This window comes from Zootoca vivipara, chromosome 5 (assembly GCF_963506605.1).
Source record: "Zootoca vivipara chromosome 5, rZooViv1.1, whole genome shotgun sequence".
Lineage (NCBI taxonomy): Eukaryota > Metazoa > Chordata > Lepidosauria > Squamata > Lacertidae > Zootoca > Zootoca vivipara.
In genome coordinates this window covers 73,818,857-73,890,945 of record NC_083280.1, presented here as the reverse complement: position 1 = coordinate 73,890,945, position 72,089 = coordinate 73,818,857, and the positions used below count along the sequence as shown (strand labels likewise).

The following is a 72,089-nucleotide window of genomic DNA, read 5'->3' as shown; positions in this document are numbered from 1 at the left end:
CAGTCAGTGAGCGATGAATATAAATGTTTGAACCCGGGACTTAAGCCTTATTCACGTGTTTAGGTGAAAGCAGCATGTGGCATTTAAGTAAGGAAGGGCATGCATGCAAGTCCCACACACATCCCTGTGCATGCCAGCTCTATTTCAGAGTTGTGTGTGTTTGGTGTGAAGATCCTAATTGCATTCAGGTGAACACACTTAGAAGGTCCACTTCTACTGGGAACCCTGTAATAGCAGCAGGGGGTGGGGGGTGGGAACCAAATATCTCTTCCTTTATTCTTGCCTATGAATGCACTTAGGAAAAAAAGAGTGCAGCATAGACCACAGAGGAAGCAGAGAGGGTGAGCAATCTGCAAAAACTGGTGAAAAAGGAAGAGTAGGAAATGTTGGATGCATAGATTTTAGGCTTAAGGCTGTCCCACTTCCACTTAATATAGTGTGTGTCGGGTGCAGTACCTGGTACAATGTTGGCAGGAGTATGATGTGTGATACTAAGCTCTGAGGTAGCGAAGAGCTGTACTCCATCTACAGTGGTGACCCAGAGCTATGCTAAACTGCTGCGAAGTAACCTGGGAGAGCGTGGTTTGAAGGTGAGAAACAGCAGGTGAAGTGTGCTTAACCCTTCCTCCTGCATCACCCCCCCTCCATCCAATCCACTTCTTTAATGCAATACAACATTCTGTATTTTTCCATGCATTGAACAGGGTTTTTTGACACAAAACTCATGTAAAAAAACTGGGCTCATCCAATACATGGATAGTGGCATGGGGAGGGGGAGATGCCCCTGCGTGCAGGGAGCAATCTGGGGGCGCTGGCTGGCAGCGCGCAGCTTCCCCCGATGCCGCTGCGTGCCAGAAGCACTCCCTGGATCGTTTTCCGTGTGCAGCGGCATGGGGAAAGTTGCCCTCTGGCCAACGGGCTGGCTGGCTGGCTGGCTGGAGCGCGACCTCCCTTGATGCTGCTGCGCGAGGGAAACACACCCTATCTGCGCGCGGGAAATGATCTAGGGAGTGTTTCCTGCCCGCAGCTGCGTGGGGGGAGAGACTCAACAACTTTGGGCCATCTCCCTTTTATTTTCTTAACATGGAGTCCCCCAAAATAGGTCTTATACCCAGGGGCGTCTAATAGACAGAAAAGTACGGTATACACATTCAGAAACCAGCTACATGGGTATAGCAGCTAGAGGATATGTGTGCGTATAGGTTAAAAAGTAGTTTTTAGAGAAGGGAGGGGAAGTAAACCCACACACCATTTCTCTGCTTCAGAGTGAGGCCTCCTCCTATCATTTTTAGGACATGGGTTCTGAGTCTCCACCAAATGTGTGGTTTGGCCCAAAGCTTTCAACTTTTGGTTCCTGGAGAAGCAAAGTTGAGTTTTTGAAGTGATGGGTCTTATTTCTTAGTGACCAAGGCTGATAGCGTAAGCCATCCTTTCTAATTCCCCGGGCCTTGTAAATAAAGTTCCACCCGAGAAGCCAAGCATGAAAGGATAGGAATGAAAACACTCTGATAGATAAGATATTGCAAGAGACTGTCAGACTCTCGCTCAGAGAATGAAATAACACTCTGGATACTGTCATTGAAAAACAATAATGAAAGAGTACACCATTTTCTTAACTGAAGCACTATCAGGTCTGTGTTACTGCCACACAACATATTTTTCCTCCAAAGATGTCAATTTCAAGCTATGACTATTGATCTCTATCTAACACTCAGAATTAACTGCCCCGCGCAGGAAAAGTGGCAGAGAATCACTTCTGAACATCAAACACCAGCAAGTCAAAAGGGTCAATTCAAAGTCAGAATTTGACGAGTGGCATGTTGTAAACTTAAACCTTTACATCTAGCGTGACATATAGACTGCTCTTCATGGGACTTAAGTTTAAAACCACAAAGGTATGGCAGGCTGGGAAAGAATAGATGTGATCTGGAAGGAAACTTTTCTACAAAAAAAACAGAATGCAATCCTATGTACAGCAGACAGTGGGGTATATGCTGCAGAAGGGCCAGTGGAGAGTGCTCAGTGCTTTTCAGGAAGCAGAGCACCTCTTTGGCATACGTCCATTATTCACAAGTTTCATTATTCACAAGTTTCCACTTGTTTCATTTTCAGTTGGAAGAGATGAAACGATGATCAAACTACACGAAACTCCCAGAATGCATTAACAAAGGTTGCGGCGGTTCAATTAAAATGCCATGCTTCATTTTCTAAAACTTGGCATTGGCTTTGGATGAAACCACAGGGAAAGTATGGGAAGTCTCCATGGGGGCCAAAGTTCTCAAGTCGGAGTTAATTTTGAACGTTCTTTTTAAGGCCAACATAGATGTTTGAATCTGGTTTTTCGGATGCCACAGGATGCCTGATGCACCGCCACAAGCCAACTTAAATGTCATAGGAGTGGTCTCCTTGCAGGTGAAGGAGCTGACAGATGGAAGGACTGCAAAGGGGATAGGTAGGAGAAGGGGGCAACAGTTCCTTTGTCTCCTGCTGTAGTGGGAGATTTGAAAGGGCAGCAGCAACCCTAAATATGGCTTTGTAGCAGCAAAGTTGTACACCCATACATTATGACCTGATAGAACTGTTACATTTCCCTGCACAATTCAAAGTGTCGGTTATAACCTTTAAAATGGGAGCTAACCCAAAGCTTATTGGTGGCTCTCAAAGGCTCCCCCTCCCCACTTGTCAATTTTGAGTTGTTTTATTACCATTAAATTTTCCCAATCAGGGGTAGAATACATAAATTAAGGTGACAGGCAAGGGGTTGGAGGTTTGGCAGGGTTTGGTGAGCAACACGAGCAGAGACCAGCCTCCAGCATTTGTGTATTATTATTCTTAGTTGCCTTCAGCACTTAGTACATACTCTCCAACATTTCTCCAATGAAAATGGGGACGTCATATTCCACGATAATAATGATTTTATTATTTATACCCCACCCATCTGACTGGGTTGCCCCAGCCACTCTGGGAAGTTTCCAACATATATGAAAACATAAAACAGTAAAACAAGCAACCCCAAACTTTGGCCCTCCAGATTTTTTGGACTACAATTCCCATCATCCCGGACCACTGGTCCTGTTAGCTAGGGATCATGGGAGTTGTAGGTCAAAACATCTGGAAGGCCGCAGTTTGGGGATGCCTGCTGTAAAACATTAAAACAACTTCCCATTAAAACAACTACAGGGATAGTCTCAGATTTACAGAAGCCATTCCAGTTTCTAATTTGATACCGGTATGACTTGCTATTTTCATTGGATAAATGTTGGAGGATATGGAGTTATGCAACCCCCAAGCCAAGGAGATTGCATAATGATAATTTTACTATTTATACCCCACACATCTTATTGGGTTGCCCCCACCTCTCTGGGTGGCTTCCAACATATATAAAAACATAATAAAGGTTGTATAGTTATACAACTTTAGAACACATCTGAAGGCAGCCCTGTATAGAGAAGTTGTTTTAAATGCTTAATGTTTTATTATGTTTTTATATATGTTGGACGCCACCCAGAGAGGTGGGGGCAACCCAATAAGATGTGTGGGGTATAAATAGTAAAATTATCATTATGCAATGGGATGCCCCTATTTTCATCAGAGAAATGTTGGAGGGGATAGCCTTCCCAAATATGCACATTTTTCATGCAGACTTTACCTCTCTGTATGCTTTTTTTCTACACCTTGCTGTGCTGGAGAACTGCATTGCAAAATTCAGAGAGGTGCGAATTTCAAAGGATGGCAGTGGCTGAGTTCACATACTGATTCAAAAAGTGCAAATTAAGTGGGCTTGTATTTGAATGCAAACTAATGAAACTAATTTATCCCTTATCACTTGTAGGTAGGCATCATGAGATTGTGTGCGGTTGCTGGGCTCAACCCCCTTTCATAAAATTAAGAAGGGTGGCAGCTGGCATGACCTGAGAAGCTCACCCATCAAAAGAGAGCCTTACAGGGCATAAGACAACACAACGGCTTTGTAGGTGTTTGCTTCCCTTTTGTACTGTAACAAAGAGAACAGCAGGTCACCAGAGTCCTAAAAAACCCTTTTTGAGAGACTTGTTCTTGAAGGCCTTGTGTAGCAAGGCCTAGGAGACGTAATACTGATTTGACTTACATACAATGCCTTTGTACCACTGAAGATAAACTGAAATAACAGACACTTGTTCTTTGATTGTGTGTTCTCACATTATTTAGAATTTTTTACTTAAAAAAACAAACAAACACCTTACCTGATGACTTTGGATACAGGTCATAAAAAAAAGGTTTGGTTTTTTAAAAAAATAATAATAATTACTTGACGCAATGGTGATAGAATCAGTGTATGTATGTGCTCAGACGAGTCTTCCTTTGACCAGGCCAAAGGCCCATCTTGTCTAGTGGCCAACCAGATGCCTGTGGGAATCTTGTAGGATCTGTCAGTCAGCAACCACTATGGACTGCTCAAGAAGCCAAGTTTGTTTGTTTTTTTGTTCCCATCCCTGCTGACAGTCTGGGGCAAACTTTAATCTTCCATTAAAGCTGATCCTATGCCCGTCAACTCACAAGGAAGCCCACCTGAGTTCATTGGGGCTTTCTCCTCAGGAAAGAAGTGTGTGTATAGGTTTGCAGCCTAAAGTGTGAAGTCTAGCTTCGTGGCCTGGTGTTAAATGTGGAAAGCTCCAAGTGCATAGCTACTTCCTCCCTGTTAGTGTTTAGTGTCCTCCCTCCCACATCGATTTCCATATCAAGAAATTTGCTCCTTTCATTCTTACTTAAGTGACAGCCTTATCAGGAAACTGGAGGCTGAGAAGTTAACATGTTCCAAAAAACAGTCTAAAGGTCACTTCAAAAGTTCCAGTTGATGGTTTCAGCAGCCACCCACTACTGTTGTTGATCATAGCAGGGGGGGGGGAATGTTTGTCTTTTTATTTAATTACAAGATTTTAAAACTACCCTTCAAAATTTAGATAACACGGCAGTGCACAAAATAAGAACAAAATGATCTTATACAGTAACCATAAATACAACCATGAAATAAAAACAATGGTCAAAATAACTTTAAGAGGTGGTAAAACCCAGAAGAGCAGACTGCACCACTAAAATGCTAAAACAAACAGAAACATTTTGGCACCAAAATGGTAACAAATTCAGCTAAATTCTGTACTACTGTATAGATAACACGTAAAACATAAAAATATGAACTCTGGTGTAACTTTTGGAGCAGTGGGCAAGGTTTGAAAATGCCTTCCCTGTGTTCAGTGCAAACGTATTTTTTTCTGTCCTAATTCTTAAAAAAAGAAAGTTTCCAGCATTAATAGTGTGAATTGGGGAAAACCCAACTGCAGAGGAAATGTATTGACCAGCGCCAATGATGTCATGAACACTTCTACCCTCAGCTTCTACACTAGTCTTACAAGGGTTACATTTCAACTGTTGTGATTTTGATTTCATTTTGCAAGGCAGGCATATAAATGTAAATCTACAACATTTTTGTTTAAAAAGACAAGCAGCCTACCTGAAGCATGAAAGGGTCAAGAGAGTAGCAGATGAGCCAGTGTTCAATTTACTTGATTTTATGTATGTGATATTAGTTGTTAATTCAGGCTCCCAAATAGATCTGCTTTTTAAATGTTTTTGCCCCAGTATAGAGACACCTCAGGCTAAACTGGATATAATGTGGGAGATCCATGATAAGGTGTCGTGGCATATTTTTCCTTGGTTGTGTATGCACTGCTTGATAATGTTGGATGCAGTACTGGATGCAGGCATATTTTTTGAAGTGCTGTGCATGCTACACTATCCCTGCAATGCGCTCTACTTGGGGCTACCTTTGAAGGTGACCCGGAAACCACAACTAATCCAGAATGCCACTGAGACCACATAACACAGGTCCTGAAAGACCTACATTGGCTCCCAGTACGTTTCCAAGCACAATTCAAAGTGTTGGTGCTGACCTTTAAAGCCCTAAATGGCCTCAGCCCAGTATACCTGAAGGAGCATCTCTACCCCCATCATTCAGCCTAGACACTGAGGTCCAGCTCCGAGGGCCTTCTGGTGGTTCCCTCACTGCAAGAAGCGAGGTTACTGGGAACCAGGCAGAGGGACTTCTCGATGGTGGCACCCACCCTGTAGAACACCCTCCCATCCGATGCCAAAGAAATAAACAACTATTCAACTTTTAGAAGACATCTGAAGGCAGCCCTGTTTAGGGAAGTTTTTAATGTTTGATGTTCTAGCATGATTTTATTATTTGTTGGGAGCCACCCAGAGTGGCTGAGGAGGCCTGGCCAGACGGGTGGGATATAAGTAATAAAATGAGGAGGAGGAGGAGGAGGATCCCCAGGTCTTCCCTTTGCTACACTATTCATCGATTTGAAATACATTCTGCTGGAATAGTTGTAACTTGTTTTGCGCCATGAACACACGTCTCGAGCGCTTGCTGTCTCCATGTGGACCCAGAGGGTACATGGCAGACCTTCTGACAATTGTGGTGCTGCGTCACTCCCTCTCATTTCCATGCCCATAGGGTTTTCAAAACATGAAAATCCAGAGAGGATAGTTGTTGAGCTTTCTTTTTTAGCAAAGTTTTGCCCAAAGTTGTTTTGCCCAAAATCGCAACAAAAAATGATGTTTTTCAGCTACAGTACTTTTAAGGGAAATCGGCATACGTTGCCATATGTCCAGATTTTCACGGACATTTGGCCAATTTTTGCCCCAACCTTGCTTCCAACTGCAGTATTCCATGTATGTCCGGGAATTACGGATGTATGTTAATCCTACATTCACTTGAGAGGTACCATTTCCAGTTCTTTTCCAGTCAAGCTGAGAGTCACTGTTTTTGCAATGGAGGACAATGGCGCACTGGGAAAGGGAATAGGCAAAAGAGTGCAGGAACAAAAGCAAATCTTTGAGGCTTGTGTAGAAGCACTTTCCTGGTTGGCTCAGTTGGTTAGAGTGTTGTGCTGATAACATCAAGGTTGCTTTCTCATCATTTGTCCTGGTTGTTGCTGTTGCTGCTGTTATGTTGCTTTGGCAGGAGATAATGCCATACAGAAAATTTAATATATATATAAAAATAAAAGAATATACTCTTATAAAACAAAAATATATGAGTGATCTAGAGGAAGAGGGTGGAAGAAGATTCAATTCTGGTTATTATTGATTGATTGCTCCCAAGGCAAAAATACCGGTATATATGGCCAGGTCTTGACTGCCTTGTTCTGTTTTTAGATGGTTTGCTTTTATTTTTGCTCCACAGCTGCTCGTCAGCCCTTGAACAGTACAGAGAAGCCTGGGCAAATGCACCATGTGTATAGATCCACCCAGATTTTCATTTTAGCATATATGCAGTATATCTGCCTCAGGACTGTGAAAATGGGTTTCTCTCTTTCATCAGGTTTTAGCCAAACACTTATTCTGACATAGTAACCTGAACTGTATCCCCCCCCCTCAGTTTAGCCCCTGTTTAGCCTAGCTAAGACTCACAAGCATTTTGAAGTGTTTACATTCAATTCACAAATGTCAGGACGTTTAAAAAGTGGTTGCACTCCACACTTTAAAAAACTGGCTACACTCTGTTTTGATAAGAAGTTGTTGCTCAAACCTCTGATTGAGTTGATCAGCCCTTTCCCCCAACAAGGTGGGGTGGTGAGTCTCTCTAAGTCGACTCCCAACCCATGCTGGGGGTGAGGGTGAATTGCAGTGGAGGTATGGAAAGACAAGTCTCCCTTGCCCTGTGCACTGCCTTCCCTGAAAGAATCTGGCTACCTTCGTCCCTGATTTAAGGGGGAAAGACCTATCTGCATGCTACGTAACAGTGAACCACAGTTAGGCAACCTGTGACTGCCCAATTGTTGATGGACTGCAGATCCCATCATCCCTGAACATTGGCTGTGCTGCTTGGGGCTGATGGGAGTTGGAGTCCATCAACAACTAGCAAGTCACAGGTGGCCTAGCTGCGGTTTACTGTTATGTCGCATGCAGATAGGTCTCTTGTTGATGAACTCCAACTCCCATCAGCCCTGTGAAGCATCCCTCCCATGTCAGGGATGATGGGAGTTGCAGTCCAACAACATCTGGAGGGCCCCAGTTCCTATCCTGGTTTAAGCAAATGTCAAATTGGGCCCGCAGACCACCTAGAGAAGAAACAATATCATCACAAAACCCCTTTGCTGCCCGAGCCTAACATGGTCTATCCCTGACCAATCAAAGCTGCCCCAGGCTCCACCTACGAAGCACATAAATGTTTTTTTTTAAATCTCATTATTTGGCAACATTATGCCAGAGTGAGTTTTCGAACCCAGATCCCCCTAGTGCAGGCCCATCACACAATTCATTAGACAGTGCAGAGGCAACAGTCCTAATTCTTGACAACAAATGTTTCATCTCACAGTTTGGAGGCCTGACTCATGGTTTCTGAACATCTGGGACCAGCAGGCCCAAGATAGTGTGATCATCTCCACCCAGTTTCCTTTGAGCTCTGGAGGAGAAGAGGCCTCATTCCACATCCTGCCCCAGCCATGAGGCATAGCCACTTAAAAGAGCACCATACTAATCTGTAGGGTGTCACAGATCCGGTCTCCCTTGATTTGGGAGTAGAGAGCTCACAGATTCCAGTGGGACTTGCTCCCAAGTAACTGTGCTGCTGTAGTAGCATTAAGCAACGCCCACCTCCCTGACTCCTATTTTGAAATTAATTGCATTAGGCAGTGAAACCATTGACTGCAATGTTTCCCCCCCTATTAGAGCGAATCTTCACACCTCTCCCACGCAGCAAAGATGACTCAAGCAAGACTGAGCTAAAATTAAGGGGCTGGTATATTCTGTGTGCTACTCAAACAAGCCCCTCCCAGAATTCTTTGAACGGCAGGTTTTTGTCTCACCTTTGCCTAGCCAGGTGCCATTGCCACTAGTACATAATGCATGCTTGTTCTGAGATAGCCACACTCGCTAACACAGATTAGAATCACTGCGGCGTAATTCCGATTTTTTTTTTCAAAGATCATAATCTTGGCAGCCTGAAGACTGTCTGGCCCAACAATGCTGTGTCCTACTACAGCAGGACCCTATACAGTAACCTGCTTTCACATTACTACAATCATCCTCACCCAGAATGCATGGGCCAGGGAGCAGTCGCATCGCTGTGACACAATCGCAAGCCTTGTTCTTGGCTTGTTTGGCACATGATGGAAAGTGATTCTAATTCTGAGAACTTTCAGACGTTTTTGCCAGGCCAACTGGTTGACTACTACTCAATCACACAGGCATTAGTCATTCACTATGGGGCGGGAGGAGAAGGAACCGAGGCGATGGTGTGTCGATTCTTGGTGTTGTAAGAGGAATGAGCAACATTCTCACTCAGGATGACTCAAGAGACGAGGGGGCAACCAAAGGGGACAATGGAGAAAGAAGGAAGCAGATGTTTTAGCCTCAGCATTCAGGGAGATCACCATGTGGTCACCAGCTCCCTAATTGGCCAGCCTCTTCCTAGCGCATCAGGGATCTTTATGATACTGGTAAACAAAACCCAAAAAACCTTCCTGCTTAGGAATGTTATTGCACTGGCAGACGTTAGCTGATGCTATTTTTCAGAACTCAGGGTTTTTTTGCATTTATTTTTTGAATTCTTTTGTAGTTATATTTCTGTATTTCGTTATGGTTCCCAGGCTGCTACAAGTGTCCTTGTGTGGGCTGGGATGGAGGCTGTGGTGCAGTTGATCATTTTAACCACTCAATGATGTAAGGGTCTTACAAGGGGAGGGGCAGTTGGGGGCTTTATCAAGGTGGTAAGCTAGTTTTGCTGCATTTGGAAAGCCCCCTGCTCATTTTTCTGTGAAGGGTCATGGGCTTCTGTCTCAAAGTCCTGAGGGCAACGCTGCAGAAAAAGTAAAAATGTTTACATTAATTTTAAAAAAGGTTGCTATTTTAAAGGCATAAAAATACAATTGATCTCTCCCTGAGATCAAAATACCATCAAATTGGAAACAGCATGACTATGGCAAGGGAAGCCAGCCCAGATTCAGACCAATGGCTCTAAGGCTTGACCCAGATTGGGGAGGGATCAATTATTTTCTGGCACAGCTGTTGACCCACAGTAGAAATTACCTGGTTAGGCACCGGCAGCAGAAATTTGACAGTAGTAGTCAGCATCTCACAGGCTTACACAGCTGCAGTGATAGAGTCCTCTCAGACCCTGTGTGCACCCCAGCCTCTCTCACACACCTCACCCCACTCTCCACAACCCAGATGTTTGGTGTGGTGCTGTCATCTCATGTTTAGAAATATGCAGGCATCCTAGTTCTGGTGTGGGCCTTAAATGAGGGGTAACCAGCATGGCACCCACAAGTGCAATGGTGCCCTTGAGGTCTTCTACCGGCCCCCACAAAGCCCCTGATCCTCCTTGGTCATGAGATGGGAGCAACAGTAGTGGGGGGGGGGCGAGTTGCTCAGAGGTGAGGTTGGCAAGGTGCAAATGCACCAGCAGTGTTCTCCCCAGGGCATTTGCACAGCACCCACCTCGCTGCCACCTTGCCCTCCCCTGCCCGCCTCCCAGTGAGCTGCAGTGACATACCGGTAGGTGACAGGAGGTCAGCTGAGTGCTGGTGGTGCCCTACCGATTGCTACTGGGGGGGCAAGTTTGATCTTCTGTAGCTGGAGTTACCAGGGGAAGAGAGCAGATTTAGCTCCAAGCTAATGGCTTCCCCAAGTACAGTTCCACTCTGGCACTTTACATTCACCCTTTATGTGAATTGTTGCCCTTCAGTCCTGTAAGGAAAATTAAACTGCAGCACTTGGGAACAGTGTTGTGTTCCAATGCTGATGCAATGGCTTGGAGTGTGTAGGTCGTGTGTGTGTGTGTGTGAGAGAGAGAGAGAGAGCGTCCTGCACATTGCACACCTACAGACCCAAGGGTTCTTGCAATATAGAAACACTGTTTCCAGACAGGTTCATCCATCCTAGTGACAGGCGTTTTGCTAGTGTATAACATATAACCCATGTTTATTTTGTACCACTATGGGTTTCCTATCAGGTTTTTGTAAGCAGTATTATCAGTGTGAGTTCACAGAATCACAGGGTTGTAGAGTTGGAAGGGACCCCGAGGGCCATCTATGTCAACCCCCTGCAATGCAGCAATCTTTTGCCCAACATGGGGCTTGAACACACAACCCTGAGATGTTCTACCAGTTGAGCTATCCAAACGAAGGCAGAGAGGTGAAACCTTTGAGTCTCCAGGTGTTGGTGGACTACAAACTCCTATCATCCCTGATCAATGGCCATGCTGTCTCAGGCTGATGATGGTGTGTGTCCAACAATCTATGGTGCCAGCCACAGGCTCTCCATCTCTGCTCTGGGCTCGACAAAAATGTTCAAAGCCCTGCCATGTATTCCCATATGAACTGATGGTTAGGTTGCTTTTCCCCTGAATGGCTAAGAAATGCTTCAAAGGGGGCAAGAGGAAGACTTTCCTCACTCCCAGCTAAAGATGATATCTAAGTACCTGCATGTGAAGAAATATCACAATTCTGAGTGAGGCAGAGAAACAGAAAACTAAGTTTGGGCTCTGTGGAAGCATCTGAGGGTGATGCTGGCTGTCTTTGGCTGCCTGTTGGATTGTTTAAGCTGTGTCTCCACCTGTGCTCAAATAATACTCAATTACAAAACAATAAGAAGTCTCCAGCGACTTTGTACCAAAGGAAATCAAACTTGGGTAAGTGCGGCACACCTGGAATTTTTTGCTGGTTGGAGAAATGGGGTGAATATCACAGTTAGTTGAATATGGCTGACTACCCAACCAGAGCACAAGTAAGAAACTCAAGAAAGGGACAGTCCCTGCATCCCATCATCATCAAAATAGAAAGAGACAGCTGATTACTCTGTTGTGATTTCCAATCACCCCACCTATTTCAGTAGCTCATGCAGAAGACACAATGTAGGTATTTTTCGTTGCTCTTTACTGAATCAGTGGTGCCATTTTCCATGACTGTAATTCAGTGTCGACTCTGCATTTCACTATTAAACTCTCTCTGGGGTTTCATCATTTACACATTACAGCGAATGATGATTAACACATACCGTACAAAACAAGGCAGACATGGCACATGAGATGCTTCAAAGAAGGCCAGACCTGTATCAGAGGGATGTGCCTAATTTTGTATTTTGTACAGAATCAAACTTGCATCATTCAGTTTTGAAAATGCACGGTGCTTCTCAGCACCCACTTCAACTGCAGTTTTACAACTGCTGTAGCTTAGCTAAGGCTGACCGTTACTTCTCATTGTGATGTCTTAGCACAGAGGTTCCTAAACTTAGTTGGCCTACTGTACTGCCCCCTTTTCAGGAAAAAAAAAGCGCCCCCCTGGAAATCTACCTTCTCTAAGTGAGCAAACAGAAAGATGCAGTGACAAATTTGTGTCAGCCGACTTGACCACTGATTAGTTTTAACTTGCACTTTGTGTGTTTATTTGGAAAATAAAGTAATTGGTAAACGTCATCATACAACAGTTGAAATATGTACAAACGGTTTTTCAAATTTTTCTTCTCTTATTTCTTTATGCTTCCACTGCCTCCTTATTCTTATTTAGTAACCCCTCCCCCAATTCCACCAGAGGCTACTACTACCACCTACCAAATTGTTCCAGCACCTCCCAGGGGGCAGGATCACCCACTGTGGGAAACACTGTGTTAGCATTTATAGCAGAACAGGATCCGATCACAAGCTGGTGGCATTTCTAGGCATCCTGTGGTTTTTTGGAAGATGTACATGCATCATGATCTGGAAGCATTGGATCTCAACCTGAAGCCTAATGCTGGATTGACACATGGTGGCTGATATGAGAGTACTGCAACCTGTGCCCCTACTTCTATTCTTCTGCTCTCGTTTGTAACATTTAGTAAGCCCAAACAGTGATGTGATCTTATCTCATTGCATATTTCCTCCCCCCCCCTTCACTGCCTGCCATTTAGGAGGGCAGGGAAATCTGCAATGGAACGCCCTTTGCTTCAATCCCTACCCCACGTTGGTTGTCAGACTCTAAGATCAGAAATAAGCTTAGCTTGGGTGTGTGTGTCCGAGGAAGAGACAAATTTAGAAGAAGAAAAATCACTTTAGTCCTAGTAACCGTTTCCTTCTCCTTTTTCACTGCTGGAGAGAAGTTCTCTTTTATGTTACTGTTAATAGAACTTTTTTTTTCCATTTCAAGAATGTGATGAACTTCTCCAGCCACAAGACCAACGACCAGCCCACTCAATCGCTAACTCACTACTAGGAAATTTCAAAGGACTAAAACCCCAACAAATGAAAAAAGAATCAAATGAGGTGGAAGGAAATGTGCACACTTAATTATGAAGCCAGGAAAAAAAGGTGCGGAATATGTATTAGTAACAGAATAAAACAGTTGTTTAATGGCAAAAGTTGCCACGATGCTTTGGGTCCCTTCCAGCTCTAAAGTTCTAGGATTCTAGGTTGTCTGATCTCCCAGTCCTGAGACTTTAGCCTGGTTCTCACATTATTCTAAGCCATGGTTTGCGGTTAACCATGAGTTGTCTAATGGATGATCAACAAACCATAGCTTAATTCTCCAAATTATGGTTTGTTTTCCATCTGTTCTTGCCTTTGTAGCTTGGCAAGCATCTGAAGTGGAGTGGCCAAACAAACCATGGTTAAGGAAGGCTGCTGTGTTCACACATAATGCTAAGCCATAGTTAAAAACTTAAAACAAACCAAGGTTTGTAAGCCATGGATTTGGTGGCAATAAACAAACAAACCAGAGTTACACTAAGTCATGGTTTAAGAAGCAATTGTTTATTGAGGCTTCCGGGTTCAGCGCCAGCGCCGATCGGCGGGGTTTCGTCTCGTCTCCGAGACGGCCCGTCCCTGCTAGGAGTGGGGAGGGCAGCGAGAGCGACGCTGCGCCCCTTAGAACCTCGGGAAGGGCGTCCCGGGGGCAAATTTGCTCGGCACAGCCCCAATCAGGACTCCCCAACCCTTCGGCTCCGGAGCGAGGAGGGTAGAAGTCGCGGGGGCCATTTTGAGCGGCAACGTTATTCTAGCAGGGAGAAGCTTCAAGCCGAAGGCGGAGAGCGCTGGATTCTTCCGAAAATAAAACGATTGGAAACAAGACTGTAAGTAACCTCACGATTTGGATTATAAAACAATTTGGATCTGGGAGAGAGGGGAGAAAAGAGGAAGCCACCCCCCCCCCACACGGCAACAAAAGAGACAGTAAATAGAAACCCGAAGCCGTAAACAGAAGATTTGCAATTCAAAAGGATCCCTCAAAGGCATCAAAGAGAATCTCCCCTTTGATGCAGGGTGAAAGGGGAGAGAGACTGTGGTTCTGAGTGCCCTGCAGCAAGAGGTAAAGACTAAGAAAAACCTTTCTTTTCCTCGGGAGCCGGCAGCCCAGACAACCCAGTGAGTTGATCAGGATTTATAAGTCAATTTTTATTTCACTTTGTATTTCTGGACTTTGTGGAATTTCTTTTTTGGTTTAAATGTTTGTGAAATGTGAGTTCGAACTTTATTGTTAATAAGACTTGAAGAATGCAGCCAGTTTGTTAAAATGGAGTCGAGAAAATAAACTGTGATCATATTCCACCCCACGTGACAAGTTTTGACCTTGGCAGGATTGAACTATGTCAACAAAAAAGTGTTCCCCTGAGTTCCAGCGGTCTGTTTTGACCTTAATGTGGGAAACAAGAATAGAACTATGTCAAGAGGAGACACGACGGCAAGAGTTACAGCAACAATTTCAGATGGTGATGGCAGAATATGATTTTTTAGAAGATGAAGCTTTTGACACTGAAAAAGATGAATGTGAGAATGACAATGATGGTGATTGTGATTTGGAAGGAAAAGATGAAGATGAGGACTGTGATGATTCAACACAAAATGAAGCACACCACGAAAAAAATGATGACTTTACTCTACAAAAAGTTGGTTGGAGTGCCCTGCCTTTGAGGGGGGCACGATTGGTATTATTGGAACTCCAGAACGCCCACAGGGAAGAAGGAAAAAATATGCAGAGAAGAGAAGAAATTCAGGGGTCCTGTATGGTGGCCTGGATGGCAAAAGACTGTAAACAGGGGGTGGGGTGAAGGGAAAGTGATGTTGTGATTATAAGGATGGATTAACAGGTTTATAACTGGTCTGCTGATTATGGAATTTGCTGGATTGGGGGGGTGGAGCCGGTAATCGGGGATGTAAGGTTAAATTGAGAATAGTTATAGTTTTAAAAGTGAATGGATTTTGGAAAAATGTGAAAATATGAAGGCTTATAGAGGGAGTAAAAATTAGGCACGGGAAGATAAAATGGGAGTTTGATTTTTCAGTGATTTGAATATTAGATGAAAATGTTAACAATTGATTTATAAGTTGTATAAGATACAAAGGTGTATTTTTATAAAGTAAGAAACTGTTGCAGATGATAAAAAAGGGATGAAAACCGGGGAGGGGGGGGAGGGGAATCCCACAAAATATGGTTTTACAATTATGAATGTAAGAAATTTTTTTCTGTTTTGTATTGTTTTTTTCTCTTTTTTTGCCCTTTCTTTTTTCTCTTTTTTCCTATTTCTATTTTTCTCTTTTTTTGGTATGATAATAGATGGTTGGATGGATGGCCTCCTGCGTACTGCCCTGGTTTGCTGGAGCTCCCTGGTGGCAGGGGGGGGCTTTGGGGTCAGGGGAGGGGGACAGAAATCCAAGCATAAAATGGACCATCTCTGACTGTTCACATACATGGGATACTTCTGTGGCAGGGGAGGACCCATGTGGGTGGGTAGGAAGGAGGTGGAAAAGGTGTTTATGTATGTACCGTTTTTTTTTTTTGTATTTTGTAAAATTAATAAAAAGTATGTTTTTTTAAAAAAAATAAGAAGCAATTGTTTATTAAACCGTGGCTTAGCATGAACAAACTAGGTGATATTGGGTGATATCTAACTGTGTCTGTCTACCAGTGGAACAGACTTCTGCTTGCACAACAGGACTTCTGTAGTTCTTCATATCTCAGATCTGCTGCCCTTGTGGATCTTGCTGCCTGAGGCATACACTTCACCTTGCCACATGGGTGGCCTGGCCCTCTTTGGGGAAACTGAGCTCCAGAGTACTCCACTTGAGGTCACAGTGTTACCCTTCAAAGGAGATATTTGTTTCATTGTTTTTAGAAGAGTGGATCAGTTGTCACTTTCTGCTACTCCCATTTCCTTGTCCATTGCTTCCTAGAAGCTTCCATTTTTCCCCCAAAGAACAATGGTGTCACACTATCACAGCTAGGAGAGCTTTTACAGCTCTTTACTTAATCTTTTCTAAGAGCAATGTTATTCATTAGTTGAATTGTCCCATAGGTTAGCTAACCTTTAGTTTAAACAACTATAGTCTTATCTTGGGGAGGTTTATCCCTGACTGCTATCTAATGTTCGATTCTTTTCAGAGCTTATAGCTCCTGTTGAGTTTTGATTATAAGGAAACCTCAGCCCCTTAACATTTTCCTTCTGAGGAAACAGATAGAGATTTTCCAGTGAAACGAGTCACTTAGCCGGCACCTCGTCAAGGTTTACTTTATTTAGAGCTTATTTTGAGATATTCATGTCTTTTCTATATCTTAGTTTCTTTTGGGAAATTTAAACCTATTATGTTTCTTTGAGCAATCATTAGTTGAGTTTTAGTATTAATCACCTTATTAATATCTTGTTTCAGGGATTCATCACGGCATAGTTTTTGTTTTTGCGCTGATTATCCCTTTCTTTTCCAGCTGTGCATGTAACTATTATTGGCACTCTTCAATAAGAGAGGGACAGATAGATTCTTTTGATCCCTCAGATTTGCACAAAACAAATTCTCAAAATTCTTCACCACATTTATGGACAGCAAAGGCTGCTGGTGGTATTATTGTCCTAGAATATTCAAAAACATTCAAGGGGTGACAAAGAAAATTCCCAGAAAAGTTCTCAGAACATTATTTTCTGAGAAACTGTGGCCCAGACCTATACTGACTCTTGTCGTGTTCACTCACAACTCCTACTTCCTCATTCCAGATCTAGCTCCCATTACATTTTCACTTGTGTACCTCTTAAATCGGCTACGATTTCCACTTAACAGCTCTCCATTTTTATAGCTGCTGTGTCAATGTGCATCACCTATGTCCCGCTTGTCTACTGATACATCTATAATGAAAATGCACCGGCAAGGGGTGCAGTTCTACAATTCTGTTCCTATGATTGATGCAATAATAGCACAATCATGGTGGATTTATACCAGACTGTCCACACACCATTCCACTGTATTACCGAATTGGCCCGAATATAAGCCGCACCCAAACATAAGCAGCACCATTAAAATTGGAGGGGGGGGGAGAGAAAAAAAAAGAAAAAAAGACCTGAATATAAGCTGCTCCATTCCTAGCTCCTCCTGGTTGCATACTGGGGGCGGGGAAGCCACACTGTGTTGCTGTTGGCCTTTCCCCTTCCTCGCTCTCTCCCTTCCCGGCCTTGGGGGAGAGGACGGGGTATACGAACGGGGCAGGCACCTCTTTGCCACACGCTCCTGGCTGTATACCGTAAGGTTGCGAATATAAGCTGCACTTTAACTTTTCACGGTCGGCATTTGGGGGGAAAGTGAGGCTGATATCCAGGCCAATATGGTAGCTATGCTTCTCTAGTGTTACTGCGTTATTGCCATCTGGAGGTTTTTACTCCTGCACTATAGTGCAACCAAACTGGAGGGGAAACCATACCTTGAACATATGTGGTATAAAAAATTACAATATTTCAGAAGAAAGCTAAGGGACCTGCGCTGAACATTGACAGTATAACAGTCTCAATACCATCATGAGCGCAAATTGTCACAAATGCTATGGGGCTGTTTCCATTCACTTAAGTCAGGGCCAGCTCAAGAACTTTTACCACCGTAACTAAATGAGGCCAGGGCATCTCTGTGAAATCTGCAAGTGCATTCTGGGACTCTCTTTGATGTCACTGAGGACTCTGAGCTGCTCTGTTGATTCATGTATGGTTCATGTAGCACTGCAGGTGTCCTTTTAAGTGTACTGCCCCCCAAGCTGCTGCCTCTTAAGCCTGCATAGTGCTGGCCCTAACATTGGTAGATGTCAATAGTACACAGCGAATCTGTTTGCACATTGATCCTATTCCCTGTTTTGCATTTCACTGCTGTACTTTATGCAATTAGCCATATCAGTGCTATGCCTTTTGGATTGACATTCATTTTGGTCACTAATCAACAGCGAAAATGAACTGCAACTGCTTTATCTGAATCAGAACTAAATACCAGTACTTTTGGAAAACAGAGAGCATCTCTGAATGCACAGAACAAATATTTGCATTACCTATTTATATTAAAATATGCAGAAATTTCCTCAGCATCAAGCCAACTTATAAATTTTTATAACTTTTTCAAATTCTTCGCATTTTTTAACACACAGCATTATTTCAGCTTTGTGCAGAGCTCAATAACAATCTTTCTGGCCTGGAAGGAATAAAGAAGAAGAAGAACACACATTAGAATAAAGAATGCAGAATAAATAAAAAACAAAACAGTACAGATTGTACATCTACACATACAAAGACAACTTTCATGGCGAGGTCTGATTAATTATAACAATACAATGTACCACATGTTGATTGAAAAGAATTTCTCTAGTTATTGAAGTCTTTCCTGGCCAAGTTTCACAAAACATAATTTAGAAGGGGGGGGGAGTATGACATTCTCCCAATCTGACTTCTGTGCAATGCCAGTCATGCACATTTTAAACTCAGACGAATAATGCGGCCTTTCTTCTAGGAACTGTTAACAGCTGTAGAAACTATTATGGCCTGCTTAAAAAACATGTCTTAGTAGCCAACACCCTCTAGACACTTAGCAATCCTAAAGCTATTCCTCCCGGCTAAATGAGAAGTGCTATTGGAACAACACAATGTTTGACTGACGATAGTTGCTGTGAAAACAACGACGAACAAACAACGCAGACCTTTCAAACAGCCATTTGAGCCCTCACATCCACTGCATAGTTTGGAAATGATCCACCAATTTTAGAAAAAACTAAGGGGGCAGAAGGGGGGAAAGAAGAGACCGAACAAGAGAAAGGGGTGAGAGAAAAGAAACAAGGGCTGCAGAAGTCAGCGACATCACAAACTGAGGTCTTCTTCCAGGGATAAGGAAGCTATGGACCTTTTCAGGTGTTATTGGAGACCAGCACCCCAGCAATGGGATGGGCAATGGTCAGGAATGATGAAGAGATATGACATTTATTTATTTATTTGGTTAGTTAATTTGTTATTAAATTCCTATGCCGCCCTTCATCCAAGGACCACAGTGTGGTTTACAACACATTCTCCCCCCTTGCTGTATGCTAAGGAAAACCTAGATTCTTTCATCCACTGAGATTTGCTAGAAGCATGCATCTTTCTATCATGAATTTTCCTGTTCCCCACCCCCTCAGCACAGGGTGGGATCAACCAAACTTCAGACAGAACTGCTGCCACCCTACAATTGCTGCAAGCAACTTGGATACCTGAATTACCAAAATGATTTCAGGTTGTGTATTTCTTTTGTAAATGATAAAGGAGTACTGAGAGTCGCCTATATAATTCTGGTCAATAAACCTTATATGTTGTGGTTTGGTATAAAACAATTCTAAAGCACAGCTAACAGTGTGAGACAGTTTTAAGGAAATAAATAAATAATAATTAAAATTTGTGAACTGTTGCTAGAAGCTTCTCCAGATAAGGCTTCTTTCCTATCTGGCCTAGATATAGATATTTTGGTCTCTGTACATATGGCCGCATCCTGCTTCTGGCCTGACCTCAGCTTCTCCTCCATGGTCTGAGTCATGCCCACCAATATTTGAAAGGAAAGTAACCACATTTGTTTTGATATCAATTGAACTGCAGATTCATTGTTTGACACTGGGCAAGTCAGACAAACAAACCCCTTACATCTCCAAAATAATTTTGAGAACCCTAATCTCGAAATACACATTGAGTAAAGACCAGATAGCACATGCAGACATTTGTGAAAGTGTGTGTTTTATTTCAGTCCCTCAACCAACCACAATGCTAGCAGTTCAAGACAAGTGGATTTTCCTGACTGGACTGATAGCTTCAGTTCTCCAAATACCAAAGCACACCACCACCAGCCCTTGGCATTGCTTGTTGCTCAGATTTGTTTTCCTTTTGTGGCTATAATCACATTGCTCTATATTTTGCTTCTTCAGCCCGATTTTACATATACTACATCTAAGCTGAAGAAAGCTTCGCTGATTTTTGAGGTGAGTGAGGTGGGAACAGGGATGAAATGGCCATTCATCTTAGCCTTGGTAGTGACAGTCCCCATGTGCCATATTATTGATCAGGAACATTATTTTCCTGTGTCTGCACAGCAGTAGAGCGAGGGCAGGAAGCACCACCCTCTCTCTGACTTGGCTTTGTGATGGTGACCCTACATACCTTATGAAATGTACTCAGAGTCGAGAGTGAATTTCATGCTCTTTATTCAGCTCATAGTCATCAAGGAGAAGAAGAATGGCTCTTTTCCCAAAACCATCTGCTTATATACATTATTTACACAATGGGCCTTGCGTGATTGGCTACTTCAGGGCTACACCTGTGGGCCAATTATATTGTGGATTGACTTCTGCCTGCAGCCTGATTGGCTGCTCCTACAGGCCAATCAGGTAGCAGATTCACTTCTGCCAGCCGCCTGATTGGCTGCTCCAGCAGGCCAATCAGGTTGCGGATTCACTTCCACCTGGAGTTGGATTGGGTAGCTCCCGCTGATTCTGAATCCTATTGTTCTAGGATTCAGCTCAGTACATAACACCTTAGTAAATAAGATCTGACTAGTCAGGGGTAGCCAACATGATGCCATCCTGATATTGTTGACCTCCAACTTCCATCAGCCCCAGCGGTCAGGGATGATGGGAGTTGTAGTCCAACAACATCTACAGGGCACCACGTTGACTATGCCTAGACTGCCTGATGTCACAGAGCAAAATCAGAGTAATAACAATACTTTTCACCATCATTCTAGCACAGCCAAAGACAGGGAGGGGGGAGCTAAAAAGCCACTTAGATGAAGAAGGGAAAATTCTCTTTGAAACTTTTAAGCCACATTTCCAAAACTCCCCCTTTTGTATCAAAAAAGTTTGTTTTAGAACAATTCAGCTCAGTCCTAACCTGCACCCACCCACACAAAAACAGTGATCTCAGCTACCACCTTGCTGGAAAATGTGTAAGCTGTGTTCTTTGCCCAGGGATGGGCACATGGCTTTGCAGCACTGTAAGAGACTATCTACATATAGATCCTTGAAGAAAAGTCAGGAAGCAGAACAAACAAACAAACCTGCTCCAAATAGGAGCTGAGCCTGTGGCTGTGCCTTCAAGGCTGCAGAGTTTCCTACAGCAGAGCATTTCAGAAGTACTCACAGCATTTTTGAGCTGCTAAGTTGCATGAAGGCACACAAGGATTCATCTGCCATCTAACTGCATCTTGCTTGGAGGTGCTAATGTGCACTGAAGGTCCAGAAGGGGGTATCCCAAGCGGGGGTATCCCATGGATCATAGCACGCCAGACACTCCTGTCTTGCACTGCCTCCCGCAATTTGGTCAAACTCATGTTCGTAGCTTCAAGAACACTGTCCAACCATCTCGTCCTCTGTCGTCCCCTTCTCCTAGTGCCCTCAATCTTTCCCAGCATCAGGGTCTTTTCCAATGGACAAAGACAATACTCCTACCTATCCCTCATTAAATTTTAACCTAATTTTAATTTAAAATAGGATTATGAAACAGTATTCCTCAAAGATTATACTTAAGAACTATCTATTTTATGTATTATTGGTTTTCTTTTTCTTTTTTGCTCGTCTATGACCGTAATAAAGATATTATTATTGTATACTCCTACAATAGCAAAGTGCAAACTTACCTGTGTACAGTATATAATCAAGGTACATTCATCAGGGATTCACGATGAGGTATATATTCCTGTAGAGCACACATTCAGTGACAAATTTGTGCATTCCTCTGTAATTTGTGCAATTCCCCCCCCCCCCGGTCCCACAATACTCCCATTACACCAGGAAAACTCAGAAGGAAGTTACTCAGTCACTGGCCTGACACAAACATTCAAATGGGTTTCTGAAAATCTTTGTCTCTTAGATTGGCAGAATCTCCTACCTAACCTATTTATTTATTTTCTGTTAAATGTTTGGTTTTCCAGCCAGATGGGTGGGGTATAAATAAATTATTATTATTATTATTATTATTATTACTATTAGCCAATAATACTAAGCTATGGTGTTTGTTTCTGAGTAATGGTAACAACCAAAACGGTTATTTCTGAAGTTGGCATTTCGTTTGTAGTCTATTATGGAGGTCACAACCAAAGAAGTGATTCATAAACCTCAAGGAAACAATTCATCATGTCCCTAGTTATGAAGTGATATCACCGTTTCACATCACCATAAGAACTGCAAAAGGAAGCCATTGTTTTCAGTCATTCGCTAGCAATTATTTCCAAAAGAAAGTGGCATTTACACAGGATGCCATTACAAGCAAAAAGAGAATTTGTTCACAACAATGGCAGTTCATCAAGATCTCTTTGTTCTAGGATAATAGGAGCTGAGACGCTACAAACCACTTCTTAAAGGTTGAGGTGAAAGAACGCTAGATGTTTTATTAGGGTAGATCACAGTCATCTCCATATTGCCTGAAAGGTGCTTGTAAAATATGTGCCTGTCCACTCTGATTCTCTTCAACTTTTTCAGCAACTACACATTCAGAAGTTTCTGTATTTCTCTTGCAGCACTAATGCAGGAATTGTGAAGTGGTATTTCCAGTGGGGGTGTGCAGGGAATGAGTCTTGGGAGAGTGAGTCTAGGACTAATTAAACATGCTAGTTCTTCTCTGCTCTGCCACCACTTCTTCTTTTTTTCCCACCTGCCCACCTACCTGCAAGTCAGCCTCTGGGACTGTGAAAACCAACGTTGGAAAGGATTTTCAGGAGTTATTCAATACACAAAGAATGAAGCACTCTCTCACACACACCCATCTTCCAATTTTCTCCTTCAAGAGTTGCCCTACCCTACCCAAGTATTCACATTACCTTGGCAAATGCAGGTTTGGGAGCATGTGTTGTCCAGGTAGCATATTGTCCTACTGAAGCTTACTGAAAGCTTGAAGCTTACTGTTGATTTTAATTATCTTTTGAATCATTTTATATATCTGTTTATAACTGTTTTATGTTAATTCTTTTGTAAACTACTTATTGTTGTTGTTTAGGCGTTTAGTAGTGTCCGACTCTTCGTGACCCCATGGACCATAGCACACCAGGCACTCCTGTCTTCCACTGCCTCCCGCAGTTTGGTCAAACTCACGTTGGTAGCTTCGAGAACACTGTCCAACCATCTCGTCCTCTGCCGTCCCCTTCTCCTAGTGCCCTCAATCTTTCCCAACATCAGGGTCTTTTCCAGGGAGTCTTCTCTTCTCATGAGGTGGCCAAAGTATTGGAGCCTCAGCTTCACGATCTGTCCTTCCAGTGAGCACTCAAAACCACTTATTACAATCAAGCAAAAGATGGGTGATAGAGATACCGTGTTTCTCATATTATAAGACACGTCTTATATTTATTTTTTCCTCAAAAAAACACACTATGGCTTATTTCCAAGGGATGTCTTATTTTTTTCCTCCTCCTCCTGCCGCGACCGGCATTGCTGCTGTGCCTATCACTATGTCTTATTTTCGGGGTATGGCTTATATTCCTTGAATGCTTAAAAATCCTGCTATGGCTTATTTTATGGGTATGTCTTAAAATATGAGAAACAGGGTAGATGATAGATAGATGATTGATAGATAGATGATAGATAAATAGATAGATAGATAGATAATAGGTAGGTAGGTAGATATGAAAATAATGGAAAGAGCAAATATGGTCAAGAAGAATTCAAGTGCAACCTGTGTTCATCTGCAGCACAAATGGCCTGGACATAGAGACTTCAGGATTATAGCAGACCTGCTAAAGAAAAGTTGGGTGAGAGAATTGGAAATTAACTGGTTTATGTTGATTTTTTTTGTAAACCGCTTATTACAATCAAACAAAAGATAGATGATAGATAGAGCATGTGTCCCCATTTAAGAGAGCAACACCCAGCAACCTGTATTTTTGCATGTGTACCCCAGGCTGTCTTTATGACTGACATTTAGGATAACCATTACTTTGGGAGAACAACTACAGCCTGTCTTTTAGGCGTGGGCACCACCACGAGCCTTCACACTTGCTCTGGGGGATGTCAGCTTGTCACCACCACACTTGGTGCTTAACTATATCACTGTTTGGCAGGCCTTGCAGTTACCAACTATCCTTTTGAAAAGCAGGCAGTGCTGTGCTCACTTCTGAGCTGATGATGACAAGCCGACAATGTCCAGAGCAACTGGCCTTTTCTTTCTGTGGAATTCCTTATTGCTTCCTTGGATATATTTATTTCATCAGCCATGCATGAAGATGTGTAGAGATTATTGGGGCAACAGAACAGGGATGCGGAACTTGTAGTTCTCCAGACACTGAGTTAGGGTTAATAATAATAATAATTTATTATTTATACCCCAACCATCTGGCTGGGTTCCCCCAGCCACTCTGGGCGGCTTCCAACAAAATACCAAAATAGAGAAACCCATCAAACATTAAAAGCTTCCCTAAACAGGGCTGCCTTGAGATGCCTTCTAAAGGTCTGGTAATTGTTGTTCTCTTTGACCTCTGGTGGGAGGGCATTCCACAGGGTGGGTGCCACTACCGAGAAGGCCCTCTGCCTGGTTCCCTGTAACTTGGCTTCTCGTAGCAAGGGAATTGCCAGAAGGCCCTTGGCGCTGGACCTCAGTGTCCGGGCAGAACGATGGGGGTGGAGACACTCCTTCAGGTATACTGGACCGAGGCTGTTTAGGGCGTTAAAGGTCAGCACCAACACTTTGAATTGTGCTCGCAAACGTACTGGGAGCCAATGTAGGTCTTTCAGAACCGGTGTTATGTGGTCTCGGCGGCCACTCCCAGTCACCAGTGTAGCTGCTGCATTCTGGGTTAGTTGTCGTTTCCGGGTCACCTTCAAAGGTAGCCCCACATAGCAGTAGTCCAAGCGAGAGATAACTAGAGCATGCACCACTCTGGCGAGACAATCCGCAGGCAGGTAGGGTCTCAGCCTGCGTACCAGATGGAGCTGATAAACAGCTGCCCTGGACACAGAATTGACCTGCGCCTCCATGGACAGCTGTGAGTCCAAAATGACTCCCAGGCTGCGCACCTGGTTCTTCAGGGGCACAGTTACCCCATTCAGGACCAGGGAGTCCTCCACACCTGCCCGCCTCCTGTCCCCCATGAACAGTACTTCTGTCTTGTCAGGATTCAATCTCAATCTGTTAGCCACCATCCATCATTCAACCGCCTCCAGGCACTCACATAAGACCTTCACTGGTTCTGATTTGAAAGAGAGATAGAGCTGGATATCATCCGCATACTGATGAACACCCAGCCCAAACCCCCTGATGATCTCTCCCAGCGGCTGCATGCAGATGTTAAAAAGCATGGGGGAGAGGACAGAACCCTGAGGCACCCCACAAGTGAGAGCCCAGGGGTCTGAACACTCATCCCCCACAACCACTTTCTGAACACGGCCCAGGAGGAAGGAGCAGAACCACTGTATGACAGTGCCCGCAGCTCCCAAGCCCTCTCTAGACGGTCCAGAAGGATGCTATGGTCAATGGTGTCAAAAGCCGCTGAGAGATCCAGCAGAACTAGGAAACAGCTCTCACCTTTGTTCCTAGCCCGCCGGAGATCATCGACCAGTGCGACCAAGGCAGTTTCAGTCCCATGATGAGGCCTGAATCCCGACTGGAAGTGATCCAAATGGTCCGCTTCTTCCAGGCGTGCCTGGAGTTGTTCAGCAACCACTCGCTCAATCACCTTGCCCAGGAATGGAAGATTTGAGACTGGGCGATAGTTGGCTATATTGGCTGCATCTAAAGATGGTTTTTTAAGGGTTGGGGTGCTAAGGTCCCCCAGGCTTGCAACAGGAACTAATCTTTTTAGCAGAACACTTAACATGTATACAATGCATTTCCAAGCACGGGTGACAAGAAACTCCATGTACCGAGGCAGTATATCTCTGAATCATAGATGGTGGGGCAAAATAGAGTTTTGGTGGTTGCTTCTGGGTTTCCTGGGTGCATCTGGGGGCGCTTCCAGACTATCGCTGTTTTGGGGTGGGATTCAAATATATGCCAGCAAATTCAGGTTGTGCAATTAAAATTTGATTTGGTTCTCTTGTGCAACAAACCTAACCTGCCTCACCATCAGATTTCTGGCAATAAGGAAAGGGCTGAAAAGGGTGGGATAATATTTGCTTGATGCAACATTGTATGACCTCCCCCAAAACAAATCACAATGAATGCTTAGTCAATAGCCAACATTGTCTAACTTTTCCCACCAACTTTATGCAAACAAACCAGGATGAAAGCTCAATAAAGAGGTTGCCTGGAAATGACCCAACTGGACATTGGTGGAGACTGGAGGCTGGACTCAAGACTCACCACCAGGAGGACAATTCTTCTGTTATTAGTGCTTCACATACATTTTAAATCTCATCCCTCTGAGACAGTCCTCCGTAATCACTTGCTGTGTATCCATACAGAAGGCTGAGAACTAAGGAAATAGTGACTTTCCAGGAAGTGGTTTGTGAGATTCGCTTGCATCTTAAATAAGTTAAGCAAAGGAAGCTCACAGAAGGATAAACTGCCTGTACCCTCCTTCCCCATGAGCTCCACCCTGCATTGTTCAGGACTCTCCCCCCACCCTAACCTCCATAGAAGCCTTACAGGGATGCAGGTGGGTAGAGGAGACAAGAGACTCTCCTTCTGTAAACTGATGTTGTTGGATGGACTGAATGCTGAATTAATTTAGCACAGAATCCAGGCCAGTGTTTCACAAACTCAGGTCTTCAGCTGTTTTTGGACTACAGCTCCCATCATCCCAAGCTAGCAGGACCAGTGGTCAGGGATGAAGGGAATTGTAGTTCAAAAACAGCTGGAGACCCAAGTAGGGGAAATACTGATCTAGACCTTCAACCAGAGGATGTCCACCTCATGCTCTTATGGTACAATCCTAACAATGTTTATTCAGAAGTAAGTCCTATTGGATTCAATGGGGCTTACTAACAGTTAAGTGAGGTTAAGTTTGCAACTTTAGCTATTACACCACTAGCTTTCTAGAAGCACACCTATCAGCAAAATTCCTCTCAGCTTTGAGTTATCATGAGACATAATTAAGGGAGAGGGCACAATGAGACATTATTGTAAGGAAGGGACAACACTAAACATCAGCTTATTTGGCTTCAATTGACTAGCTATCTAGCACACTTTCAACTTAATATCCAGCTTTGCTAATAGAAAGGCTTCTCCACCTCTTGCCCACTGCCTTCCAAGATCCCAATAAACCTAGAACAGCAAACATTTCCTCCTACTCAGTTTTTAGATTTCCAAAATGTACATGTATTATTTCATTTAACGCTTTATCCCAAAGGGACTTGGTGTGTGGTGAAAGCTTTAGTTACCACCATGTTTTTTTTTGGCAACCCAAATAGGTATCTGGTCCAACTCCGCCTTCTACCTTGGGAATGGAAAAAAGAAAAGTCTACAGATGTGGGATAATAACTCAATAAAAATCCAATGCTCTAGCACAGATGCATCTATTTAGTTTTCTTTCTTTCTAACATCTGGCTCGAAGGAAAATTGTGTTGTTTGAAAATTCGTATTATTGACTGTTGGCCATGCTCACGGAGGCTGATGGGAATCCAGCTCATATTGCAGAAGAATTTCTATACACATTAAGTGACTGGACAACAGCACTGCAAAATTAGGAGAAAAGTGAATTGTGAAGGATGGCTGTATTTTGGTTCACATCTTCTTTTGGAAAATGTGACTTAGTTAAGTTTGCCTTTAAATTTTCACTCATCTCCACAGAGAAAGCCCTACGGAGTTCAGTGGGTCTTGCTCCCATGTTACTGTGTACAGGATTGCAGCGTTGGTTTTCATATAAATCCTCAAAACAGTCTTGATATTCCCTGGTTTCCCTTGAAGAGTTACTTATTTTTAATTCTTAATTTGCTAAGTTACATATAATATTTACACAAAAGAAACTACTCTGCTGGTAGTACTCAAAGTATTTCTAAAAGAACCAGCACTCCATTTCTAAAGAAAGAAAGAAAGGAAGAAAGAAAGAAAGAACTGTAGGCTTACTCACATTTCTAAATTGATTGATCTGGGAAAGTTCTTCAGTTCCTGTCTGAGGTAGACTTTTTAGATATGTTATTTTGTTCCCTCAAGGATAATGCAGAATTTGAAGGTGGACAGCCTACCTTATTCTAGGGGTCACTCTTGAGTTGAAGATGAAATGAAGATGTTCAGCCACTGGCCTGGCTTCATGGCTAAGTCCTAATAGCACTGCCCCACCTCAAAGCTGCCTTTGATTGTAACCAGGCAGCATTTCCGTGGCAACGCCTGATGCTCCACTGTGTCATCATTGAGTGTCATCTGATTGGTCAGATTAGCCTTTATGACTCTAGGCTATGTCATTCAGCTGAAGGTCTGAAATAAGTCCAGTAGTGGTGTCAGTTGAGTTATCAGCCCAACAATAGCAAAAGAAGATTGTGTTTTGCAGTGGGGAATCAGGCAAAACCCAGACATAGCTGCCAAGTTATCCCTTTTTTAAAGGGATTTTCCCTTATGCTGAATAGGCTTCCTCATGAGAAAAGGGAAAACTTGGCAGCTATGCCCAGATCAATATCACCCATCTAGAACAATAGAGCCTTCAGCTTCATGAAAAACTTCATCAGGGAGTAAAAAAAGAGATGACTTTCCCAAGGCAGGGTATTCCACAACCTAGGCACAGGCAACAGACAAAATCCTGCTACAGGATCCTGACAACTGGTGGGAGGACATGTAGCAGGGCCTCCTCAAATGACCTAAACAATTGCGCAGGGTCATGAGAGGAATCGCTTCTCTTCTTTACAGTGTTCCAATGTATATGCAATCAGTTGGTCAAGAGACTAGTAGCCCTCACTGAACAATTGCAGGAGTGCCACGAAGGCATGCATGGGAAATCTCAGTCCCAGGGGCCTAAATGTGGCCCTCTCTATCCCTGAGCCACACCATCGCTGAGTGCTTTTACCTGGCTTGAAGGAGTCCTTGAACTCTGCCAATACTTCATGCTCCCCGGGAGGATAGAGAGGGGTATGTGAGTGTGAAGGAACTAGCTTACCAGACAAAGGTAAGATTCACATTTATTGCTCTGTCCACTTTTGCCTCTGCCCCTCCCCCACCATGTTTCTGATTACTTTTTGTAAATATTTAAGTGGGTCTATATATTAGGTAAACATGCCAAGTATCTGTTTTGTTTTTTAAAGGGTGAAGCATTTATAACTGATATGTGCCGCTAATGAAGGGCTTATTTTATTCTCACTATAAATTTAAAGCACTTTTATACCACTTTAACTGTCATTGTCCGTCTCCCACAGAATCCCCTTTTGGCAGTTTAATTTTGAATGTGTCCAAGAACCTTGAACCTTGCTTGCTCCCCCTCCCCTGGTCAATTATTCCTGTTTTAATTTTAATTCAGGAAAGCTGATAAATTATTAGAAGTGGACATGATCATCTTACAGGGCTTTGAAACTAAAGGCAAAGACAAAGAGTCCAAGATCTCACGATCACGATGTTCTCCTGCGATTCTGTGTCAGCTAACTTTCCTGCTCAGGTTGCGAGAGCAGTACGTATTGCGAATGGTTTTAATATAGCTATTGTGACTTCAGTTTAAAATCCTCAGTGAATGAAGAGGATAACAAAGTGTGGATTGCATGCTTGTGATATACAGGAAGTACTGTATGTCACAAGTAAGATAATAACATGCATGTGTGGGAGTTTCCAAGTTGACCGAGTTATCTTTGAAGTTGTGTTATATCTCCCAGATATACTCTTTTAATTTACAGATATTGCACCAAGGATACATTCAGCCCTCACAAAATCTCCACATTATGCATTCTTCTATGATTAACTGACTCTGTATTTGATTCCCCCCCCCATCTCCCCCTTCTTTGTTACTTATTGACAGAGAGGCAAAACAGACCACAGAAAAATACACTTGTTTATAGACTCAATCTAGTAGAGCCAATGGGAGCTCTTTTTAGAAGTCTAATTTCCACATTTGGAGGGGGGGGGAGCTGGTTTTCATCAGGATAGCAGCGCACAGGAAGCGGGGTTAACCCTTCGCTTCCCAGCTGCCATCCCAACAAAAAGCATCACCCCCCACAAAACACATGTGACAATTAGGCTTAGGGGGAAATCCTCTAAACATTATTGTTGTGTAAGGCTGGGGAGGAGAGGCGGCATAGAAACACTGGCAGCAATAATGACCAAGATAAAGGGTCTGGGAACCAAACATTATGAATAACAGTTGAGGGAACTGGTTATGTTGAGCCTGGTAAAGAGGAGATTGAGTGGAGATACGATAGCCATCTTCAAATATCATGGAGGGTAGAGCTACTTGTTTTCTCCTGCTCTGGAGGGTAGGACCCGAAACAGTGGATTCAAGTTACAGTTTTCTCCTGCTCTGGAGGGTAGGACCCGAAACAGTGGATTCAAGTTACAAAGAGATTCTGACTCAGGAAGAACTTTCTGATGGTAAGGGCTGTTTGACAGTGGAACGGTCTCTCTCAGGAGGTGCTGAGCGACTCTCCTTCCTTGGAGGTTTTAAAGCAGAGATTGGATGGCCATCTATCATGTATGAATCTGGTTGAGATTCGTGTATTGCAGGGGATGGATTAGATGACCCTCACGATCCCTTCCAACTCTACAATTCTATGATTCAATGATTCAATTCTATGATTCAACCTGAAGCGGACACAACATGAGGTATGACTGTAATTCAAAGATGAATTGAGGGAATGAAAGAATTAGGATAACATCTGCACCATTTATAGCACATAGCTCCCTCCTCGCCAAAGAATAATGGAAACTGTAGTTTGCCCCTGTTATAAAATCATATTGGGGGGGTTGCAGGACACCATTATTAATGAACAGAGAGGGGTAACCACAGCTTGACAGCTACGGCTACCCAGAGTCCTTCGCACCACCATTTCGCCGCCACAGCTTGGCTCTCCTTCCCTCCACAAACCCGCACCCCCTCCGCAGGGATTAACATATTCAAACACCTCCTAAAATCCAACATAAACTCTGCATTTCCCCTTCGCTTAAGGACAAGCATATGCAACCCTTGCCTAGACATCTGCATTTCCCCTTCGCCTAAGGACAAGCATATGCAACCCTCGCCTAGACAATTATCACAGACAATTATCATAAACTCCACCAAGTAACACAGCCCATTTTTATACAGCCTTACCATTTTATACAAACCTTATACAAACTTGCTATGAACTTTTACCTTCTCGTGATTATATGCTTGCTTCTTGTGATTATATGTCTGCTGGCCTTATGTGCCTTAAATGTGAGAAACCCCTTATATCCCTTGAAAGGCGTCCCTCCCTATATGCCTAAGAACCTAACCACAACCTCAGTATTACTCTTGATTAATTAGACTAGTGTTCCTCTGTATTAGAAAATAGGTTTGTTAGTATCTCTTTGTATTAGAAAACCACTGTTTTATATTTTAGAACTGTATACGTCAGGATGTATTAGAAATGTTTTCCATACTTATTTTCTGTGCAACCCTTCTCTGACCCCAAGCCCCCCTGAAACCTCCCCATCACCGTCCCATACCCAACGAAGGAAGACACGGACAATAGAAAGATTAGCTTGACAACTTTATTCAAATAAATTGCCATCCTCAACGTAGCCCACCCTTCCATGGCCTGGAGGAAAACACTGCCGGGCGGACTTCCACCCCATGGAAATCGCCAGGAACTGCCCCACCTCTGCACCCATCTTGACTGATTGCCCTTCCTGCCAAACAACAGGGAGCACCATCAACGACAGGAGAAGAGAGATTGACATCTCTCCATCTGAAAGGAAGAGTCATCTCCGCACCCCGTCGCCCTTGTCTCCCCCTCCCTCCTAGTCCAGAGATTTCCATGCATGAACAGGAGGGTATATAGGGGGACTTCACCATTTCCCGGGGTTCCTTCCTTCTTTCCAGAGGCAGGGACCCTACAGCTGTAGCTTTGCATTCTGCAATAAAGGGATCAGTTTGTTTTTCCTGACAGCATCGTGTGGTCTCTGTCATTTTCCCGGCGGAGCTGAACTTAGTGCAAATTTTGGAGCTTCCGACCCGCGTCTGTCCTTCTTAAAAGGCAACGCATTTTGGGGTACATTTTTCATAACACCCCAGAGCTACAATTCCCAGCCCTCTTAACAAAATATAGTTCCCAGAATTCTTTGTGGGGGAGCCATGTTCTTTGAATATTTGGAGGTGAAAGACCTTAAATTACTCACAAGCAACAAAGAGTCTGTTGGCACAGAGTGGGCTGCCACAGGTAAAAGATGGGGTGGGAACTGTTGCTAAAGCCCTTGGTTATTTAATCTATATCAGGGGTAGGCAACCGAAGGCCCGTGGGCCGGATGCGGCCCAATCGCCTTCTCAATCCGGCCCGCGGACGGTCCGGGAATCAGCATGTTTTTACATGAGTAGAAGGTGTCCTTTTATTTAAAATGCATCTCTGGGTTATTTGGGGGGCATAGGAATTCATTCATCCCCCCCCCAATATAGTCCGGCCCACCACATGGTCCGAGGGACGGTGGACCGGCTCACAGCCGAAAAAGGTTGCTGACCCCCGATATGAATGTTTTGTTTGTTTTTACCTAGGAATTTTGTTAAATTGGAAATACTGTATTAATTTTGTTGCTGTGGTTTTGCTTGTTTACCTAATGGCAACATTGTTAAGTTGTTTATTGGACCTGTTTGTATGATTTTGTAATTTTTGAATATTGTTTTTCCTTAGTTCCTTACTCTGGTACTGAAAACATTCAATGAAGAGTGGGCTATAAATACTGTGAATAAATAAATAAATATATGGTGTGGTGTTATATAAGAGACTGGCTGGGCTTAGAGGGAGAAGTAAGGAAGTTGTTGAATGGATGACACAATATTTGAATCTGCAGGAAGGGCAGAGAGTGCTGGCAAAGAAAAAAACTGAGCATATTACAGTTTTGATATGCAGCTTGGAGTCTCAGGAACTTAATTATCTCCTGAAATAAACTGATGCAAAGTTTGCTATATACAGCATTTCTCTGTCAAGCATTAAAATGAACCAGCAAGTTTTCAGTATTTTAATATTTACAACCTGATCCCAACCATTTTTACATTTATTTCAACTGAACATATTGCAGCCTTAATGGTCCACTCGCTGCTGCAGCAGTCCTGTAGATCTGCATTAATTCTTACTTCTCAGGTAAATATTAGGCATATTGGTTTAACGTCAATGGCAACAGGTGAAACGAAGGACCTGAAGTCAGTTGTGCTCACTGTAAAAATGATCTGTTCTTGCAAACCTAGCTGAAGAGAGTGATGCATTTCACTGGACTTAGGCTAAACTACACAAGGTGAATAATTAAGTGTGGAAAACAAAATATTTGTGTCATGAAAATTCAGTGTTGTTGATATATAGAAGCCTACACCTTAAGCAAAACACGTGAGAGGTAGAATCATAATGCTACACTCCTATATTGGGAGGGCACAGTACCAATTTTAATTTTAAATGGTTCATTTTTCATTATTAAATGTTGTTTTAAATACATGTGTTCTTTCCAACTTAATATGTGTGCCTCCTTTATGAAAGAAATATCCTAGAGTGTGGTGAGAGGGGCTAACTCTGGAACTGTCTGCCAGAAATTTGCCCCAGATCCTTCAAAATAAGGCTGTGTACACCTTTAAAGACTGGGATGCGGGTGGCGCTGTGGGTTAAACCACAGAGCCTAGGGCTTGCACGGTTCGAATCCCCGCGACGGGGTGAGCTCCCATTGCTCGGTCCCAGCTCCTGCCAACCTAGCAGTTCGAAAGCATGTCAAAGTGCAAGTAGATAAATAGGTACCGCTCCGGCGGGAAGGTAAAAGGCGTTTCCGTGCGCTGCTCTGGTTCACCAGAAGCGGCTTTGTCATGCTAGCCACATGACCTGGAAGCTGTACGCCGGCTCCCTTGGCCAATAATGCGAGATGAGTGCCGCAACCACAGAGTCGGTCAAGACTGGACCTAATGGTCAGGGGTCCCTTTACCTTTACACCTTTAAAAGCACATTCTTTCCCTCAAAGAATCCTGGGCGCTGTAGTTCACCCTTCACAGAATTACAATTCCCAGCAACCCTTAGCAAACTACAGTACCCATAAGTCTTTGAGGAGGGACATAGTGTGCCAGCAGCCAGAACATAGAAACATTCCTATATAGAAGTTTGCTGGGCGGCCGTTTTTTTCAGGAGCCCAAAAACGCCTGCGGCCCAAGCCACAAGGTGACGGAGGCGGCCTGTCACCCCGAAGGAACACTCTTAAGACACGTGGCCCCCGCCAGCCTCATGGGAATTGTAGTCTCTCCGCGAAAAAGGAAATGAGGCGGCCAGCAGGTTTTGCCCCATTAAAATCCTCCGTCCCTTTCAGCTTTCCTTTTTTTAAAAAAACAGGGATACCCGCGTAGGGTCGTTTCAAGCAAAACTAAAGAAAAAACCCCGGAGAGAGAGAAAAACCGCCGACTGATGAAGAGAACTACAACCCCCATACTGCCTAGCGGGACCAAAGGGGGGGAAGGGAAGCGGGAGGCGGAAAGCCGACGAGGCGGCGCGTGCGCAGAGCCTCGCACCATCCGCTGTGGGGAGGCAGCGGCGGCGGCACGATGCCCCGCGACAACATGGCCTCCCTGATCCAGCGGGTGGCCCGGCAGGCCCGCCTCACGTTCCGCCCGCCGGGCGGTAACAACAACAGCGGCGGCGGCGACGGGAGCGGGCCTCGCTTCGCGGAGAACCTGCACCGCCTGCAGCAGCTGCTGAACGAGGTCCGGGCCGAGGACCTGCGCCTGTCCCCGCGGGGCCCGTCGGCGGTGCCGGGCCTGGCTCAGCCTCCCGTGAGCTACATGCACATCTGCGAGACGGAGAGCTTCAGCATGGGCGTGTTCGTGCTGCGCGCCGGCGCCTGCATCCCTCTGCACGACCACCCGGGCATGGACGGGCTGCTCAAGGTGCTCTACGGCACGCTGCGCATCGCCTGCTTCGACGCCCCCGACGGGGGAGCCGGAGGAGCTGGAAGCGCCACCTCCGCGGGGTCGTCGTCGTCGGGGCAGCCCCCTCCTCTTCCTCCTTCCCGGCCGGGCTCCCGCCGGCGCGCCCTGCTCCGCTCGCACCAGCTCTACACGCCCGCCTCGGCGCCGTGCCTGCTGTCGCCGCACACCGACAACCTGCACCAGATCGACGCCGTGGGCGGGCCCGCCGCCTTCCTCGACATCCTCGCGCCGCCCTACGACCCGGAGCACGGGCGGGACTGCCACTACTTCCGCCTGCTGGACGGGCAGAGCCTGCCTCCGCCCGCCGCCGACCCTTCGGGTCTGCCCAAGGAGGTGTGGCTGCTCGAGACGCCCCAGGCGGCGGATTTCTGGTGCGGCGGAGAGCCCTACCCGGGGCCCCAGGTGTCCCCTTGAAGGACGATCCCCAGACCCGCGATGCTCCTTGCCTGATCTGCCCGCCATCCGGTTTAGACGGAGGGAAGATGCGAGTCCTTTTCTCGTCCCCAAGGCCCGCCGTGAAGGGAGTGCCCAGCTCGCCCCAGGCCCCTCGACAGACTTGCTTCTGGAGGTGTTGGGGGAGAGCAAAGCCATAGGAGGAGTCCTGTCCATTCCCTGGCCAGAGGCCTTTTTTCCCTTCTGAACTTGCAGCTTCCTTCCTTCCTGCAGCTGCACCAGACAAAATGCCCTGCTTCCAAGAGGGCATTTATTGGGAGGTGTCTCGATTTGTTTTAGGGAGATAAGTCAGCATCTGCTGCTACTTCTGGTTCAGTTATTTCAGAGAGCATGAAGAACTCAACTCCACTGGCTTAAGGTGGAGGGGCAGATCTGCAGGCGACAATAAATGAAGAGTTAAGGAAGGAAAACAGGTCCCGCACCTACCCCAAACCCACATTTCAAATGGTACACATAGAAGGGTGGATGTTGCCCTCTCCACCTGCAGGCAATTCCTAGTAGCACAACAGCCAACTCCTACTTGGCATACAAACTGAGAACACTTAAGGTGGGCACTGCCTCTTTTCTGGCCAAGAACGTGGCCTGAGCTGCTTTGTTCTGTGTGTTTCTCAGCTGCTTGGAGCGGAGAGGGGAACCATCATCCACTCAGGACACATATTGTATTCCACAGCTCTTCCTGCAAGGAAGCTACTACAAAATCCGGAGCCTTCCTCTCCATTCTGTGCGTGCAAAGCAGTCAGGTGCCATTGTATTTATTCCTACCAGTTGCTGTGAAGATATGGAAGAATAGGTTTGGTTTTTTAAAAAAACAACTACACTACTAAGCTTAATTTAGAAATAAACTTTGGGCTGCAAACCCCCTCTTTTTTCTTTTTCCTTTTGCTACAGCTGAAAAAAAATAAAAGGCAATAAGAATTCTTCCCTGAAGCTTGCTAGTTAACTTTCCCTATGAATGGTCCAGTACTTTTCAGTTCCCATGTCAATTCAGACCGATGAGAATGTTGTCCTGCTCCTCCTCTCCTGGGTGGATTTGGGAGAAAAAATGTACCGGTACTGAAAAGCCAAGAAAGATACTAAATTGGCTGGAGCAGAGAGCAGTTTGGTATATAACGGAAATTCAGGTTGCATCCTGTGCAAGGATGCTGCCAGGTTAGAGATTATCCTGTGGGGGAGAAATATTGTATTAAGGAAACATGATTTTTAGATATTAAAAACTCAGAATTCCTGATTATCTGTTGTGCAATTCTTTAACATAAGGTGACACTTTTTTTCCTAGTGGATTTTGCTGGAAGATTCATTCCCATGTATCTGGAAGGATAGCATTATATAACAGAACAACAGATGGTGTTTTTCGCAATTGGTGGTAATAGTCTTAGTTTCTGGCACACGCCTTGTATAGAATAGAATGTTTGGGGGGGTGAGTTGCAGGCAGATTCTGGCTTGACCACTCTGCTTTTATGAAAAAAAATAACGATCTATACCTGTGGGTAGACTTGTAGTGAAGTAATATACTTGCCCCATTTAATATTTCTAGAGTTATTTTACAGAACTTTTATTAAAAGAGGAGGAAACAGATACCCTCTATGGAGTTGGTGTTGTGGCTTTTCTTCCCCATAGCATGAGTGTCATTACAGGGTGGGAGGGGGCTTCTTTACTGGATGCATAATGTTTATACTTCTGGAAAACTATATAATCCTGTTGAACTTAATATCAATTGTCCAACAAGATCTAGGTCAGGCATCCCCAAACTGCGGCCCTCCAGATGTTTTTGCCTACAACTCCCATGATCCCTAGCTAACAGGACCAGTGGTCGGGGAAGATGGGAATTGTAGTCCAAAACATCTGGAGGGCCGAAGTTTGGGGATGCCTGATCTAGGTTATACTGGTATCTTGACTATCAGTCTATTTCAGTGATTCCCATTCAGCTAATTACTGAGGACCCCCTATTTTTCAACAGCCAAGCCATGGCCCCTTACTTTTGAAAAATTTGGTAACTCTGTGGTAGCTACCTCTGCAAAGCAATTTCTTGAACAAAATGTGGAGTAGCTCCTATTAAGACTAGGGCTGAGCAACATCACAATATTCCAATATATCACAATGTCTGATATTGGAGATGTGGGGATGAGGGAAGGAGCAGTCAGTGTCATGATTTAATGGGAGGGGATGGGGGTGCATCAGGCTGCCTTCAGTTGGGCAGCCTGCGCTGGCAGCTAGGCAAAATGCGCAAGATGCAGGTCTACTGTGGCCGGTGCTGCTTTCCTGCTGACTGAGAAAAGCTGCTCTGCCTCAGTGCCAAGGGAAGGTAGTGCATTGATGTGAGGGCAATCAGCTGCCCTGTTCTTCCGCCAGCATGAGGGAAGGCAGCTCAGATCAGCAGCGTTATCGGCTGAGGTCATTGTGTGATATCAGTGGTGCCTTGCAATCGGTTGCCCTGTTCTCCCTCGCGTGAAGAGTGATATATTGCTGCGTATTGCCGAGTCAAAATCATTACCGGGTGTGACTTCAAAACCGATTTAGGCCAATATATTGAAAATTGCACAGCGCTAAAACAGACCATAAAATTTGTAATATTACCATGCAAAAATGACAGAAATTTAGTGGCGAACCACTGGTCTATTTGGTTCATTAAGTGCCATTCAACCTCTATGCAGCTCTTTTCATGTTTGGGTAATTTCTTTCAATGTACAAGGTGGTAGTAGTTTGCGGGTTTTCTTGGTCAAGGTGTGTATTACACAAGGATTTCAAATATACCGGTAATTTATTAATGCTTATGAGTTTTGATCATAATCTCCACAAAGATCTTAAGAGGAAGTGCAATATCAAATATCTTAGAAGCAACCCCTCATCGATGGTGAATTTCCTATTATGGCAATCTCCAAACTCCTGCCTTCGTATCAGTATCACCTTTGTGGTGCTTTTCCTCCATCCATTGTGATCAGGTGTTAAATCTTTTGAAACAGTGGTGGTCTTTAATGTTGCAGCATAGGGAGCAGCTAAGCTAACTCTGGCTGCATTAAACCAAGGCTGATTTGTCCCATGATGTACTGAGAGAGGAGGAGGTGGCGCAAAAGTGAGTATTGCTGAAATAATGATGTGCTGGGATGGATGGGAGTTGGAATCTAATCTAGCAACATCTGGAGGGGGGCAGGTTCCCCTCTCCTGGCCTAAAGAATTAGCCTTGTGACTGAGCTGCTACTCATCCATAGTGTTTTGCCCCTGTATGCCAATTTTTCTATCTGACTGTAGTCCCTTTTGAGCTTCATTGAAAACTGCTCTGGAGGGTCCCCTGACTGCTAGAAGCAGCGGAGGTGAAGTGGGGCAATAGAAACCCCCTGGGCTAATATTACAGAGAATCTGTCTCTATAAAATCGGCAGCGATGCCATGGTTTGTAGCTTAGGAGGGTTTCTATAGTTCATAGACATGTACAGGTGGGCAAATTACTGCTACTACTAGAAAAAGCTGCTGCTGTGTTAAAACCAGTGTTGTTACTATTAAAAACTCCATTCTCAAGTTGGCCTAACTTTTACATTAACCAAGAAAGTGGACATCACACGTTACCAGCTAAGTTTGAGTAAATGTGTTTCATAACAAATGGATTTAACACACATGAAACAGGAAAGCATGTGACGGTTTCTTCCTGCCTGTGGTATCCAAAGTTTTCGCAAGCCAGGGTAGAGATTTTCAAAAGAAACTTTGAAGGCGTAATCCACAAGCCACACAACCTGTAGAGCTGTTTAAATAGTAATGCATACACTATGACAGCAGGTGTGGACTATTTTGAATGTGGCCCTGCTTTAAAAAAGTCTCCCTGCAAGGCTATGCAAACCCTTTTCTGCCTTTCTTTCCCACTCCCCTTGGTTCAGTTACCCCCCTCCCTTCTGCTTCTTATCCCTTATGAACTGAGTAGGTTGCTGTGGTCTGTGGTGGAATAGCTCCTGCAACTGCCAAAAATCACAGAAGCCCCCTCCACAGTAACTCAGAGCAGGACTTTTAGTGTGTCTGCCCTTGTTCCGTGTAATAGCATTCCTGCCTAGATGCGACAGGTGCCCACTATGTACTTTGTGGAAACAACTGAAGACATATTGCCTCCTTTCCTTTCCTGTGACCAGCTAAACATTTCCTACATTTGCAAATGTTTATTGTGCCCTGTTCTTTCCCTTCATCTTAGTCCCCTTCATCTTTCTTTTTTGCTCTAAGCGCTCTTGGTTAAAAGACCAAAAGACTGGCTCATACATAGGAATCACACGACGACTGCAGGATCAAGTGAATACTTCCACTTGCAAAGAAGCCATCATAGAGCCAAGACCACAGAGATAGCTTCCATATCTCTGCACTTTACATCAAAGGCAGGGCTTTTCAATGGGGTCAGCTCATGTATTTGGGGGCCAGCCATCAAGTATCGAAGAAGTCAAGTAATATAAATGCCATGTGTTGCCCATTCTCATGTCACTGTGTGTTTTGCAAAGTACCTACGGTTTCATTGCCAATAAAGCAAAAACACAGTAATAGGACTCAGGGATGGCACCAAAACTCTGAAATTCCCATGTTCAGCCGGCTTATTAATAGCCACTTGCTCTGCTTTTTCTTTATATCACATTTGGGACCCTCGCCCCGAGTGCTCTCCCTGGGCCCATCTCCCCTTCAACTGCAGAGGAACAGCAGAACCAGGGGGTTTCAAGAACTGGCAGTCTCCTTGCAGTTTGACTGGCTGGCCTAATGCCCCACATACAGTAGATATGTGAGGGCGGGCAGCCAAATAAAAAGGTTAGCATGAAACTAATGTCTGCGGATTTATTTCCAAGACAGAGAATGGGTCACAGAGTTATCAGGAGTTTCCACCACGACAGGATTCTTTACAGATCTGGCAAAAAGGCATTTAAACCCGTGACCTATTTAAAGTGGCATTTTCCTGTGAAGCATGATGCTCTTTAAGCTCTTTGCAAAGCTGCAGACACCTTTCCTTGCCCATCACAGCAGTTTTCTCCAAGTGGGCCATGCTTGGTCGGTGTGGTATTTACTTCCTGAGCTTGCTTAAATTAGCATGCCTCAAATCACGGAACAGTAATGAGTCAAAAACGCATTAACATTTCTATTTATTGCTTTGCGGGGAAGTCCTCAGTACTCAAGTGCTACTCGGCTCGAGGATCTGGTTTACGCATACTGTGTTGCAAAAAGGACAAGCATTGCACGTGTTGCCATTTTGTGCACTTCCGGAACCTCAGGTCGAATTTTGCACGAGTCAGGAAAGACCTGTTGTGCACACCTAACCGGCAAGATCTGAAGTGAACACCCAACTTTCATAGGCTGCGATCCAAAGAACAACATGAGCTTTCGCAAAGTGCTTCCAGTGGACCAGATCGTTTTTTCTTTGAATGGGCTTCTGCCAAACCTACTACTTCAAAACATCCCTGGAAGCAAGACCCATTGAATTTAGTGTGACATACTTCTGAGGAGACATGGTTAAGTTTGCAGTACAGCCTGATTGCACTCAATGGGGCTTAATTCTGAGTAAACATGCATAGGAATGCCTTCCATATCTACTGTACCGCCAGCCTCACTAAATTAAGTTTCATGGTTCTTTAGATCCAGGCCATACTGTGTGGGGTATCAATACTATTTCAAGCCGTGTTGATGTTGCTACCAAATACCTTTGCTGCAAGTAGGCGAAATTGCTAGGAGGGACACGCAGCTGAAAGTGTGAAAGTGCAGTAGCACAAACTTGGCTACGCAGTCTCACAATTTCAAAACAATGGCTTTTCTATCATCACCACCACCACTGGCGCAAACTCGCTAGGGGGAACAAGCGCAAAGGAATTGCACAGGCGTTGGGAGATTCTTCTATTTGCATATAGTGACTGCACTTACCTGTAAGGCCCACTTGATACAATGAGTAAACATATACAGAATCAGGCCTGCACTTTCCCCACTGAGGCTGATGGGACAAAATGCATCACTTTGGCTGGGTAGTACATTAGGCCTGCTTGATACACAGGAGTTGAAGGGAGCAGATTTGAAAACATTAGACATGGCTTTAAAAGGATCCCCCTTCCTTGTAGATATAACAGCCCTAATTGCAGACTATCCCATCATTTTGTTTTTTGATCTAGTGATATAGCTGGACAAGACAGAATGAAGAAATACCTTGCCCCATGAAGCACAGTTGGCCACCCTCCCTCACTGTTTAAACATATTTTTATTCCAGCAGGTTTTCCACACAATGTTTTCATGATGTTTTAACTGCTGATCCTGTTTCTTTTGCAGTTGTCCCACAATGTTTTTTAGGAATTGTAGTTTTAGGCATTGCAAGCAGTCCTGCATATGTACACTGGAACGGTGTGATAAACGTTTTTTAACAGGTGGATCGATAGATTCCGTGGGGTCTTGGGTAGCAAACCTAGTATCAACATAAAGGTAAAGGGACCCCTGACCATTAGGTCCAGTCGTGACCGACTCTGGGGTTGAGGCGCTCATATCGCATTATTGGCTGAGGGAGCCGGCGAACAGCTTCAAGATCATGTGGCCAGCATGACAAAGCTGCTTCTGGCGAACCAAAGCAGCACACAGAAACGCCGTTTACCTTCCCGCTGTAGCGGTACCTATTTATCTACTTGCACTTTGACGTGCTTTCAAACTGCTAGGTTGGCAGGAGCTGGGACCGAGCAACGGGAGCTCACCCCGTCACAGGGATTCGAACCGCCAACCTTCTGATCGACAAGCCCTAGGCTCTGTGGTTTAACCCACAGCGCCACCCGCGTCCCTTGTATCAACATAGCCAGCTTTAAATTCAGGTTAACGTGAAGGCAAATACATTTATGTTTGACAGAGAAAATGTAAGCAGAACCAGGAGGTAATGGATAGAAAAGTTAAAGAACTAAACTACTTTTCTGGTAGTCGCTTAATTTTTGTATATGAAGGGGAATTCTCAAATGTAGGGCTGGAAATCTCTTCCCTGACTCCATCCCTTCTCCAGTACCCATTAATGTAATATACAAGTAGCTCAATGTGTGGGATACTTCATAGTAGTAACAGGACAGGTTTTTCTTTGCACAAAACATTTATTTACACAACGTTCATGACAAAACCGCCTTTCTTGAGGGGATGGCTCCAGTTAGTGGTTGTGCCTTTTAAAGGCGGAATCGCTTCTATTTCACCCATTGTGCAGAAGCCAACAGCTTCTCTGTCAGCCCTCTAGAAAGATTATACACATCCTGTGATCCTTCTGTTTTTTAAAAAACCAAAAAACAAACCAACAAACCAAAATATTTTCTACAAAAGCAACACTTAATAATAAGTCACAAAGGAAAACCCAGTGCATACAAAAATAGAGTTTCTATGAAAAAATCCAAATATTAATAGGCAGAAATATACAGCTATACTAAAACCCAGGGAGCTGATGATAAATCTCTCCTACCCCACCCCACTGAGCAGTGATTAGTAAGGCAACGGATTCCCATGCAGCCACTGAACCATTGCCTACAAACCCAAAACAAGGCACCAAGGACAGTTCAACACGATTGCATGCAGCCAGACACTAGAGAAGGTATGTACAGTCCCCCTTGAAATAAGTTAAATAAGTCTCCATTCAGTCCACTCGCTTCTAACCCTCCTCACCCAGGGAGGAAAACAGTGCACATTGCTTTTCAAAAGAATACAGACCACAAAAGGTGGAAATATACAGTGGAGGGGGGAGGAAATAGTTATTTAAAATCTGGTAAGTACCTCCCCCCACTATTAAGGCCAGATATTGCCCCCCTGCCTCCTGTCCCCCGCCCTGTCCCCATTACACTTCTGTTTTATCCAGGGACGCATTGATTTCCATTGGTTTTGCATGCTTTTCCAAGTAAACAGTGCTTGGGGGCCGCTGCTTAATTAGTTGCATTTTAGATGGTTAAAACGAAACGAAACAAGAAAGGTTTCTATCTTTAGCAACGCCGTGGTGCGTTCGTGCCGGAAGGGGTGAGAAGGGCAAGGGTTGGCCGGCTTTGGCAAATAACAAGGGATCCTTGCTGCTGGATTCTTCGGGGGGCTATAAAGTGCACATGAGAGTCCTCCCCTCCCCAACTCTCGCCACGAGAAAGGTACCGGTCTGTATTAAGAAGGGGCGCTTCTCAAAGTCCATCCTAACCCGATCTCTTCCTGCAGTTTGTCCAGCAGCCCGCCCCAACAAGCATGAGGCGTGGAGAGCGGGCGATCCTTTACCGGTTACCTGCCGGACGCTGCCCACCGACGGCGGGACGGCGGATCGCAGGAGGCGGCGAGGCCCCCTCACGCGCAACGCGAGTCCGTGGCCAAAAGCGGGCCCAGAGGCATCAGGATCAGGGCGTCCGGGTCCGAGAGGCACACGAGGTTAGAGTGGCGCCGCCGCCGGAGCACATGGAGCCGGGCGGAGGCGCACCGGGGCCCGAGGCTGAGGCCGATCCCGAACCAGAGGCCGCGTTGGCGCCTTTGCGCTCCTTCTGGCGCAGGTGGATCTTGGTGTGGCGCTTCCTTTCGTCGCTGCGGGCGAACTTCCTCCCGCAGAAGTCGCAGGCGAAGGGTTTTTCTCCCGTGTGCGTGCGGATGTGCGTGGTGAGGTGGTCGCTGCGGCTGAAGTTGCGCATGCAGATGCGGCACTGGAAGGGCTTGTGGCCCGTGTGGATGCGGATGTGGCGCGTCAGCTCGTCGGAGCGCGAGAAACGCCGGTCGCAGCCCTCGGCCGGGCACGGGTAAGGCCGCTCGTGCACGGGCGTCTTGCTGGGACGGTTCGGGTACTTGCGCGGGCGCAGGATGGGGCGCAAAGGCAAGTGGGCCGGGCTGCCGTACGCGCCGGGCGCGAAGCGGGCCGCGGGCCCCGACGCCGGGCTGTCGCCCAAGCCGCCAGGGGGCGCGCCCAGGCTGAAGCTGCGGATGGTGGAGAGGGGCGTGAGCGGAGGCGGGACGCGCACCGAGTCCAGCGGGCACGAGAACGGCTTCCGCTCGACGGCGCCGCCGTGGAGGTCGCGCTGGCTGCACGGCGGGGGCGGCGGCGGCGGCGGGAAGAAGCTCGGGTAGTCCTGGATCATGGAGAAGAGGCCGCCGCCGTCGGCCCCGGATGGCGTCCCCGCCTTGGGGGAGTGGTGGTACGAAGGGGGCGGAGGGTAGGGCCCCGAAGAGGCGGCCAGGAAAGCCGAAGAGCCGTCCGGATGCGCTTGCTGCTGCTGCTGGGAGTGGTGGTGGTGGTGCTGTTGCGGCTGGAAAAGCTCCCCGCAGGCGGAATAGGGCGGTGGCGGCGAGTACATGTGCTCCAAGTCGCCGGCGGTGGGCGCCATGGCGCAGCCCAGCGGGTTGGGAGATCCCGACGAGGCGGCGGACGACGAAGTGACCGAAGAGGACGAGGGGGCGGATGAGGACGAGGCGACGGCGGACGACGACGACGAGGGGGCAGCCACCCCCTGCAGGATGCCGGCGCTGACCAAGTTGAGGATGCCGTCGGCCGGATAGCAGCCTGCGCCGGGGTACTGCGCCGGGTCGATGGAGAACTTGCCCATGTAGGTGAAGGGCTGGCCGCGCGAAGGCGGCGCGAAGCCGCTGCAGGGGTACGGCAGCTCCAGGGACCGCTTGTCGTTCATGTCGATCAGGCCATGATCTGGAGGGTGGAGGGGAGAGAAAGGCGGGTCAGCACCGGGGGCCCCGCGGCTCTCCTCGAGGGCCCGCGGGCCAAGCAGCACCCGGGCAGCGTCTTCTCCCTGCCAGGGCAAGTGAGCATCAGTATCCGTTTCATGCCCACGCAGACACAACACGGGGGTCTCTTGCTCACGGATCGGTGGGGGTGGGTGAGTGGGGGCGTCGATTTCCCCGAGGGGAGAGCGCTTTTCAAGCGGCGCAATTTGCGCCGCGTTTGAAAGTTCGTCAGCCCTAACTTTGGTGGCTTGGATTGAGCAGAAATCCCCGCGCAAGGGGTAGGAGGGGGACGGGGACGGGGGTTCTATCGACCGAAATCCCAAACAAGACACATTTCACTTTCACACACTACATTCACTTTCACTGCAACACACAAACCCCATTTGCACTTTGTTTGGGGGGGTGAGTTACCCCAAAACACACAACCTTAATCCCACTGATATGATATGAACGGGAATCCCCAAATCATCCTCTCAGTGGACGGCTTGTGCAAGTTAGGCTACCCTCGTTTAAATAAAGTACCGTCCGCCCTATATAAATGTCTGTTACTAACTGTTTATTTAGTGTAGCTCATCTCAAGGTTAGGGAATCTCTTCCAGTTTCAGGATATGAGTTCCAATTTAACACACTACCCCCCCACACACAAACTCCTTTTCCACTCTTGAAAACTCCAGTTAAGTCAGTGGGATTTCCTCAGGGCAAGAGAGGTGGAGGTTTGCAGCTTCCAGCATCACTCTGCCCCTTGACACCTGTTTGCACATGCACAGAGACCCAGTTTTCCTTCCACTGAAACATCAGCCCCAAACTCAAAGTGCTGCCCCTCCTGCACCCACCCCTCCCACAAAGAATACTCTTGCCCACCACCAAACGCCCAAGGTCCGGATCCAAAAAGGTCGTTTGGGGAAGGGGCTCGCGGGGGGGGGGGTGCCTTACCTCCTGTCACACCGCTCAGCTGGTCAAAGGGTCCTCCCAAGTCACCATTAGGAAAGTTGATCACTGATCCTGGCAGGGTAGTGGCGACGTCCTCCACTGAGTAAATGCTTTCAGGGAGGTGGTGCACAAGCCCACTCAGACTGACTGGGATTTTGTCTACCGTCTTGGCGGTCATCATTTGCTCCACAATGGAAATTGCCCTGTCTTGCCCGTGGTGTAATTATTGTGCAGGGATAGGGAAAAGGGTCGATTCTCCTCCAGTAGATAGATTTTGTTTTGTTTTGTTTTGTTTAAATCCTATATCTAAAGAGAGGCTCTTGCTCTGCTTCCCTCTGATAACTGCTCTGTTTCAAAGCCCCGGGAGTTGCTGTAAATGTTGTTGTAACAGTCGGTGTCCCTTGCAGAGCCCGTTTTAATCAATTGCAGCTCTCGGTAGATGGAAAGTCTTGCTCTAAGTATTTATTGGGAGGCCGTGAATGCCCGCTACGTCACTGCCCATATAAGGACTGAGGAACGGGGAAGGGCGGCCAGGGAGGCTCGTCACATGGGAAATTAGCATGGCGCGCCCGGAGTGGCTGCATCGCCGCCCCTGCTTTCTTTCTATACAGTGCAGAAGAAGCGGCAAACTTGGGCATAGCATGGCAGGGGCAGTGGAGCCGCGGCGTGGCTGCCAATTTCGAGCCGGATCTCCGGCGCACGTGGCCATCGGCGTGGGGAAGGGGCTGCGGCGCGGGGGACCACCAGAGATCGCTTTCTGCAGCCCCCGGGATAGGGATATTCCGGTTGCTGAGCCCCATTCCTAAAAAGGCGAGCATCCGGCAACGGCGGGGCTCCTCCCCAACTGCCTTTTTGGGAGTCCTTCCGGAAACTTCAACTTCGGAAAAAAGAAAACACACAAGCACACACGGGGACCAGATCAGATAGCCGTCTAAGCGCCCCCTCCCCACGCTCGCTCTTCTGGGCAGCTCCTAACGGGCCAATCGGAAAAGAGCTGCATTCACCAAGCCGGATTCTATCCCACCCCCCGCACGCACATACACTCACAACTTAATTTTTCTGAATTAGCGGCGGAAAGATGCGCCGATAAGAATGAATGAGTTAGGCGGCGGCTGTTTGGATGGAAAACTTGCGCGCGCGCGCGCTCTCCGCCGCGCAAGCGGAAAGTTGCTCCGCCGCGTAGAGAGAGTGAGTGGTCTGCAGGACGGGGGAGATTTGCCAAACGGGACAGAGCGAGCTGCTGCCGGTTTTGTGCGACCGGCGAGTCCGCGTCTTGACACCGCCGCCTCCGCCGCCACTGTTTATATCCTCTCCACAACCCGCCCGTTGGGAAACTTCATGTGGGCGAATCGAGCTTCGTAAAACACCGTCCGGGTCCATCTGGAGTCGGAGTCAAATCCACACAGAACACCCGCGAAGCAATTCATGGAGTGGGGGTGCACTTTAGATGACAATGACAAAAAAGCCACGATGAGTTCAATAAATGTGGTGAGGCCGCTTTGGGCTCCTAGGAGAGCCCCCTCTCTTACGCGCGCGCACACACACACCCCTGTTCTGTAGATCCAGCTGGTTTGCAGTATTTCAAATGCTCCCACCGACTACTTCTTGTTTGGACTTTGTTCTCTTTGTCCCGCAGCTTCTTCCCGTAGTCTTGTGGAGTAAGGGGCAGGCGCTCTGCATAGGCTCAGGAGCCCTATCCTCGCGCTCCCGCGGGCACATGTTGCAGGCTGAACCTTGGCATTCAGAACAGATCCAGCAGGCGCTGACTCGCAGCTTAAATCAAGGTCTGCTAATGCAGATTAGTCACCTCTTATCTCCCATGGAGCTGCCTCGGATTTCAACCCTCAATCCTCCTCATTTAAAGGAAGTGGAGGGGAACGCCACCCTGTTGCAGCGCTTGAGTTTTGAGAAGCCGTCCTCATAAAACACCGGCTCAAAACGCTTCCGTGGCTTCCGTGGTGGGATCACAGCAGATTAAGGGTGCGAGCGATCCTATGCCCTTGTGTCCTAGGAAGCAAGTCATTTAAGCCCAGTGAGGCTGGCTTCTGAATAGACGCGAGTGGGAATGCGCCGTGAGGGGTTGGGAGACCCGCTCTCAAAATTTCGAGCACTTCTTTTGCAACGGGCCTTTCAAACCCTCACCATCTCCCTTTTTTATGGCTGATCTCGGCAGCAAAACTGTTAAAGGGAACCTCTCTCTGTACAGGCCAAAAGCCACCCAACTGTGTTCTGCCCACGGAAGGGCTACTACGCAGCCAGAAACCGTTTGCATGATCGCCACGTGGTGCCCCTAGAATTAGCAATAGTCGCCTGCAGGAACACTAAACGAGTGCTTCCAGAATGACAGATGTTTATGGTGCGCTGGATGATCCTCATATAGATGCAAGAGAGCACACGACACCCTTGGCATGCAAAACGCCACTGGCTATTCCCCCAGCCCAATTTATCCCAAAATCTGGTTTTGGGATTCGTCCTGGTAGCGATATGCCAATGGACCGTTAGCGAACCAAGCCCCATAGCTGCCAAGTTATCCCTTTTTTTAAGGGATTTTCCCTTATGCTGAATAGGTTTCCTCACGAGAAAAGGGAAAACTTGGCAGCTATGCCAAGCCCCCATTTGGAAGTACACTCGACCCCCCCCCCAAAAAAAAACCCAGGCAAAGTGCTATACTTTCTAACTTTCTAAGTACTGTAAACTTTAAAACAATGGAACATGGGGACTTCAAAATGGTTCCGGACTACAGCTCCCAGTATCTCCGTCCATTGATCATGTTGGTCGGGACTGATGGGAGTTGGAGGCCAGCAAACGCTGGAAAGTCACAGCTGCCTCAGCCTCGCCTTTTAGAAAGGAGGCCTGTGGCCCGACCGTCAATGCGCGGGTTCGATTATTAAAGGATCGAACTGATAGCAACTCCTTGCAAGCCTCTCGCGCGGGTTTTCCTTAGGGATGGGGTAGCCAGTGTGGTGCCGCTTTCCAGATGGTCCTGGGCCTCCTGTCATCGCCCACCATCATCGCGGACCATTGGCCATGCTGAACGGGGATGAAGGCTGCTGGGCTACCTTTGGTATATAGAGCTGGGGGGGGGGACACAACCCGGTCGCCTCCGTGGCTGATCACCATTTTAGTTGCTTCCTTTCCATTTACAGCTCATCTGGGCTCTGAAATCTGAACCTTAGAGCATCTCACAAGTTGCTTTCATTGCAATTGGCTGCATTTTCCCTATTCCGATCTCTTTCTTAGAGGTGTCTCAGACGCGACTCTCAAGCAAATAAATACGGTAGTAGTAATAATGGTTCTGATGGTGTAGCTCATTTGCCTCTTTTGCAACAAACCCAGTGCTGCCTTGACAGTTTTTGTATTTGTATTATATTGCTTAGGGGAGGGGAGTAATGCGGGTTAAAATTTTATTCCTCTCGGTTGAAAAGAAAAACCCGAAGGGAATCTGATCTTTCATCCCTCGGGCAAGTATTACGCTTGCATCCAAAACTCCCCGCCCTCGCCTGATCACGCGCCATCCTGTGGCAAAAATGTTAATTGCAGGCAGAACAGTTTGCATAGTGTTAAAAAAAAAGGAACACCTTTCAATTCAGCTGAAAGACACACATTTTTCCAATAGCAGAAGAAAACGAGACATTTATATATTAAACACTGTATAAATTGTTTCTTGTTGAGAGGGCGTTGTTAGTGCCCTCAGCTGCCTAATACTTTTGAAGGGAGGTAGAGTGAAAAATATCTGCTAACTTTTTTTTAATAAATAAATAAATAGGCAATTAGGTATTTTCTGTGAAACCAGGAGAAGTTTGCTTTGGCATTATATTAATGCTTAATATCCGCAAAGCACTTTCTCTAAGCCCTCAAAATGCTTTGTGTCAATACTTAAAAGGTAGATTAAACTTTAGACAGGTTGGGTCTGTTTCTCTGTGGGCTTGCCATATTGTTTTTATTCTAGAAAGAACGCTGTGCCACAGTGGTTTTGTTCAAGTGCACACTTTTTTTTAAAAAAATATGCATTTGAAAGTAGATTTAATAGTGGATGTTAAACAGGGCGTATAGTATTAACCAGAATTCTGTTATCTAGTTCTCCAGCTTAACACTCTTCCTATTTAAATTCATTTAAACACTCATTGCTCTTTCGCTCTTTACAAAGCCCCACCCCCCCAAAAAAGTATTATTAATAGTAAATAGCTTACCAAGCTGGAGTAGCTTCAGAATGGCAGGTATATAGTAAGTAGCATCAGAGAAGCCTTACTGCTCTCACGAACCCAAATAGTCACCACGAACTCCGACAGCAGAATGATGGCCCACACCATTCCACCCTTGTTAGGAAACCTACAATTATGCAGCCGCCCCGTAATGATGTTGGGCTCCTCTTGCCGCAACCACACACCAGATGATTCTCCAAATTCTATGCAACCGCATTTATCCATTTCCACCCACACCCCAGTCTTTGCCTTGTGCATTTTGCTGCATCATTCCCACCCACCCCATTTCTGGGGTCACGTATAACAATATAGGCACAGGCTAGGAAGGAGGGACTGAGGAAACAAAACTAAAAGGAGTGAGATTTCGGTGCAAATAAAAATCCATGGCGGGGGTTGGGAGGGAGTAAGAACGCCAGCCATCTAAATTTCGAAAGCGGAGTGGAAACCAAAGCAATCATTTGACGATGCTCGTAAGGCCAAATGTGTAATTCCCACTGAACAGGGATGGTAATAGCTAAGCGACAAAGCACAACAGAGTTAACATTTGCTACCTGCTCAGGTCAGAATGCCAATTTACAAAGCCTGAAATTCACCAGCTTTGTGAAAGCTCGGTTTTATCATGAATAAGGTCAAAGCATCAGAATCTCTTTAGTTTTCCTTTAACTAGCCATGCACCCTACACATTTTGTTTTTAAGAAGAAGAAGAGAAGAAGAGTTTGGATTTGATATCCCACTTTATCACTACCCGAAGGAGTCTCAAAGCGGCTAACAATCTCCTTTCCCCTCCTCCCTCACAACAGACACCCTGTGAGGTGGGTGGGGCTAAGAGACTTCAGAGAAGTGTGACTAGCCCAAGGTCACCCAGCAGCTGCATGTGGAGGAGCGGAGACACGAACCCGGTTCCCCAGATTACGAGTCTACTGCTCTTAACCACTACACCACACTGGCTTTATGAATGCCTTTAAAACAAAACTATGACTAAAATGACTAAAATAGGTATATATTATGGCCCTGCCCCAAGTCAGTAGTTAGAGCAGGCATCCCCAAACTTCGTCCCTCCAGATGTTTTGGACTACAATTCCCATCATCCCTGACCACTGGTCCTGTTAACTAGGGATCATGGGAGTTGTAGGCCAAAACATCTGGAGGGCCACAGTTTGGGGATGCCTGGGTTAGAGTGTCTTGACCCTGGGAGACCAGGGTCCAAATTGCCATTCAGCCATGAAGCTCACTTGGTCCAGTCAGCTCCTCTCAGCCTAACCTACCTCACAGAATTGTTGTGGGGATTAAATGAGGAGGAGGAGAACCGCGTATGCCATTCGTGAGCTCCTTAGAGGAAAGATGGGATATAAAATCACTAAGCAAAAGCCACTGCCCTTTGACACGGCCAATTCTCTCATGTCACACTTCTAACATGATAAAAGTTGCACCCTAGTGCAGTGACACAATTTTTGCACAACTTTCACAACAGGTGTCCTTGTGATGCGGTGTGCTCTGAGCATCACACTACAAATACAAATACATGTTTTGTCCATACAGCAAGGTTTTCTTTTGTGTTGGAGAGTACCAAGTTGGGAAAGATTTGTTCAGGCAATTATAATAGTACACCTCTCAGGCCCAAAAATTATTTACACAGAGGAAAAAGAAGAGAAGACTTTTAACAGCTGACTGGTTTTCACTGTTGCCAGTTCTGGCTCTGTGTTCTTTCAGTATGAATGCCTTTAAAATTGAAATAATGCTTTTACTGAAATGGCTTGCTTGAGGAGCATCTATTTCAGTGGTACCCCACGGTGTACTTTAAATGTCAAGATCTATATCTCTTTATTTTGTAATTCAGGCTAGAATAGAAATTAAGAACCTCTTGTGTAATCAAGGTAGAAATGTTTATGTCTTAAATCTGAACTTGAAATACAAAGAGGCATAATGAGGAAAGCTTATTGGTAAAATGAAGGAGAGGCGGTAATTAAAGACATCCAATCTAAAAGCGAAGGCTCAGTTCTCACTGAAACAGTTGTGCTTCTACCGCTTCAGACTACAGGTGGAAACTCCCCTGAACACTCCTCCATCCAACCCTCCCAAAACCATTCAAACCCTATCACTACACATAGGACACCAGGTTGCAGAGAGAAGAGTTCTACCCGTATTTACCATGCTAGTTTTCTATGTGCAGGAAATTTATTAAATAAATAAAATGATTATTTATTACAGCAATTTGTAGCTCACATTTCAGGATACGGATCCTTCCAAAACGGCTTACAGGTAACATTAAAATGCATTTCCAAGAAATAAACACAACAATAAACATATATGGTACATTTTTTAAAAAAACACCAGAATCCTTCCCACAAGGCAACTGTTGGGTGGAAACTACACACATAAAAAAAAATTCTGAAAATTCTTTTTTTAAAAAAGCATTTTTAAAAAAATACATTGAATTTTCCATAAGGCTCACCATTGCCATCTAGTGTCTCAGTGTATATTGCACTTAAAACATACTTAGATCGTTTTAATTGCAACTGTATAGCCAAGTCTTTGGTAGATGGCCCTGGGGGAAGGGGAAGGGTTACTCCAGTTGGAGCAGGCCATGTCACACATTGAGGAGTATTTTGTGATGCTGGCGAGCCCTTCCCAGCATTCTGAAACACAAGTTTTTTACCCCAGTGATCATTGGTCTCAATTCATGAATCAGCATCTAACATAGTGTGGTTGTGATCTGCGGCAAATCATTACAGCTCTCGCACCATGGCAGCTTTCCTTAACCCTCAGAGAAAGATTATGATTACTCTCAGTAAAAAAAAAGTTTTTTTTAATTTTACTTTATTTTATTTAACAAAATGGATATGGCCCTTGATTGTGAGAAGCACTACTGTGCTTAAGGTGGACATGTGTCTCCTTAAGGCAACCAGTGGCAAACAACATCTATGCATCCTTTGACATAACAACACAGAACTCACACTTTGTAGGAGTTCAAGCCACCACAACGATCTCTTATTGCCTTTCCCAACACTTGAGAACTCTCTCTTTTTGCCTTAACCTCCCCCCCCAAAAACCCTACCTTATAGCTCAGTTAAATGCACTCCCATCTTTGGTTTTTAATTTGTTCAGTTGTCTCCCCCTCACTAATCACTTTTCCTTCTATCTAATTATATATTTGGAATAGTATTGGAACAAGCTGTTCCTTTCTTCGACAACACAGCAAGAACAGCCACACTCCCACTTTGTTTCTCCAGCCGATACACACTGAGGAGGAGACTGTTTGCCTGTAACACCAGATGGGAGAATTCACAAAAGAGCTCCGTCTTCACAGCAGCGTCAACTTCTCCCTTTTAGTGCAAGCATTCACAAAACGGGTAGACCGAGCCACCTCTTCCAGTAGTATCGCTCAGGCGAGGGAGGGAGGAGGCCCTGGATTGCTATGTGCCGCCACAATTTCCTTTCAAGAGGTGTGGCACGATCCTGCCTTGTTCTCACCCACTTGAGTCTCATTTATGACCATGTTAGCGTTGCAAACTTGGGGTTGCATCCAATGTTAGTCATTCTTGGAGTACACATACTGAAATGAATTAGCATGGTTAACTTAGGTCCATGCATGTCAGCAAGTTCACTTGGAGTAAAATGCAGTAGGATACAACCCACAATGCCTCCATTTCCTAAGCAGATTAGAGTCATGATTCTCAAACTCCCACCCACCCACCAGACCCCTGGGTCCTATTGGACAACAAATGATTTTTCTACCTGTTTAGGGTTATAATGTGCTGTGCACTTTCCCTCTTAGCTCCTTCTCCTTTTTTGCTGCTTCCTCCCTTCCTTTCAGGTGCCTTGTCAGCCTCTTTCCCCCACTTGGGACAGTCCCCCATCTTGCCTCCAGCCATGACTTTATTCCTCTGAGGAAGGCAGAATCTCCTCCCTCGCCATCACTACTGCAAACCACCTGAATGAACTCATTACCAAGTTTAAAACCATGGAGCCACCTGGGATGAATAAAGACATCGGATTCTTATCTCATTATGCATGATCAAGCTTTCTTTAACGCCTCAGCCCTTGTTCCCCCCCCCAGGACCAATTGCAGTCATCAGCAGTCGTTAACAGCCATCAACAGGTTTACCACTCCCATCAGCCCATCACCCATTCCCATCACCACCACCTTCTGAATATACATAAGGGTTTGGTGGATTCTGTTTCAGTGTATCTGACGAAGTGTGCATGCACACGAAAGCTCATACCAAAATAAAAACCACTGCCCTGGATTAGTCTCCAAAACCCTTTCATCCCAATCGGCAATGTAGGACCCTATCTTGTCATACAGGTCTCTTCCCCTTCTCTGCTTCACCTGCTCTCTCTCTCTCTCCTTGTCTTTCTCCAGCTCTCAGAATGAACTGTAACCCCAGCCCCCTTCAAAAGAAAGAGGAGTGGCCCCATTTGTACCTCTGTGAATCCTGCCCCATCCACCTGAAGCTCAAAGGAGGCAGATTCCCAAGACATCACCAAATTAATTTAGGCCACAATTCATCATTATTTTTTTAAAAAAATATTATTATTTAAACATGGGTAGCCTGCTTTTCTGTTAAAAACAAACAAACCCACAAGGTTGCTAATAGAAGAAAAGAGCGGGGAACAGAAAATCAAGATACAATAATAACATAATCAATCACTAAGGCTACAGTGTGCACATTAGCAGCTTAAAACACAGTGAGGTTGTTTCCTCCAGCTGCTTTCCAAACCACATTTTTTACTTGCTGGGCACACCATGGGCTGATTTTCTCTGTGCCTGCATCTCCCCTGAACTCCTTCCTATTCAATGAAGGGCAGAGACCACCCAAGTCCTTGCCGCCACCTGCAGTTCAACAGTTCACCACATGGGGGAACTGCAGATGGATCCAGCAGTTCACGATGGGCCCTGTGTTCTAAGGGTGTTCTCATACCCCACCCCAAAGCCAGCCACCTGAATTGGTGGATGAGCAATATTATAGATAGTTTGAGGACCATACTTCTTTTCCTTTTGTTCCATCACTGCTTCTCTCTTGCCCACCTGGCTGCTCTGAACATAAAAGGAAGGAAGCAGTTCTCATCTTCTGAATGCCAGTTGCTGAGAATCCCAAGTGGGAAGAGTGCTTTCGCACTCAGGTCCTGCTTGCAAGCTTCCCATAGGCTCCTGACCTGGCCAGTGTGAGAACAGGATGCTGGACTCAATGAGCCTTTGGGTCTGATCCAGTCAGGCTTCTCATGTTCTTGTATCAAAGGACCATAGCAACATTTTTTTGGAAATGGTTTTCCAACCAACAGAGAATCTGCTACAACTGAAACACAATTTCCTTGTGCTGTGTGCATCACCTGCTTCTCGGAGTTCTTGTTTCTCATATAAATTGTGATCTGTGGATCACAAGTGGCCCATGATGCACTTTCTGGCGGTCTGTTGCATTCAGGGCCGGATTTAGGTTAGATGAGGCCCTAAGCTACTGAAGGTAATGGGGCCCTTTATATGTCCAGCTGTCCTTTGTTAGCAACAAATTGCCGCTTTTTTGTGTTGAATATATGCTGTATGGTAATTTATGGACCTAATAGGTATCTAAAGCCATTTGCACGTAACAAAATATGTATTTTATCAAAGTAATTGTTGAACTGTGATATTTTAGGGAGCAGGCTAGCAGGCAGGACCCATTACTTATACTGTAGGAGCCTATATTAACACTGTTGCTGTATGTAGGTTTTATTTTATTTGTTTTTTATCTTATATTTTGGAAATGTACATCCAGGTTTTTTTTCTTAAAATTTTTTTGGGGTCCCCAAGAGAGTGGGGTGCTAAGCTGTAGTTTGTTTAGGTTATACATAAATCCGGCACTGGTTGCACCCTGACAAAAACCAATACAGGTAAATTCTTTAAAAAAATTTAAAAAAATTGTCATAGCAAATAGTTATGATCAGCCCTGCATAGTAGCATCTCAGCTGATAAAAAAAAAATCTCAGTGACTCACAGTATGTGTAACGTTGCCTACCAAGCAAGACTCCCTCCCACCCACCCACCAACTCCCACAAAACATTCGTCTTTTTGATTCGCAAACACAGCTCCGCTGTATTTTTAACTTAGAAACGCTTCAAGGGAACTTTTCTGCATTGCCTGCTTCTGAGGAGGCTGAACTCACAGAAGCCTTAATCTGGCCTTAATCTGAAGGCAAAAACAGAAGGGATAGAAAGGGACAGTATATGAACATATACAGCTGCTATCTATATATGACTGCTGTTAGCATCCTTCTGTCTCAGGAGACAATGGAGTAGTGCGCCTTTGAGGGCGAAATCAAACTGTTGGAGAGTCACAGCGCCTGCTGTGGGTGTAGAGATTGTGTGGAAGAGACATGTTTTGTTGCAGCTGGGGCAGATGAAGGCATCTGGTTGTGCTGCTGCAGATGTGCCATAGCGCTGCTTCTCTCTGCACTCCTCCCAACAGTCATTTCTCCTCTGGTCACTGCTGTGGATAAACAACCTGTCTGTCTGTCTGTCTCCAGGCTGATGTTGCCAGCCTTCTATCACGTTTGCAGATATCTTTGCAACACAGAGTTGCTCTGCCAACAGACCTGGTGCATGACTGTATATGATTGTGTATCAAGGTCCTTCAGAACCCTGGACAGTTCACTGGCACCATAGCTCCAAAAGAGCCCTTATAACCCCCCTAGCCTGACTTACCTCACCAGGCTCTACCCCCTTCATGAAGAGTAGAGGAAGTGGTGGATAAAAGGATGGTCTTCTGACCTACAGTCTATCATTCCATCACTTCTCCTGCCTGTTTCCCACTTGATGTGTTGCCTGTACTGGAGAGCAGATACTGTACCAGGGAGCATGAGATACTTGGTACTGAGGGTTGCCAAACCTTCAGGGGAATTTGGCTCAGGGATGCTGCCTCTGGATTGAAGCACTCCTGGCTGTAGGACTTGGTGGTGAAGACTGGTTCCAACACCACTGCAGCTTCTGCCACCTGGTCCTCCTGCCTGGTCTGTTGTGCTGTGCCAAGCATCCTGGCCACTACCGGTATTTGTGGCTGTGACACACAAAGTAGCTGTAATGTTCAAAACATTGGTAGTTGAGAATAAACAAGCAAACCCAATCAGTTGTCCTCAGCACATCAAGGTTTAGGAATCACTGTTAAAAGTTGAGACATTCCAATATTAAAGGGGGGGGAGTCTACTAGACCTCCTGGTGGTTATTAGGGATCATTGCAGTTTTATCATAATGTTATACCCATAAGCTTGTAGATCTGGAATGCCCTCCCCAATTAGGTGAGTGTTAGAAAACGTCAAATTCGGAAGCATGCTTTAATGAACATGAACTTCCAAATGCAACACTAAAGCATGGACAACCCCTACCGTAAGAACCTTAACTTAGCAGAAGTATAACTATAGAGGGAGAAAAGAAAAAAGAACAGAGAATAAATATTTCAGTATCTAACAAGTATCCCTCCCTCAACATCTCCAGTTCTAAATCTGGTGATAAGCCATTGTGCTTGTTGACAGATGGAATGAATCAAAATAATAAAGTGAACAGAAAATTATATTGCTGTCAATAATTTAATTTGCACCAAACAGCATTTTGACAAGGTAACTGTTATATATGATGCCACGTTGGGTATAATATTTGGAGAATGTATTATGGAAAGTCAGCGTCTGACTAGTAGAATCAACTTATATAATAATAACTGTCACAGAATCTTTAGTTACATAGTAATTCGACTTTAATTGTCTACTGTAGAGGAATTATTGTTGAAGCTATTTCCAATAGTTAATAATCTCTGCATTTTCATTAGAAAATGGGGTTTCAAAGCCATTGCGGCTTATGTGGCCCCCTGAAATTCTCAGCCTCCTGCTTTTTGCATCAAAGTCTGCTTTTAGGCATCTTGTTCGAATGGTGATAAATCCTAGAACTGTTTCCACTGAATCTGTTGGTGGAAAAAAATGGCAAAGAGGAAGCAAGCTGTTGCCTACCAAGGAGACCCCTTGCTACAGTATATTGCTAGCCTTTCACAGGGATAGGAAAGTTGTGACTCTCCAGATATTGTCTAAGTCCCATCAAGCCCCAGCCAGGATGGCAGGGATGATGGGAGATATAGTCCAATAGCATTTGGAGGTTCATAGATTCCCCATCCCATCCTAAGTTCCCAAGACTTAGGAACTTATGAAGCTGCCTTATATTGAGTCAGAACATAGGTCTGTCTAGCTCAGTATTGTCTACACCAGACTTTCACAAACTTGGGTCTCCAGCTGTTTTTTGAACTACAACTCCCACCATCCCTAGCTAGCAGGACCAATGATTGGGGATGATGGGTATTGTAGTCCAAAAACAGCTGGAGACCCAAGTTTGTGAAACCCAGGTTTACACTGACTGGCAGTGGCTGTCCAGGGTTTCATCAGGGACCTTCTATGTGCAAAACAGATCATTTTGCTAAATGATAGGGTGATGTTCCTTGGCATTCAGCTGTGTAAGGTCCTGTACTCACACACCTTGGTGTAAACTTCACCAAAATCGGTGGGATTTCATAGAATCAAAACCATAGAGCTAGAAGGGACCACAAGGGTCATCAAGTCCCACCCTATGTACTGGATTGCACCGGTGGCCTTCAAAATCATCAGATGAGCAAGGTGTTCAATGGGCTCATGCTCTAGTAACGAAGGCTAGGGCATCAGGGGAAAGCTCAATGGTGCTTCATAGGGAAACATACTGAATTTTTTATAAATTCGGCATTACAAGTGGGACCTGCACAAGAATGCTCCAGGGCCAATGGAGTGCTCCTGCTCAGGGTTCCTTCCAGCCAGCCAAGAGTTGCTGGGAGACTTGTCAGAACCAGAGGGGAGGAACAAGATGGAGCAATCTCCACTGCACTGGAGAATTTACAGCCATACGTGCAACAGTCATCTCAATTCAGGTCATTTATCAATAATTGGCTACTGTACCTTAAATATGTACTAATGAGATGCAAAAATTTGTAATTTTTATAAAGTGGAAAAAGAAAAAAAGATTGTAGAGGCCAGTATTTCACTGCCCTCCACACCCCCAGAGAATTCCCCTGTTAAAAAACACTAATACTAATAATAAGGATAGGGTTTGATAAGCGATCGGAAAGCGCTGTTAGAAGCTGCCGTTCATTCACATCGTCCTCCAGGTGCAAGCTAATCTAGAATTGCTCATCTTCATGCTTCGTTTCCCCTGGTTGACTTCCCTGGCCATCCAGGTTGCTCTTCACGGTCCCTTCGGGATTCACACCCACTTCGTTCGGAGGCATTCCGATGTATCTGTGATGTCAGCAGCTCTTGGGCAACTGCCACCAGCCCACACATTTCCTCTACAAAGGAAGGATGCTAAGATTCTTAGCCGTTGCCTTTCAAGTATACCATGAACAAATCTGCCACAAAGAACTTTGTTCTGGCTCTCTTTTTTTCTCCTCTGTAAAGACTGGAAACAAATGGGAATTCATTCTCACACTTTTTCTTTTCTTTTCTTTTCTTTTCTTTCTTTCTTATTTTTTTTAAAAGGCTCTACTACCAGCAATAAACATGACTGAAGTTTTTGTATGGGAGGCAGCTTCTGCCACACAAAGGGAAATTAATGCTGGTGATGTAATTAGATCTTAACATCTAGGGCCCCGATCCAGATAAATTTTATAAAAATGTGTAGCCCGATCATACTAGCTTGGAAGTAAACCCCTCTGTTTATCAAAAAAGGCTTACTCCCCCAGGTAAAGTGTACAGAGTGCTATGTATTCTATGGTGCTAAGAGTGCTTCCAGGTGGGGAGGGTTTATTATGCAGGTATCACGAAGGGGGAGAGGGATTGACAGCAGATTGAACGAATGAATCATTTATTACGGTCGGAGACCAGCTTATAAAAACACATTTGGGGGAACAATCCGGGAGGACAAAACATACATATAAAACATTGAGTGATGGTAAAATTAATGTTTATCCATGCAATAAGCATATAGATACTTAAAAAACTTTAAGATAAGCAGCCGCAGAGAACTGACCCTGGGTCGCTCACGGAACCAAGTTTAGGGATTTTCTAACAAACTTGTTTGGACCAGGGGAAGATCTGTGCCTGCAGAGCTGAACACAGAATCTGGCAACCATCCGGGTCGTCTTCTGATCTTTGCCTAACAGGAGCAGGTCAAATTTTTGCTTTTCTGGGAGGTCAGCTAGCCTCACCAGCATGGAATCAATGGTCTCACTACATGCCCCTTCATAGAAGGGGCATCTAAAAAACAGGTGCTCTGGGCTTCCTATTTTCCCCAGGCACGGAGACTTTGAGCGTATGGGACTTTTTTGTAGGATCCTTCCAGGACCGGTGAGGGCAGAGCAGAGCTTCTGGCGAGTGTAAAAGCCCTTCTTGTGTTTTTGGATAGGAGAAAGAAGAGGTAAGCTGTCGGAGTGGCTATATCTCTCTCAGTTTCTCATCTTGAGCAGTCCTGTTGTCCCTCAGTGTCTATGATTCTTGGGAGGAGAGTGATCCCTGCAGAGGCTTGGGAGGGAAGTTGCGCACCTGCCATCCATACAGTTGGCGGGGCACAGCTTCCCTTCTAAGCCTCTGCAGGGATCGTTCTCCTCCCACAGAGGTTTGGGAGGTAAGCTGCATGCCCACCAGCCATATGGTTGGCGGAGCGTAGCTGGTGGTCGTGCAGGGAAAGGGAAGGCCGCCGGCAAAGCCGCACAGCTTCCCCACTCTCTGGAGCACCCCTAAGAAGCCGGCATCCTGGTGTGATGCACCACTAAGCCCTATGGGAAAGACAGCTCTGTATGAATGTATTCCTTATCTCTTGTTCCACTTTTCCATGTTTAAGGAAGTCTCATGTCTAGCTCAGTTTCTAACGAGGCTCAATTAACACAAACTTGCCAATAATCCTAGAATACTAACAGAAAAAGAGGCTTTTTCCATTGGCGCAAGGCAGGGTATCCAATCTTTGGAAATCCCCAAAATATTGCAGCCCTTTTTGCCATATCCCTCACTGTTCTGGAGGGTCACCCAACTCCTAAGAGCAGTTTCCCAGGGGTGGGGTGGTAGAGCCTCCAGTATGGAGAGGGGGTGAGAAAAATGGCACTTACCCCTTTCTGGGTGGGCGGCAGTTGCGGCCCCTCGCCGGTCTGACTCCATGCCTGGCAGGCCGTGAATCATGAGCATGGCTGGCCAGTGAGATTATGGCTACCTGCACTGCAGGGCAAAATGGCCACCAAAACATCAAATTTGAACAGGCCAATCAGGGGCCCACTAGTGGGTGAAGCCTTGCTGGTAGACCGTGAGCTGGAAGTTTCCACTCTGGTCTGCCAGCAACGGATAAAAGCCAGTTGCTCTGGGCACCTTCAGCGCGGTCGTCAGAAGAGCCACTCGCTTCTTATGAAATTTTACCAGGGTTGTGTGTTTGACCATGTTTTGCTCCGTTCTCTAGGTAACTTCTTAACCACGTTTGCTTCCTTTGTACTATCTGACCTTGCTATGGTTGCTGATGATTGCCATATTCGGAGCTGGGAAGGAATTTGCCTGCAGACAGATTGGCCTGTCTTGAGGTTTTGCCTTCCTCATAGCAAATGCCACAACTTTTGGGGGTTAAGGTATTGGGTGGAATCTTAGTCGACAAGCTTTGGGATGAAGCAGTGCATCACCCGGACCAAACCAGCGATGTATTCAGGGTACCTTGTTAGAGGGTTGTCGGTGCAAATCTCTGTCCAGAAGCCAAGCCGGGGGGGGGGGTAGGCAGGCCATAGAACTTCCAGTGGTGGCCTGAGGATGGCTACCTCGGTGGATTGACATCTTGGGGAGGCCATAATCCTAGGCACAACACTGAAAAAAGTTGCAGCCCTCTGCCAGGAGGCTGAAATTGGAGATACACCCAGTGCCTGAGTTAAAATTCACCTACATCTGGAATCAATAAAGTTGTGGCCATTTTAAACCCAGATTGTTGTCTTCTTGAGTTTATTCATTACACCATAGCTAAAGACACTGCACGGGGGGGGGGGGGGTGCTGCGTCTGGGGCCGCAATTGTGTGCCTTGCCTCACACAAGCATAAACATTTATCACGAGTACCAACCTACTGCCAGATACAACCACACTTTTAACTCTGTTAAGACTTATAGTCAAGGCAACAAATAATTGATCAACAGTGCAGTCCTATACATGTCTACTCAGAGGTACGTCTCACTGGGTTAAACGGAACTTTTTACCCAGATAAGTGAATGCAGCCTAAGTATTATCACTACACATTATTCTCCTGCATGCAAACAATTCTACCCAGCTGCTTCTCTTCTTGAGTAGTGCCATGTTTTAATTTGTTTTAAAAGATATTACTTTGTCTCACTGACTGCTGCAGTTTTGCAGTAAACAGAGCGAAACAAGCTTGGCAAGCCAGGGAGGGCCTCTGTTTCTGATTACAAAGCAAGAAAACATGAAGTACACTAGATGGAACAGTGATGGTACCTGATAACATTAGGAGTGGAACGCACCGATCAGCTTCACAGAAATCAAAGGCCATATAGGCAACTTGTTCCTCGGTGGGCTGTAGCATCTGTGCAGGGAACCCTTAGCTGGCACTTCTGTGTTTTGGCAGAGCGCCTTGCACCATTAGGCCTTACCTCTCAACCGGATCCTCCTTCGCCTTGCACACACACACACCTAAAGTTTGTCATGCTGTGGCTGCTTTTCTTGTGCACAGGGGGCGCTTTCAGACTGCAGGTTCCTCTCAGGTGAGATCCAATTGCAACCTGGGAAATTCAGGTTGCACAGTTAAGAGCTGAATGGGAGGCCATGTGCAATGAACCTGCTTCCCCCAAAGATCAAACTTTTCACAGTAAGGAAAGTGAGGGGGAAAGGCAGTGGGGAAGTGTAAGGTAACACTTGCTTGGATGCCGCATCATCCGAGCTCCCCGCGAGCAAATCAGAAGGATTGTTTGTTGAATAGCTTTGTCTAATCTCCCTGCCAACAAATCAGGATGGGTACTCAATAAACAAGTCATATGGAAGCGCCTAAGGACTATTAAATCAGGGTAGGGAAACTTCAGAATTACAGGATCCACAGTATTTTTTAACCAGAACCCAAGATCTGTAGAGATAAGCGACTCTTCCCTCCAAGTGCCTTGTCACAGCAGGCTTCTGTGTCAACAGACCCCTTCCTACTCAGATGAGCCAGACAGCTCCTCGTTGATGCAACAGAGGCAGCCAAGGCAGCCTTCCTTGTTGCCTTCACTGATACAAAGCTCTATAATGTGTTCTAGCATAAATTCAGTCATCTTCACAGTGAGTGTTATGTCATCTGCGTTCCAGCCACCATCCAGCTTGCCTCAATGCCTGGAGCTCCACGGAGAACCATGGAGCAGCTTGGGCACCATAGTGCTAGAGAAGGTGCTCGGGAGTCAACGCTTCAATGGCCCAATATGTCTTGCCATTCCACAGTGACAACAAGGCCTCAACCATTTCTGGCTATCAAATCCTCAGAAAATTCAGGAATCCTCCGGGGGGGGGGTACAGGGGTAGTTGCCCTGGTGCAAAATTCTTAGGGGCACAAAATTTCAGCACCTGGTGCTGCCTCAGTGCAGCTGCATGCTTCCGTGGCAGGGTTGCATTGAAAATGGCTTCTCCATGTGAACCAGGAAGTGACCTCTCTAGACAATGGAACAACTCTTATTTTCTTATCTCTGTGACTGCGCTCTCCTGGGTGATGCAGATGCCATTAGGAAGTTGAAGTGCATGCATCCTTGGTCTGTTTCTTTCCCTCACTCCCACCCACCCCACCTGACGGCCCCGGGCACTGGCAACCCACGCTACACCACCGGTGTAGCAGAGCTCTCTCTACTTGTGATTCCCAGCAAGCGACTTTAATTCAGAGGCATCCTGCCTCCAACAGGGAAGTAGAACATGGCTATCAGTTCTAGTAGTCATTGATAGCCTTTACCCTCCATGAATTTGTCTAATCCTCTTGTAAAGTCACCCAAAGCGATGGCTACTACTACATCTATAGTTTAATTATGCCTCGTATGAAGAAGTGCTTTGGACAGTGGCAGATGGCTAAACTAAAGGCAGAAACTCACAGGGAAATGGCAGGAGGGCAAGGTGAGGCAGAATTTGTGCTGTCATTACAAGGACGTTATGACCAATGTGAACACACACACACGAGGGGGGGGACACCCTCCAATTTAGGAGCTGGGTGCACAACACATGTATACCTTCTTTAGAGGAAGATCTTCTAAGCTGGCTTTGTAGGAAACAGCTGCCGCTTTGCTCAGTAACAACAAGCAGTTGTTTGATTGCTTTGACAGCCTATTTTACTCCCATGAATAGAACCACAGTCCCTAGAAGATAGCAGATTCCTTTTGATCTGTGGTTTCATAAGGTTTGGCCATTGACAAAAAAGTTTTCTAGTATTTTTGATCATGCTGGAGTTCAGGCTTGAAGCCAGTATGAAAGCAGTGAGGCTCGTCACTCAGAAGAATAAAGTAAAAACTCTCTCTTTTGCTGGTGAGTGACTGCTAGATCAAATAATGAACCTATTTATCACATGCACAACTCTTTAAAGCGGGAAATTAACCGAAGCAATAGTCATAAAGCTATCTCTAACTATTGGCTCATACTTAGAGGGCCATGACCTTACCAGGAAGCTAGGTTGGATATGGCAGGAATTGAATCCATATTGGATTTACTCTTTATGTCAGCGATTGTGAACAAAATCGAGCTGGCAGGTCAGATCCCAAGCAACACCCCACCCCCACCATCTATGGGCCATTTTGACAGGTCAGTGGAGCCTCTCACCTCTTTGTATAGTATTTTACTGTTGCAAACAAGAAAAACATTTTCTGTCAGGTAGGTAGGACTGTCACCTGTTTAATTAAAATGAATGTAGTCAATAATCTGAGGGCTTAGTTTCAATCAACTGATTTATTAAAGCTGCCATCCTATGCCCACTTCTACGGAGTAAGTGAGGGCAGCAGTGAGGAAGAAGTGGGCCCACTCAAAGAAGAGGAGCCCACCATGGACATCTTGTCTGTGGACCTCAAAATTGGGAGCTGGTTTTTCTCAAATCCCATGCTGTGGGGCAGCAGTCCTTGTTCTGATTGCTCCCACAGGGATGATGCAGGAGTCATCATGGCGTGAGGGAAAGGGCTATTGTCAGTCATGCCTAAACAATGTCAGTAGTTCAAACCCCTGCAGGAGGATGGGTCTCTTATTCGGCACTTCCTGCTTCAGGGGCAACACTCGTGGGAGCAACTTTGGGAAGAGACCTCAAGAGAAAATGAAACAGCCCACATGGTTCCTAAGTAGTGACTGACAGTTTAACCTAGATTTAGAACCTTTCCAAAGAGGAAATGCCTCGATTAATGGCTCTGGGGGGACCGAAGCTTGCCTGTATGTGAGCGCATGCCACATTTTTTACACTAATAGTTCCAGCCAGAATAAATATTGCATCCATTTGTGTGGCCGGCCTTTGACAAAGCAGCATTGGCTGGGTTGATTAGGAATACGTGTCAGACACAGATAATAGGGGAATCCCTTTCATCAAAAACACGGCCAGTACTGCCATAATGAGATCAATTGAACAAGCCTCCTGCTTTACGAGCGATATTAATTGCAGCCTTGTCACATAAGGCACAGTTCCCCATAAACTTAAGTAAAACATAGGGAATTATACTTTGCTCCATCCCTCCTTCTTTCTGCCCTGTTGCCCATTTGTTTGCAGGATCATGAATCTGTTTGCTCAAGATCTGAGTGAGAGAGTGCGTGTTTGCAATGCTTGAAGAACCGTGGGAGTTGTCGTAATGCAATCTGCACCAAAAGCATTTCAGGCAAGGGTTTATCTCCAACCTTCCAACCTTTCCCCATTTTGATGAGATTGGTTTGTGCCAGGATGGGGGGTTGGTTGGCCAGCTTCTTTAGTACTTGCCTGAATGACCACTATGGGCTGAGATCCCTATTAAATGTTTAGCACTTCTCCATATTCAATCTGAGCAAAAATATATTCACAAACGATGGGGGGGGGGAATCTGGAGATTGGTGGTGGTGGCATTTAACACTTTGGTGGTTTTAAAGTTCAAAGAGTTGTGTTGCTTGGCCAGTGTTCTGTAGCCATTTTGGTGTGAGCAAACTCTGGGTGGGGTTCAACTAATTTTTAGCATGCCCAGAACAAAGTCTTCTCACACAATGGGACCTTCCCCCTTCTCCCCATGAACCCCCTAAATGTGCTCTGGAGGGCTGAGAAAACTCTAGAACAGGTTTAGGGGGTGCACAAGGGGGAGAAAGGGGAGGAAGTCCTATTGCACTAGTGGACTTGCTCCCTGTGTGCATACCATTGAATTCCCCACCCCCCATGTAAAGATTACCACTTAATGAGGAGAAATTATTATCATTAACAATAATTAGCCTTTATAGAGCACTTTCAAGTGTTCAAAGTGATATTCTAACCTGAAAACAATCTTGCAATATAGATTAGCTCAGTATTACCATCTTTACAGAGATTGTCTAGCGAGCTCATGGAAGAGGTGAGATTTAAATCACAGACTTTCTGATTCACTTCTCACTTGTTTAGCACTACACTCCCATAGTCTACATTTGTGTGTGTGTGTGTGTGAAAATGAGGAGGGGACTACTGGTTTTTCCATTAAGCATAACTAATACAGTAAAACCAACCAACAGACAATGTCAACTCAGCCTCCTCTACCCCCTCCCCATCCTTTTCCCCATGTCATCAAACTTTCTCCCTCTGTGGCTCTTCAGAAGTTGTCAGACTCCAACTCTCACCAGCCCCAGTCAGCTTTGCCAGTGTTTGGGAATAATGGGAGTTTGAATCCAGCAAGACTTTTGTCCTATCCCTTTGTTATCCAGAAATGTTTAATTATGTTTGATGTTTTATTATACTTTTAATTCTGTTGGGAGCCACCCAGAGAGGGTGGGGAAACCCAGCCAGATGGGTGGGGTAATAATAATAATAATAATAATAATAATAATATAATTTTAAGGAAAGTTAAAAGGAAAAAAGCAAATGGAAAGAGGTTACCATGGGGAATCATCAGGAGCCAGGGAGAATGAAATATTATGGCTGAATTTTGTTGACAGCTTTGAGTCCTTATAGTTTGAAAGTTGGGCCAATAACAACAAAACAACAAAAACCCCACAGTTATCATAGGTTGTTTTAGCCTCGTGAGTAAATCTAAGGATTTACAATACACACTGTTTACAAAGAAGAAGTGGGGATCCCAAGGGATTCACAGGTTAAGTTGGTTGTCCAGTCTTTTTCCTTAACAGGAATTAAGTTCACACCGTGTGCAGTTATAAGACCTTATTCTCTTCCATGCACAAAAATAAGGAACCTGCTGTATAGGAACATGCACAAGTACCAAAAACAGGGCTTCAGGCCAACATACAAAGACACAATATATGGCAGGCAAAGTACAACGAATGTATTCGTCACAATGTCCCCCTCTATGCAAGTGATCAAACTAAGTACAAGATTACAGTAAATGATATGTTTTCATTATCTCTGATGCAAGGAATTCTTGGAAGCAGCAGAGCAGCGATGTTTATTTTTGTATTATTGTAACTATTTGTTTTATTACTGTGGAATTTCCAAAAGAAAGCATTTGTAAAAACTAAAAGAAAATTAAATAATAAGAAGTTGCATTACTGAAATAAATGCACTTTTCGATGATATTCTAATTTTCCGAGTTTCACCTGTACATTCGTTGTACTTCGCTTGCCATATGTTGTGTCTTTGCATGTTGGCCCGAACCTCTGTTTTTTTCCCTACTTGTGCTTATTCTCTCCCATGGCATGTTTTGGTTACCAGCCCTGTGGGGAGGGAACGTTCTTCACCCACCCACCCACCCCGCTTTTTGGAGTGCGCTGCCCTGCTCCCACACAGCTACCATCCTCCAAAGGATCCTTTTGTCTTTAGTGACTTGTATCACATATACTAGCAAAGGATTCTGCTGCATGGCAATTAATCAAATGACTTGCTTCTAGCTTTGATCTGCACGAAACACTGGGCAGGGTAGGGGGAAAGAAAAACCGCTCCCCTCTCCACCCAGAGAGGCTCTGTTTGGTAGCCTTCAATGAAAGAGAATTCTGAATGTGCCGTTTCTGCACACTGCATGTGACATCAGCATGGCAGTCCGGAGTCACAGCTTTGCACCCAGAAGAGTCAGTTAAAATCCTGCTTTTATTTTATTTTTTAAAAAACTGCCAAGGAACAACCACAGCGCACCAAAAGAACATGCCAAAATCCTTATTTTGAGGAAGAAAACTTTAGGCTGGTGATTCTTTTAAACCATATTTGTTTGTTTGTTTGTACAGCTAAGCAAAACATGTCTTCCCTGGGCAGCTCTCTCACACACTCAAAACGCAATATTAAACATGCAATACAAAGCAATAAAAGCCGTATTAAAAAAAGAAAAAAAGTTCTTCCTGGCAGATCTATAATCAAACACAAATTATAAAATTGAGAAACCCAGCTTGTTTTTTTAAAAAGAAAACCCAGAGGGGGGTGTTGTTGGTTTGTTTTATTTTTGTTGTTTTTGTTTTTATTATGTATTTTGTGCTTTTATGTTGTATTTTAAGGGTGGTGTACAAATTATTAAACAGCCTGGGTGAATGAAAAAAGGTTTCGCCCATAAGGATGCAACCAGGGGAACATCTCTAGGGAGGTTCATCTATAAGTGGGGTTCCACTAGCAGGAAGGCCTAGCTTACTAGAGATCATCCACCTTATAAGGTAAAGTTAAAGGGACCCCTGACCATTAGGTCCAGTCGTGGACGCCTCTGGGGTTGCAGCGCTCATCTTGCTTTACTGGCCGAGGGAGCCGGCGTACAGCTTCCAGGTCATGTGGCCAGCATGACTAAGCCGCTTCTGGCGAACCAGAGCAGCGCACGGAAACGCTGTTTACCTTCCTGCCGGAGCGGTACCTATTTATCTACTTGCACTGCGTGCTTTCGAACTGCTAGGTTGGCAGGAGCTGGGACTGAGCAACGGGAGCTCACCCTGTCGCAGGGATTCGAACCGCTGACCTACAACATTGGGCAGGCGGTGATGGTGATGCTATGGGAAGGGTGGGGCCTGGGATTCCTCCAGGCGTTGTTAATCAAATGGAGAGGGGAGGGAAGAAGGTCTCTGAATATGTCTGTTGTCACTCTGAATTGCTAGCATATCGCCATTCCATGAAGGCACTCGCTAGGATGAAGCCTAGGTGCTTGATAATCAAATGTCTTTGGGATGCACGGCACCAAAATGAGCTGGCAAGTTTGTGCCCTGCCCTAAGGAGGTGGGGAAGGCCACTGGGACGCCACTTCCTAAACAGCTGCTGCCATTCCACATTGATCAAAAGCATGGATCCGTAATGGGCCATTGCAAAACTACAATGGCTCGCCCTGTCCATTGAAACCTCGTGTCAGCTATGGCAAGGAAACATAATGCAGCCCTATCAGACGTCCACCCACAAGTTTCACTCCTTGCTGCGGAGGTGGAGATGAGACTCTTGCTTTCTCCTTCTTGGCAGCTTAGCAAGGCAGCTACTCGCTTAAAAACAAAAAAACAAAACTTTTAAAGATTCTCATAGCTGTTGTTCACCCACATGTTTTAAATCACTGTCTTTCCCCCAAAATGTTTAAGAGAGAGAGAATGATATCCTCCACAAGGGATTCCCCCCTCCCTTCCTCTCTCACACACACTCATAATTGCCTCTCCCAAACTGCTTCTTCGCTTCAGGATTTAGGTGTATATTATTTTCCCAGTGTGTGGGGTAGGACAGGAGAGAGCAAGGGGGAGATTTGGGTGGAAAAACAAGGAATTTGTTCAGCTCTTCTTCCCTGTACTGCATCTCCATTCAAAATGGCAGCCTTAGCTCCACAAACACGTGGAGTAAATCTACACCTGAATCGTGAGGGAAGGAAGCAGCTTGGGAGAGGCAATTGCAAGCAGAAAAATGGTGTGTGTGTGTGGGGGGGGGGTTGCATCTCTGCTCAAAACTGCAGTCCCTTGAGGTGCTTTCTTGATTTTTACCATAATGAACATCTTTCTGTCTCTGTTGTATGTGCTTGGCTGTTGCCAGTGCAGGTGGAGCAATGTGTAGTGCAATGTCACAATCACATCACTGTTTCATTAAAGTACTAGATGTTAATGTGAGGGTACATGGAGTGGCTGCTTTTGACAGCAAAATCTCTATAACATCTAGGATGACTCTTCTTCTCTTCATGCCCACATTTTTAGAAAATGGAAGTACCTGTTCTCATCTTTGTTACCAGGTTGCGAGATGTATGCACCAGTAGCCTCCAAGAACAGAAGTTTTAATAAAGCCACTTCCATAGCTGAATATTTAAGTGTTTTTAGGACACTCCAGTGCCATCTTAACTGGGAAACAGAAACATTTTCTTAGTTTGGTGTGGGAGCTGAAACCTTCTTTAAAAAGACAAGAGAAAAGGTTGGGAGGGAATGTAAATTAAACCATAAACGAGCAGTATTAAGGGTTTTGTTTTCAACTAACAGGATTTAAGTGGGAATTGGAGACAACTTTCATAGCATGGATTAAAAGTCTTTCATTATTAATGGTCACAAGCCATCCATAATTGAAGACTTCGTATCTGTATTTATTCAGGTTTTGTGAGCCCCAAAATAGCTATTTAAAGCTTTGAATTTTATGACAAAGCTTGATCCACTCTGGCAAACATGGCAAAGTAGGAACCATTTGTTCCATCAGTGTTTGCTTGAAGGGTAAGTTTTCCAAAGCCACGTCTATCTTCAGCCATCTTACCTCTGAATATTCATCAACAAAATACTAAACAAATACTCTGCTAACGAAACTGACCTCAAATTTCTCAATTACATTTTATTAGTCCCATTTCTGTAAAGTAGAACAAGATTTTCACCTTGCAGAAGGAAGACACCACTATGGCCTGCACAATTTCCTGAATGACAATCATTTCTTATGTTATTTTGGGAGGTCCATCCAGCACAACATTCTCTACTCTGCCTGGCCTTTGCTCTCCAAGATCTCAAGCACATGTCTGTCTGAGCTCTGCTTCCTGAAATCTTTTAAATGGAGATGCCAAAGATGGAAAGTAGATCTTTTCCTTGAGGAGGTGGGGGTGGGAACCTCAGGTCCCAGAGCGGCACCCAAAGCACACAGTTCAAAGATGGAGTTAACTCTTGATTAGCAAAAGCATGGTCTCCACTGACTTGCTTGAGTGTCAGGCTTAATGAACAGAGCAGCTCATTCCCAGTGGTCTTCCTCCATGAAAATCAGTTGCCAAGACTGAAAACCAGTCCCCGCCTCCTCAGGGCTTTCCCCAAGCAATCAGAGACTGCGCCTGCATGCAGCCAACCCTTTTCATTCCTCTTCTGGTTCTGGGATACCAGGGGGGAGAGGAGCTTGTCGCAGCAGGAGGGAAAGACACCTGTGACTCTTCACCAGCCGGGCTCCTCTCTGCCTCTTGGCCTCCCTCCTCTCTTGCCTCTGACTCTGTACTTTCCTCTGCCACAGACTCTCCCTGCTCACTAACCCCTGCTACCTCCTCAGCTTCTAACACCTCCTCTTCCTGCTCTTCTCCCTCTGACCATTCACAGTTGTCCCACCACCACTCCTTGGGCTCTGAGCCTTCTTCCCTTGGGGGTTCCCCAGCTGGTTCCTCCCACCATT

At 45.4% G+C, this 72,089-nt stretch overlaps 2 protein-coding genes across 2 annotated transcripts; one reads left to right on the top strand and one right to left on the bottom strand.

The window, feature by feature from the left end:
- The first annotated feature begins 34,814 nt into the window (after positions 1-34,814).
- ADO (2-aminoethanethiol dioxygenase) lies at positions 34,815-37,753 on the top strand. The gene has a single exon (XM_035138341.2). The coding sequence runs from the start codon at positions 34,844-34,846 to the stop codon at positions 35,639-35,641; it is 798 nt and encodes a 265-aa protein (XP_034994232.2). The 5' UTR covers positions 34,815-34,843; the 3' UTR covers positions 35,642-37,753.
- Positions 37,754-42,258: 4,505 nt separating this feature from the next.
- On the bottom strand, positions 42,259-46,674 carry EGR2 (early growth response 2). Its single transcript, XM_035138342.2, has 2 exons — positions 46,254-46,674; positions 42,259-45,285 (listed from the first exon to the last, which is right to left on the bottom strand). The coding sequence occupies exons 1-2, from the start codon at positions 46,429-46,431 to the stop codon at positions 43,997-43,999; spliced, it is 1,467 nt and encodes a 488-aa protein (XP_034994233.1). The 5' UTR covers positions 46,432-46,674; the 3' UTR covers positions 42,259-43,996.
- Positions 46,675-72,089: the final 25,415 nt, after the last annotated feature.

Excerpts from the sequence above, each read along its gene's own strand:
- ADO (XM_035138341.2), top strand. The coding sequence starts at position 34,844 with ATGCCCCGCGACAACATGGCCTCCCTGATCCAGCGGGTGGCCCGGCAG.
- EGR2 (XM_035138342.2), bottom strand. The coding sequence starts at position 46,431 with ATGATGACCGCCAAGACGGTAGACAAAATCCCAGTCAGTCTGAGTGGG. Across the intron at positions 45,286-46,253 it reads GCTGAGCGGTGTGACAGGAG|ATCATGGCCTGATCGACATG; the intron begins GTAAGGCACCCC and ends TCCACCCTCCAG.